General features: G+C 39.5%; 2 protein-coding genes across 3 annotated transcripts; one reads left to right on the top strand and one right to left on the bottom strand.

Moving 5' to 3' along the window:
- The first annotated feature begins 1754 nt into the window (after nucleotides 1-1754).
- On the top strand, nucleotides 1755-30665 carry LOC124133118 (protein disulfide isomerase Creld2-like). Of its 2 annotated transcripts, none has more exons than XM_046497374.2 (11): nucleotides 1755-2349; nucleotides 3077-3159; nucleotides 3542-3599; nucleotides 5397-5511; nucleotides 5921-6009; nucleotides 7383-7509; nucleotides 7892-7993; nucleotides 8862-8945; nucleotides 11443-11538; nucleotides 14362-14502; nucleotides 19776-22483. In XM_046497374.2, exons 1-11 carry the CDS (start codon nucleotides 2173-2175, stop codon nucleotides 19997-19999), a joined length of 1296 nt encoding a protein of 431 aa, XP_046353330.2. In that variant the 5' UTR covers nucleotides 1755-2172; the 3' UTR covers nucleotides 20000-22483. The 2 variants fall into 2 exon arrangements, with proteins under 2 accessions (XP_046353330.2, XP_046353332.2); XM_046497376.2 differs by lacking the exon at nucleotides 19776-22483 and adding an exon at nucleotides 30419-30665 and having other exon boundaries at nucleotides 1757-2349.
- Nucleotides 30666-34966: 4301 nt separating this feature from the next.
- Nucleotides 34967-47607, bottom strand: LOC124133117 (serine/threonine-protein phosphatase 4 regulatory subunit 2-B-like). Its single transcript, XM_046497373.2, has 7 exons — nucleotides 47419-47607; nucleotides 47255-47336; nucleotides 40856-41026; nucleotides 39078-39171; nucleotides 38332-38369; nucleotides 36879-37684; nucleotides 34967-35817 (listed from the first exon to the last, which is right to left on the bottom strand). Exons 1-7 carry the CDS (start codon nucleotides 47483-47485, stop codon nucleotides 35342-35344), a joined length of 1734 nt encoding a protein of 577 aa, XP_046353329.2. The 5' UTR covers nucleotides 47486-47607; the 3' UTR covers nucleotides 34967-35341.
- Between the last annotated feature and the right edge of the window lie 3867 nt (nucleotides 47608-51474).

Raw genomic sequence — 51474 nt, forward strand, 5'->3', positions numbered from 1 at the left:
TCGATGCTCATGATATTATCCATTGGATTGTCTGGTCCAGACTCGATTATTTACAGACGGCCGTCATATAGCTGGAATTAAACAACAAACCAACCAACCAAGCATTTATTTTGTTTCCATTTTTGGCTATTGTTCAGAAATCTTTAGATTGTGAGAAAAGGGAAAGATTTTACTGTCCCTTCATTGACTTTTTCAAGGCATTTGATGCTCGAAAGTTCTACATTCACTGTGTGAAGGTGGCATTAAGGGCACATTTTTGGATATAATCACATCAATATAAAATAATATACCTGCTTGTGATAGAATATCTATATTTATAAACAAGTTATAAACCCATATGAAAAGAGAGAGTGGTCAGGGTATATTACTGGCACATCTTTAATTAATTATTTGTGTTCTCTCATGTTTGCTGATGATGTCTAAGCAATGTCTGACATGTTCATAACTGCAACGAACGATAACTCTATGCGTATACATGTACGTCGCTAAAAAACTATAAGTGCAATATAATCTTGAACACGACGTTAACCGCCATTTTTACCTCACTTCGCCTCTACTAACCTCAATAATAACATATTTTAAGTGGCGTTAAACCAAACTGTTTCTAACTGTGTATTACGTTTAATTATTTTTTAAATATATACAAAAACGGATTGGAGTTCTTATTCTCATTGTTCTTAGCAGTTATCATGATTCAATATGATATAAGTTCACTAAACGTAAATAATCATGGTTACTGTAACTTTAATCTTATGGCACAAATTTCTGCATGTATTTTACAATATGTACACTCTAGACCCGTCAGAGACTTGTTGCACATATTGCAAACACATACATTCTCATTAAATTAGGCAGTGGGATAGCCTAGTGGTTAAAGCATTCGCTCGTCGGGCCGACGATTCGATTCTCGTCATGGGTAAAATATGTGAAGCCTATTTCTGGTGTCCCCTGCAGTAAATTGCGGCGTAAAACCAAACTCACTCCCTTTTTAAAATCGGATCGTATACTCCAATCAATACCTTTCTGAAGTTTCCACCTACTTATATTATTACTTTTGTTGTTCTTACAGGTACATACATACATACATACATACATACATACATACATACATACATACATACATATATGTTATCTACTTCATAGCATTTATTCACTTGATGAAGGAGTAAGTATATACTCCGAAACGTTGTGTTCCTCATGATAAAGAAGTTGACAGCAATAAATTCTCCCTCTTACGTGTATTACTTAAATTGCTGAATACCTTTCAAAGACTTTGAAAAAAATTATACCTCTCTGGTTGTTCCTAAATGGGGAACTCTACTTGCCTCTGCGTTGAGCCGTTGAAACAAACATTCACATGGAAAAAAAACCTGCAAATAAATTACGAGGGGTAAAAAGAACGGTAATTTTACCGTTTCAGCATCGATACATGGAGTAAACCATAATTTACGGTAAAACAAAAGTATGTGTGTTGAAATGATTGGCCGATCTCTCAAAGATCAAACATTTCCAGACATCTGAATTTTAAACCGAAATCGGCATATCCCTGTTATGTCTGTTCGGTATATGACGTTTATCTTCAGTCAAAATCATTTATGTGATTACTCGTACAGTTACATGCTAATTTAAAATGTCGTTATATATTACCTAATGAGGTGTCATTTGCTTGAAATTAATTAAGTCGTTCGAGTTGGATCATTTTCCTAACCAGAAGTCCTAATTTTAGTTTAACCATTATAGGGGAAATGAATGTCGTGGCCAGTTTTGATTGGATGAAATTAAGAGAATGTCGGCTGCTAGTCAACATGTGTAGGTTCGCTGTGTTTGCAGTCACCAAATGGGTGTCTTAATACTTACGTGAGCATTTGGACTGTGGATAAAGGCTCTCGAGGCTCGGGCAAACGTGTAGTAATCATTATAAGTTCATAATATTCCATTACCACGCTCCGAGCCGTTTAGATACAGCGCTTAGAAGCAGGTGCCCGTTCGCAGATAAGGACGTTTTGCTCGGTTCTGGAATTATCGTCTCGGGTAACGCAAACAAGACCTCGTCGAACAACAAATACTGTGCATTTTTTTAAACAGGAATCGTAGCAGTGATATTTTCCATGTTGTTTCTTTGATTATCTATTCAAAATCACCCCCAAGTCGACAGGCACTAACTCCCCCAAAATGCATGGAGACATAAGGAAGGAGACAAGCTTAGTCGGGTGCGTGTCAGTGAAGAATGCTTTGGTTGTTGTGTTTGTGTTCATATTACTGTTAGGGATGCCTGTTCTTGTCCAAGCTAAACAGAAGAAGACGCCTGACTGTTCCACATGCAAAGGTTTAGTCAGCAGTTTTGAGGAGGTGAGTAGTGCATGCTAATTGGGTTTAATCAGAGACCATGTCGGATATAATGGTCCAGGCTAATTAAAGTCGGATTTTTGGACCATTGATTAAAGTCCCTGAACACCATTTTGTCCGCTGACTCAATTCAGTCATGTGTTTCACTCTAGAAATTAATTGTGACCATTATATCATAAAAACATTCACATTGTCTAAGACATTTTGTTGCAATCAACCAGTTTGTTTATGCTCACATGACTGTTTCAATTAAGTCTCTATCAGTCTATGTATTATTATTATTTGTTTCTTACCTGATAGGCAGTGAAATAATGCTAGACAAAGTATTGCAAAACTTATTATTGCAAATATTACTTTTGAAGGAATCAATAAAGAATTAAAGCATGAATGATACATAGATGGGCATACCATGAGCACAGGCAAGTGTAAATTTGTGTCATGAATTGATACATTGGTGAATCCTGGTCCTACTAAATAACGTCCAGGAGTGTCTGGCAGAATATCTGTGTCCACCACCAACTGTGCAGAATTGTGTATTTTTGACACTGAACAGGATTAAACAATGCAAGTTCTAAAATTGATGTCAAAACATTTTTATACTTTACAAGTCTTTTTACAATACAGAAAAGCATTACCCAATTCATTCTATACAGGGTAGATGCCAATGTAAATTCAACCGTGCCCATTGCCCACAAAACTTATCATCTCACGCGACATTGTTTTCTTTCAGGGACTGAAAAAGACTGCAAAATCAAATTATGGAGGTGGTAATACAAATTGGGAAGAAAAATCTCTGGGAAGTTATGCCAAGAGGTAGGATGTGATGTTATGGAACAATTTGCCAGCGGCAAGTGATACTGTCGTCATGATTATAACTAAGGAAGAGAATTTATAGATATCAACTCTGTGTTCCTCAATAAAAAGAAGTTGACGTCTATAAATTCTCATCCTTATGTGTATCAGTATGCACTTCTAAATGCCATACAATTACAAAGACTTCATGATTATAACTGGTTAATTAATAGTAACTTGCTGACGCATTTATTGCAATATTCACTCACTGCATTCATCATTTGGCAACACCTGTAGTCTTTTTGGGGCAGATATATGAGGAGTGTTTACAACAAAAGCAACACTTAAACTGAGTTGAAATATTGAAATCCTGTATGTTGTCACATGTGTATTTTTATGACAGTGAGGTGCGCCTTGTGGAAATCATGGAGGATCATTTATGCAAGGGAGGTGCAAAAGAGGTAAGAGTCTAATGTTTGAAATCAAATTTACAAAGATTAAACAAAGTACAGCTTTTCTAACACTGTAAAAAGAATATGCTGATCTTGCAATTACTAAATCTACACATTACTACATGTTAGATATACTGGTGGCCAGTCATCTGGGACTCCACAATCTGCCAAGTTTGCAGCACTCAGACATTCCAAAATCTTATCATCCTTGTTCAATCCCGGATAAGATTTGTCCTGATTGATTCTTGGTTTGTCAGCACCATATTTGTGCTCATGTATTTCAAAGTCTCTGTGGTAAAGTGTCAGCCCGGAGAGCGGAAGGTCCGGGGTTCGATCCCTGGCTGCATCATTTCAAAAGACATTAAAAGATGGTACTTGTTGTTACCCTGTCTGGCGCTCAGCATGAAGGGGCTAAAACAAGGACTGATCGGCTCAGTGTCAGTATACAGTTTCTGAGTGGGGTATTCATGTTAAAACTGCATCATGGTATCTCAGTGAGCTAGCACTATAAAAAAAATTCATGGTGTGATAGAAGTAATTTTGTGGCAGTGTGTGAACAAACACCTACAATCACAACTGTGGCATGTGATGTTTTATGTGAACAGTAGTGTTAATGTTCATAACACTTTTACCTTAGTTTTTATAAACATGCTAGAGGTTTGGGAATTTTTACTGACATGCAAAAATTATTGATTAGAAACTTGATATTTGAACGCCTTTCCAACTCGTGAAATATTCACTTTAATCTGTTAATTATTAATTTGTTACTTGAAGACTGAAACTATCCATATATACATTACAATTACACCTCAAGAGTGTGAACATAGATAACATAGATTGTCACATGGAAAATACACGTGCAAATTGAGCCATGAAACTGTGATACAAGACCTGTGAAGATCCAGGGTAGAATAGGTCTTCAGCAACCCATACTTGCTGTAAAAGGCAACTATGCATGTTGTAAGGGGCGACTAATGGGATCGGGTGGTCAGACTCGTTGACTTGGTTGATGCATGTATCCCAATTGTGTGGATCGATGCTCATGATGTCAATCACTGGATTGTCTGGTCAAGACTTGATTATTTACATTTACATTATTTAATCCTATAACTGAGTGCGGCGTTAAGCAACAAATAAGAACTGTGATACAAGGTGAGGTGAAATGGGGTTTAACATCGCGTCCAAGATTATTGCACTTATATAGCGATGTGCATGCACGTGTGTGTGTGTGTGTTTGTGTGGCTGCTTGTACTAGTCCGGACTGATGCCGATTTATAGTGCTAGTTCACTGAGATACCATGCTGCAGTTTAACATGAATACCCCACTCAGACACAGTATACTGACTCCGAGCCAACCAGTCCTTGTTTTAGCCCATTAATGCCGAGACCGGACAGGGTAACAACAAGTACCATCTTTTAACCTCTTTTGGTTTGACGCGGTATGACCCCGGACCTTCCGCTCTCCGGGCGGACTCTCTACCACTAGACCACGGAGGCGGTACTGTGTTACAAAGTTTCCAAGAAGTTGTGTGAACATTGGTCAAATCCCCCACTGACGATGATGCACCATTCTTATGTTGAATAGCCAGTTATTGAACAGGAAAAGAGCTTACGCCAACACATGCGATGACCTCCTTGCTAAAGTTTACCCATGCTTCTGAGCATTTGGAAACATCATTCTGATTTATGACAAGTCACTGTCTGTTATTTTTGGTTTTCATAATTTAATATTTAAGATATCAAACAATGTGCCATGATATGTATGTTTGTTGTCAGTGCATGATTGTCTTATTTTCATCTGTATAGTGTCACTCAATGCTAGAAGAATTTGAAGATCGGATTGAAGCCTTCTGGTTCAAAGAATTTGCTAAAAAGGACAATTATGATTTCCACCAATGGCTTTGCATTGATAGTATCAAAGGTGAGAGTTTGCTGATAATGATTTGCCTGTTGGTTTCAACCAAACAATCGTTAATATAAAAGAAATTATGTGTATTCATGATCGCTCATTTTATTCTTACATATTGAGGAAGGATGCAACTTTGAAGTCTTGTCAAAGCTGATCTTTTTTTATTCTTTTTTTTCAATAAAAGAATGTACTGTAACTGCTAATCAACATACTCTTTGCTAATATCCATTCAATGTACAACGCAAGCTCGTATTGAAACGATGTTCTCAATGCATATTTGCTCAGAACATATTGACAATTAGAGCAGTTTACTAGTCAGTATTTATATTTCATGGACCCCATAATCTATGATTATTGACATGAGATCTATGGCAAGGACCTGAGAACCGTGTGCTTAATGTCAAACATTGTTACTTTCCAGCATGCTGTCCAGAGAACACGTTTGGCCCTGAGTGTAAGCCGTGTCCGGGAGATCCCAACCGACCCTGTACAGGAACTGGCAACTGTGACGTGAGTCCCTCTGCCATAGATCACGCTGATTCTCTGTATGTTCAGGGGGTCTAGTGAAGGAATGCAGCGATCAATATATCGTTTGGAGATCAATATATTGTAGTTAGTGTGTGAATGTGTGTAATTAGACATATAGTCAGACCCCGTAATCTCGAATGTACCGATATCTCAAACCTTTTCTCCAGCCTCGACCGCCTCACTACATGAATATATATAAATTTGACCTTTGTTATCAAATTCGAGATAAAACTTCTTAGAGCTATCTCGAACCTTGGACTCGGCTTCTGTTTTGACTTTACTATATAATTTTACTATAGGATTTCTCGACATTGGCATTTGCCACATTTACAGTTTGAGAAGCGCAAATAAGTATTTCACATAGTGGTGAGCAGTTCTCCGGGATATATCTAGTACATTTCCTCACAACATTGTCCAACATCTTGGTAAAAGTCCATTTAAATTTGAACCAAATGTTCAACAAATTATGTACTTACCTTTTAATTCAAATGGTAAATGGTAATCTTTATTGACAATTGAGACAATATGAGTAGACATGAGTAAAAACATGGCTGCACTTCCTGGTTAATCAAAATCAGATAAAAGGTATCAAACCATATCCTCACAATACGATACTCAAAATATCCAAGCAGTGAGAGTGAGATGAGAGTGGCACTTTGTTGTTTCTGCCAAGTGAACAGACTAAATAAAAATTAACCTCAGGCGTAACATCAAGTCAGAGATAGGTGATAATGAGCAATTTAGAGAAGGACCCAAGCCTTCACGCTCGTGCTGTGTTCCTAATGTCTCATGTATTCAATCTTGTTGATATGGACCTGATACTGTTACTTGATCAGTCTGGCTGTCCATGCTTGCTATCTCAAACGTCCAAATATCTCAAGGTTAATTCAACGAATTCCGGTTAGGTTCGAGAAAGCAGTGTCTGACAGTATGTGCATTTTGTGACTCCAGAAGCCCACAACTGATTTTGTTGCGTTTTGGGTACAATGGATATTATTGTCCGTCCCATGGGTTGCAGTAAATTCTTTTTCTTTGTCCGTTTCTGCGTAAAACCTTGGACATTTGCTGTATATATGCTTATAACGAACTTCAGTTACAACAAACTAAAATTAGTGGTCCCTTTGAGTTCACTATAACTGTAGTTTACTGTGTATAGACTTCAGCAATTTATTGGACTCATGCGATTACTATATTATAGACAGAACCTAGTTCATTTTTTTATTTGTCCTGGCAATTAAGCAACCTATCATTGTAGAGTTCAGTTATGTTCTCTTATTGTGAGCCATTCTGCAGCAGTTGGATAATTACGAAAATAGCTAGTTGTAAACAAGTAGTATATTTCTTTCTGTTTTCAGGGTGAAGGAACCAGAGGAGGATCAGGGGAATGCCGTTGCCATGCTGGTTACCGTGGTGACATGTGTGACGAGTGCTTGGATGGATATTTTGAACAACATAAAAATGAAACACACATAGTTTGTAGATGTATGTAATTGTTATAGCTCTCATTTTGCCACGTAGGAAAAACCTGAGTAACCTACAATCTTGCAGCTCTGATTCTCTTGATTGTCCCTTGTATTATACATATTCTCTTGGTAATAATTTGTCAACCCATTTGCATTCAACCATGTCGACCAAGATTAGAGGCCCCTGATGGGGTAAGTTGCTGTTTATGCCATCCGGCAATGGTTTGCCTAGTTGAGGCTAAATTATTCACAAACTGAGATAGCTGGTATATTGCTGTCTGTGGCATAAACCACTCAACAGTAAGGACACTTTGGTATTTCCAAGCTGCAAGTTTAGTTTACTTCATGTAATGTTGACTTTATCTTACATCGCCATGACAACACAATGTTCTGCTTTGCAGCATGTCACATATCATGCAAGGGTACCTGCTGGGAAGATGGCCCCAAGGGCTGTGATGAGTGCAAGTCAGGCTGGCTTCACACAGAGGAACATGGCTGTAAAGGTATTGATTGTCATGATTGTGTCTTGGACTGACTGAAAAGAAAATTTGATAATACTGTTTCAACACCCTTGTCTCTATTGGCTACATATGATAATCAGAAGGTTTTGATATCATGTGATTATACATTTTCCCAAGGCAAGGGATTTTTCTGACTAAAAGTCCAGATTCCACCCTTGCCGAACTAGGTTGGAATTGTGCTACAATACATACACACTGGGTGTCGTATGTAGGGAATGTTAAACTTTTCTTCGATCAACTTGATCAGACCGTCTTGACTGGGCGCTGCCCTCTAGGTTCATGCTTATGCAAGTGTTATGAAAAGTGGAGTCTGATTGGTCAATAGGAGGGACATAGAAGGGACACAACTCGTAATAGACACCGGTGGCGCTACAATACAATCGAGTAATGAAATTCCAGCCTAGTTCGGTAAGGGGGGGATTGAAAGAAGCACAGGATTCTGAGGAATGGATCCAGGAGTTAATGCAGCTTTAGCCCTGGAGATATAAGAGGATGGTATTGGAAATGCACCATGAGATAATATGCATCATTATTGAAATACTTATAGGCGATGTAATGCCACACTATAGAATGAGCATTAAAAGTTAATAAAATTCTATAATCATTGTCAGTAAAAGTACTGCTAAATGGAATGTTTTTACATCTTCACATTCACTTTAAGCATGTGATGAGGATGCATTTTCCTTGCATAAGCCCATTGAGCTGAGAATGCAATATGAATACACACTGACCCATTGACCGTTGACTTGACGCTGCTTCCATGTGGAATCTGGTGCTATCTACAGTGCGAGTGTACCAATATAATTATTAAGTAATGCTGATTTTGACTTCTCCAACTTCGTGATTGCAGATGTGGATGAGTGCAGTACCGACACGCAACCTTGCGATGAGGATCAGTATTGTATCAACACTGAGGGATCTCACTCGTGTCTGTGTAAGTTTCTCTACATCAACATTGGGGCTGCACTGGAAGAGAGAGAGTATCAATAGGTTCTATGTCAAATAAGGGGGCACGGGTGGCCCAGTCGTCTAAGGCGCCGCGATTCGCTGTGCAGAGTTGCATCCCTTGGGCACGCCAGAAACCTATGATTGTGGGTTCGAATCCCCGTTCGCCCCGATTATGTTTCTAGGTTTGTCAGCACCATACCCGTGCTCGTGGGTTTCACCGAAGTGATAAACGTCTGAGACCTGTATCACTTGGGGCTTTCCTCCCTCATTAAGCTGACATGCCGTGATATAACTGTAATACTGTTAAAAGCGGCGTTAAACCCAACTCACTCACTCACTCACTCCATGTCAAATAAGATAGACCCTAAGTAATTCAAACAAAGTATCTTAATGTGATAAATGTTATATTTGGGATAACACTTTCTTAGTAAAGTACAGATTCCAGTAATCTTGCTTTCTTTCAACTAGGTCAAGTAAGGGCTTATTCATGTCTCTCTCAACAAGCTTATTCCACTAGGTGATGCTTTTGTGTTGCTCTACTCAAAGGCAAAAGTTATTGTGACCATCAATACAATTTACTGCAGTGGATGGAATTATATCCAATGAAAAGAACAATGTCTGAAGGTGTGGTTATTAGCAGAAGTCCATGTGAAGGGAGCTCCTGGATTTTGCAAAGGAGTCTTGTCTAAACTTACACATGAATGTCATATTCTGAATGGCTGAGACCCATTCTATTATTATCCCCCGCCCAACAAAGTTGGCGAGGGAAATAGAAACAGGCTCTGTACATCCGTCCGTTCGTCATGTTTCGTTTCGTTTCCGGAGCCTAACTCAGAAACCGTTCAATATTTTTTCATGAAACTTTGCAGGTCTGTCAAGTACATGCTAGACTGGTGCCTTTTGCTATTTAGAAATTTTAGAAATTTTTATTTTTTAATGTTTCCAATGCAACAAGATGGACTAAGGTTCTGTGAGTTTTTTTGTTTTTTTTAATAAAGTAGATCTAAGTTGAATAACTATCTAATTTCTTTTCTGTTCATGCTGTTGTCTGCTTTAAATAACTGCCTAACTGTGGTGTTTGTACCGATTCCGACCAAAGCATGTATAGGACTTTCTTCCGTATTTTCTTGAGTATAGTGCGCACCCATGTATAATGCGCACCCTCCTCTAGCGGGTTCAATATTTTGGAAAAAAAGAAATTTGAATATTATGCGCAGAAAAAATTTACACCGTACCCTTTTTAGCGAAGTCCTGCAAACGAAAGGGTGCTGAGAAACTTCGTCAGTACAAATTCGAAATTTGAGATAAAAAATCACCAGACATGTTTATTTACCGTTTAAATAGTATTTATTGTTCTGCTAGGCATTGTTTTATATCTAGGGATTAAGATTACCTTGTGTATTTTCTCGTAAACTAAGCCGGAAACAGCAATCAGCTGTACACACGTTTTCTTGGAATCGACCGGTGATTCGGTCAAGACACACCCAATGATATAACTTTATAGGATTTTTAATGCAAGGATCGGCAACAATTATATCTGAAACTAATTTTTTTATCAGGAATAATATATTCCATTATTTTCTTAATTATATGCAGCCTTTACTAAACATATTTAAAATAATAATCACCCTAAGCGAAGCAGCTGATCGCTATTCCCGGGTATTATTTTTTTACATGGAACCAGTCTGACCAGTCACGTCAAGGCTCACGCGCACGTGATCGCGAGAATTTCATGTTGATATAGAATCGTCAAACAAAAACAAATATGACTTTTAACGAGTCAAATTATGTCATTTATGATATATGTATCCATTCTCTGTCAACTAAAGTTCGTTTCAAGGCGTCAATAGCGGTATTCTGACCGTGGTTGCTGTTAATAACGGTGAGTTGTGCGATCTTCCGATCGCTTCACACACGATTTCGCCGAAATTAATAAAAACAATATTATAAGGAATTTTGAATAAAATTAATGAAATAAGTTACAAACATAAGTCCAGATATACAAAGAACACTTTTTATAGCCAGACAGTGTAATTACATGATTATTTTGCGTACTTCAGTATGGATTTGTTGACATGGTATTTCCGGTGTTTCGTGCTCGCGGTAATGTCTTTCCATGGGGGGGAAAAAACATCCAAACTCATAATTCGTGTATAATGCGCACCCCCTTCTACACAGCTGTGTTTTTCGAAAAAAAAGTGCGCACTATACTCAAGAAAATACCGTACCTGCAATATAATTAGTGTGCACTGGTCTCTTGGTTGACATGGGTTAATTACCTCTGGGTTAGTTAATGTTCCACGAGCACAAGCTTTTTCATAAACAATTTTCCTGGTTCAAATCCAGAAGTTCACATAAAGGTTTGTAAGTGAAAAACATCCACATCACAATAACATTTGCCTTTGAGTAAAATGAGACTGAAAAAGAATGAGCCAGCTTGTTTTAGCCTGAGCACCCGTAGTTGATGTATTTGTCTGTTTCAGCGTGTGACATATCGTGTGAGGGCTGTACGGGGTCAGGGGACGCCAAGTGTAACGCCTGCAGCGAGGGCTTCTTTCAGGAGGGAAACAAATGCAAGGGTAGGTGGTGCAGTCTTGTGACATACTGCTTGTCAGTGTAGTGCTGTGACAATATTTTGTCGCGATATCTGATATAATTCCACTGAGATTAGCGCGAAAAAGATAACCTGAATGTGTCCCCTATGCTCCGCCACAGATAACCTGAATGTGTCCCCTATGCTCCGCCACAGAGAACCTGAATGTGTCCCCTATGCTCCACAGAGAACCTGAATGTGTCCCCTATACTCCACCACAGATAACCTGAATGTGTCCGCTATGCTCCACCACAGATAACCTGAATGGGTCCCCTATGCTCCACCACAGATAACCTGAATGTGTCCCCTGTGCTCCACCACAGATAACCTGAATGTGTCCCCTGTGCTCCACCACAGATAACCTGAATGTGTCCCCTGTGCTCCACCACAGATAACCTGAATGTGTCCCCTGTGCTCCACCACAGATAACCTGAATGTGTCCCCTGTGCTCCACCACAGATAACCTGAATGTGTCCCCTGTGCTCCACCACAGATAACCTGAATGGGTCCCCTGTGCTCCACCACAGATAACCTGAATGTGTCCCCTATGCTCCACCACAGATAACCTGAATGTGTCCCCTATGCTCCACCACAGATAACCTGAATGTGTCCCCTGTGCTCCACAGATAACCTGAATGTGTCCCCTGTGCTCCACCGTAGATAACCTGAATGGGTCCCCTATGCTCCACCACAGATAACCTGAATGTGTCACCTGTGCTCCACCACAGATAACCTGAATGTGTCACCTGTGCTCCACCACAGATAACCTGAATGTGTCACCTGTGCTCCACCACAGATAACCTGAATGTGTCACCTGTGCTCCACCACAGATAACCTGAATGTGTCCCCTGTGCTCCACAACAGATAACCTGAATGTGTCCCCTATGTTCCACAGATAACTGAATGTGTCCCCTGTGCCCCACCACAGATAACCTGAATGTGTCCCCTATGCTCCACCACAGATAACCTGAATGTGTCTCCTATGCTCCACCACAGATAACCTGAATGTGTCCCCTATGCTCCACAGATAACCTGGATGTGTCCCCTATGCTCAACAGATAACCTGAATGTGTCCCCTATGCTCCACCACAGATAACCTGAATGTGTCTCCTATGCTCCACCACAGATAACCTGGATGTGTCCCCTATGCTCCACAGATAACCTGAATGTGTCCCCTATGCTCCACAGATAACCTGAATGTGTCCCCTATGCTCAACAGATAAACTGAATGTGTCCCCTATGCTCCACAACAGATAATCTGAATGTGTCCCCTATGCCCCACCACAGATAACCTGAATGTGTCCCCTATGCTCCACAGATAACCTGAATGTGTCCCCTATGCTCAACAGATAACCTGAATGTGTCCCCTATGCTCCACAGATAACCTGAATGTGTCCCCTATGCCCCACCACAGATAACCTGAATGTGTCCCCTATGCTCAACAGATAACCTGAATGTGTCCCCTATGCTCCACCACAGATAACCTGAATATGTCCCCTATGCTCCACAGATAACCTGAATGTGTCCCCTATGCTCCACAGATAACCTGAATGTGTCCCCTATGCTCCACCACAGATAACCTGAATGTGTCCCCTATGCTCCACAGATAACCTGGATGTGTCCCCTATGCTCAACAGATAACCTGAATGTGTCCCCTATGCTCCACCACAGATAACCTGAATGTGTCTCCTATGCTCCACCACAGATAACCTGAATGTGTCCCCTATGCTCCACCACAGATAACCTGAATGTGTCCCCTATGCTCCACAGATAACCTGAATGTGTCCCCTATGCTCCACAGATAATCTGAATGTGTCCCCTATGCCCCACCACAGATAACCTGAATGTGTCCCCTATGCTCCACAGATAACCTGAATGTGTCCCCTATGCCCCACCACAGATAACCTGAATGTGTCCCCTATGCTCCACAGATAACCTGAATGTGTCCCCTATGCTCAACAGATAACCTGAATGTGTCCCCTATGCTCCACAGATAACCTGAATGTGTCCCCTATGCCCCACCACAGATAACCTGAATGTGTCCCCTGTGCTCCACAGATAACCTGGATGTGTCCCCTATGCTCCACAGATAACCTGAATGTGTCCCCTATGCTCCACCACAGATAACCTGAATATGTCCCCTATGCTCCACAGATAACCTGAATGTGTCCCCTATGCTCCACAGATAACCTGAATGTGTCCCCTATGCTCCACCACAGATAACCTGAATGTGTCCCCTATGCTCCACAGATAACCTGAATGTGTCCCCTATGCTCCACAGATAACCTGAATGGGTCCCCTGTGCTCCACCACAGATAACCTGAATGTGTCCCCTATGCCCCACCACAGATAACCTGAATGTGTCCCCTGTGCTCCACAGATAACCTGGATGTGTCCCCTTTGCTCCACAGATAACCTGAATGTGTCCCCAATGCTCCACCGCAGATAACCTGAATGTGTCCCCTTTGCTCCACCGTAGATAACCTGAATGTGTCCCCTATGCTCGACCGTAGATAACCTGAATGTGTCCCCTATGCTCCACCGTAGATAACTTGAATGTATCTGCACTGTTACACTGACGGGGCGGTGGGGTAGCCTAGTGGTTAAAGCGTTTGCACGTCATGTCGAAGACCCGGGTTTCGATTCACGACATGGGTACAATGTGTGAAGCTCATTTCTGGTGTCCCCCTCCGTGATATTGCTTGAATATTGCTCAAAGCGGCGTAAAACCATACTCACTCACTCACTGTTACACTGACAACTTGAATGTGGCGGCTATGCTTAGGCTGAATGTGGTCCTGTGTTCCAGATGTGGATGAGTGTGCCGCGGAAGGCATCCGGTGTATTGGGATCAAGGAGGAGTGTGTGAACGAGCCGGGGACCTTCAGCTGTCAGTGTCGGGAGGGCTACCACAGGAACTCCGACGAGAGATGTGTCAAGAAGCCCAAAGGTGAGTGTGACACTAACAATGTTTACTAATATGACAGCCTTCTAATAGCTGGTGTTGTGCAGTATGGCATCAGTAGCTCATGTTGAAAGTTAGCATTGCTCTGTAATGGAGTTATTGCTTGTGTGTATCATAATGATGCTATTGAGTTATGACAGTTCTGAAGGCAACATCAGAGAAATAAAAGCGGACAATAGAACATCTGTCAAACAATGAAACATTGTTTCTTGCTTTGGTCATAAGAATGAAATATTACTCATAAGGGTAGAATGATAGTGTGTAATAACTTTCCGATATTTGCACATCTGCATTTTAGCAATTCTCAATGCTGATCGGTTAATCGAAGCCATATGACATCAAAGCGCTTTATTGTGGAAAAAAAATGTGATAGGACGCCATCATGCATTGGTCATGGGGGCGGTGGGGTAGCCTAGTGGTTAAAGCGTTCGCTCGTCACGCTGAAGACCTGGGTTAGATTCCCTACATGGGCACAATGTGTGAAGCCCATTTCTGGTGTCCCCTGCTGTGATATTGCTGGAATATTGCTAAAAGCAGTGTACAGCCACAATCACTCACTCACTCACTCCATTGGTCATGATGTCACAAATTGCTTCCATGACATCATCTGAACAATAGTCTGCCTTAAGTGAAGTTCATCTGTAGGGTTGACATGTCATACATTTTTTCTTCATTTTCTCTAAAAATATCAAAGAGTAATATATAGAATAACCTACTCAGAACTGAGGTTTACAGATGTCGGTCCCTCGCCCTAGGCTCGGAATGAACACCATTCATTCACTCAGAACAGATAATCCATAATTCCTCATAGCTGGTTGATTATTCTCCAACCAATCAATGGTCAGAACAACAGAACCATACAACAGGGACTAATAGCTTGTCACTGGGTGAAAGTTCAGTCCAGCAGCTGTCTAACCGGCAATGGAAGGAACTGTGTACTTATAGCCTTGACAGTGCATGGAGATGTGAAAGCTTTCAGGACATGTAGGGTAGGATGCAATGCTTCAAACTAAAGCCAATGACTAGGATTATGTCAGAAGTATCTCCTGTGTTCAGAAACTGACTTGTCACAGGATACCAGGCAGGCGTTTTGAAGACTGATAATAAATTTTTTTTAAGTGTCATCCACTGTGATAAAATGCAAAGAAAAGGTTAATGTTGCAAGCAACAACATTCAGATTTACAGGGAGTTGTCCAGGCCTGCTCAGATGCCGATATTTGGCCCGAAATGTCCTTCAAATAATATCATAAATTCCAAAATTGAATTAATAATGTCCCAATTCATGTTATAAGGTATAGAGATTATTATACGATTATTATGTTCATGTGTCTCATACTGATTTTTTTAAACGAGTGTCAGAACTCTTGTATTTTCCTAGCAAGAACGAGGGTAATACATGAACTCTTACACAAGTATAAATCATTATGACACACAAGTGAGTGTAATAATTTCTTTATTACCCATTATTTCTTAATCCCTTTGAGTTCCCCTTTAGAAAAATGCAGTGATCACCACCCTGTCCAAGAAGAACACAATTTGTCGAATCACATCAACAATCTTCAGCTTTGACGTCAGTTCTAGTATAACGTCATTCCGACCTTACGTCACAATAAGATTCAAATGATGTTAACAATGCCGTCCGGATGACAGAATCGATTCACTAGTGCACAAGAAGTGATATTTGCACTGTGCACAAACAATTTTTATGAACTCAGTTATTTCTAACCCTATAAGTTATAAATAGTTAAATAACGAATGTTACAGTTTTGCAGAGGTGACTTGGAGTTCACTGATAACGGACCAATATAGAGGAAGAGGTTTGATGCTCAGTTTTATGTTATTGCACTGAATGATTTGTCCCTAAGTGGCAGGACAAGGGCACTTAGCTTGGAATCCTAGATAAATCCCATCATATTTTGTCCCATGTTACTTGCAGTGCTTATTAATCCCAACATTCAAACATCGACAGGAACTTCAGATGATTTGGAAATATTAAATCATGTATTGCAGATATGGTTGATGCACAGTTAGGAAATCAATTGGATTCATTTTTTGATGAATGGAATGTGAGATTGTGACCTCATTTAGGCTAATTACTAACATAGTTTAGTTTTCAGTTATATCTACAGATGAGAATATTTATATATTTGTAAAAGACGAGGAGTTGAACCTAGCACATTTTTCTGGGGTTCTGGATCCTAACCCACAAAGCATGCATAGCGTTACAACCTATCGTAACTGTAGTTTATCATAGGCTTAAGGATGTTGTGGCACAACAATTGATATGTGGATCGGGGCTCTGAATACTTACCTGTGCACCAAGGTAAAAAAATAAATAAATAATAATTTGATGCACTTCAACCAAAATTGTGCAATCCATGACCCTTGACCTACAACATGTCTTTGTTTTATATATAGGCCTCTATTTTTGGTTCCCTTGAACAAATGCATTAATGGCTTCCCACTGACATTATAGCTATGAACCACCAGATGTACTGGTATTCTTGGAGTAGCAGTTTTGTAAGAAGGGGTTTGTGGATTGTTGAGGTTTTTTACATTAGCATTTGACCCTTTTAGTATCCGGGGTAAAATAGGTCTTCAGCAACACATGTTTGCTGTAAAAGGCGACTGTGCTTGTCGTAAGAGGCGCCTAACGGGATCGGATGGTCAGACTCACTGACTTAATTGGTTGATGCATGTCATCGTATCCCAATTGCGAGGATTGATGCTCATGATGTCAATCACTTGATTGTCTGGTCCAGACTTGATTATTTACAGACTGACGTCATATAGCTTGAATATTGCTAAGTGCGGCGTTAAACAACAAACCAACCAACCAACATTAGCATTTTCACTATTCCAGGGATGGAAATTAACCAAAAATGCCTACTAGCCCAACATATAGCAATACCCTACAAAATTGTACTGTCCCTTAGGATAACTTTCACTAACATTAACAAGACTCACCTGCGTCAGCAGGCTGGTGCTAATTACCATCCCTGATTTTAATGTATTGACCCCTTTAATACTGTGTTTCACTTTTTAACATAAGGAGTGTGACATTGACACTTTGACTTTTATCACAAGCTTCAAACACTGAATAAGATCAGTGTTGTCATGACACCTCCTTGCTGTAAGTTAGTTTAATGCTTTGAGTGGGTGAGTTGGGGTTTTATTTTAGTGAACAGTATAAGTTAGAGCATGTTTTTTGTCTTAGTGTGAGAGGAACGCCAAAAGTGAGCCATTTTGGATAAGGCACTGACATTATCTTGGCTTATAGATCTAGACTAGACCTACGACCAGCAGATCCTGGCATAGCTAAGGGACTCAACTCTGTTGGCTTGTTTCAGAGTTTTAGACCACTGTTACCCCTAATGTTTTGATGAATCTAGACCATACTTTTACCATACTTTTATCTCTATATTGTGTTGATAGTAGGTTGTAATATCATAAAGTTCATAAGATGTTAATGACACGGGAAGATTTGATGATGTTTTAACAGTCAGACTTGATCTGATATTTTGAAATTGTTTATGTCTGCTTGTCCAGAATTTGTAATGGTTCATAATGTATTTTTTGAGCAAACATGTCATTGAAGACATGTAATAGCAGTTTCAGCAGTTATATATATATCTGCAATAAAAACACTGTGTTGTACATGATGTGGGTTTAATAAGCATGTTAGGCTTCTTGTGAGAACTCCAAGCAGTCTCCCTTTTGAATCGTAGTCTCTGTAGGAAGGACATGGTATTTCCAAGTTCTTAGAGTTACGCGTCTTGATTGAGTTCTGAGTCTCACGTAGGTGGAATTGCATAGTGAAATCTGTTGTTGTGGATTACATGATCATAGCACAGTCCTCAAGTTTCTCCTTTTCCATGTGGCCAGCCCAGTCGTCTAAGGCGCCGTGATGCGCTGTGCAGAGCTGCGTCCCTAGGGCATGCCAGAAACCTATGATTGTGGGTTCGAATCCCGGTTCGCCCCAGTTATGTTTCTAGGTTTGTCAGCAACATACCCGTGTTCGTGGGTTTCACCGAAATGGTAAACGTCTGAGACCTATATCACTTTGAGCTTTCCTCCCACATTAAGCTGACACGCCACAATATAACTGGAATACTGTTAAAAACGGCGTCAAGCCCAACTCACTCACTCACTCCTTTTCCAAAGGTCACTGACCCCTACATATTTTACTGACTTGTCACAGCTAGACAATCTGCTAAATTGACACAATCTTTGGTTGATATACCTCAATGACATGTAACGTCCACAGCAAAATATTTCAATATTAATACACAATTCCTCGTAACTAACTGGCATGACAATAGTCAACATTTCTCGTAGAGTCAACTGTAGATATTTAGTAAATGACACAAGGTTTAGTTTGAACTAATGATTGTATTAAAACCATTCCAGTTATTTTGTTTTGATATTTCATAGTTATAATAGTTTTAATACATAATCTATTAACCTACCTACCCCATGAGTGGAATCCAGGGCACAATAGACCTCATCCCTCTATGTTGCTGACTCAGCTACTTGCTCATGCTATCAAACACTGGCCTGTCTGGCAAAAGCTTGATTGTATGCCGTGTTTGTATGGCTGGAATATTGCTGACCTTGGTAATACTAGAAGAGCTCACCCAGTCAAACCTACCTGTTTGAATGAGACACGTTTATTTATAAGGTCCATAGAATGTGTATTAGCTTGGTGTAAAAGTGTCACAAATGATTACTAACATGACTAAGATTTGCCTTACAAGATCCCCTCTGTGATGTTGATGGAATATTGCTAAAATCAGTGTAACAAGAATATAACTAGTTGAGGTCAAATGTATTTTTCACAGTGTGGTTTTTGGTGTATGAAACTTATCTCCTTCAATAACAACTGTTCTGAAAGAAATATCTTTCTGTTCTAAAAAAAACAGTTTGACATTTTCGATTCTTCAGTTCATTGCATCACTTGGATGGACATTCATTTCAAACAACTCTATGGAGATTCTGTGCTGACTGCTTCTAGTTTCTGAAGATGGATCTTAAAACTGCTGCCTTAGCTCGCTCTCGTTAAGACTTCTTCATCCCCTGGAACCCTAACTCTGTCCTTGGACCTGCCTGACCTTGTTTCTTTCTTAACCGACTACCAAGCGTGGCATTCCGACATGGTTCCTTGTCTTCCTTCCCAGGCTTTCTTGTCACGTGCAGAATGGTTGTTTGTTCACATTTCCAATATGAGTGGTATTTAATGTCGTCCCCTTTCTTTCAGACATCCCCAAATCGAATCATCCTCCACACGCAAGCATGGATAAGAAGAAAGCCAAGAAGCAAAAGACATACAAAAATAAAAATGCCCCCAACCTTCTGACTTTCATTGCTATATTGGCAGGATTTGGCATTTGTTTGAAATTTTCTCGAGGCAAAATGATCATCATAGTGCCATTGACTGTCCTGATATCCTACTTTGTATACTGGTATGCGTCATTTTACTGATGACAAGACCAGGGGTCTTCAGCCAGGATGTTGCCCAGACTGACATCCCAAGCAAAGGATATTTTCCTAAAACAAGTCTTCGATGACTGTTTGTAAATTTCAACATTTTCATTTTTGCATCAGTATACATTATCTCTATCTATAATAATGAAAATGTTTCTGTAAAGAATTGAACAGCACGTACAGCAATAAATGTGTTATGACTGACATGTAAATGATCAAATTGTCAAATCATTGTTTTTATATACCCTGTTGACAGAGGATGTGAAGCTGGTGTACAAGGTCTATGTATATATGATTGTACTTTAACTTATGTCGTAGATGTAGAGTGCATTGTATTTATTTTTGTGGATGCAGTTTGATATTTTTGCCACCTTGTCTGTCTCGTGGTTTATCCTTCCTCAGTCTCAGTGTCTTTGCCTCCGAGGCCTTGTGACAGTTGTTTTTAAGTTCACTCAATTATGTAGACCCAGTGTTTCTCCGTTTGTTTTGTCCCTGCATGGCTTATACTAGCTATTGGTGAAATATATTCAGCATGTCATAGACATAGTTACCTCCCCTTGTCATGTTTCCATGATAACAACAGGATTATTTGTTTCTGGAATTGTCTTAAACATCTAAATGACCTTTCTTGGTTCATGGTAGTGATTTTGTTAAAGACAAATGGCATAAGGACATTTTCAAGATTTTAGCAAATTGTGAAAGGTCATTCTGCCATACCACTGAAAAATATCTTCTGGACATTTTGGATGACAATCAGTCAGTCCTAGAAAATGCATGGAATAGATATGCAGAAGTTTGAAAGATCAACACACAGACAAAGGATACCCACTACCATTCTTAAAAATATATTGGTTTGGCCCTACCCTGCCTGGTAGTGAGACCCGTGGAGATTCCTGGTTACATTTGGTCCTCAGCAACCTAAGCTCGGATCAGATTTATTGACTTGAGTGTAATGGTACCCTGTGGATTGTGCTCATAATATCAATCATGAGATTGTTTGGTCCAGAATTGGTTGTTAAGGCTTCCATCATATAGCTGGAATGTTCCGGAGTACAGCATTCAACAACAAACAAATAGAACTGGGTAGGCGAATTACCGATCCTTTTGGGAGATCAGCTTATTTTTAATGTCCTCTCTTAGAAAAAGATGTGGTCCCAGTGTAAAATACCCTTTATCTAGTTACTTTTGATAATTGATAAAGAACATAACACAGGTCGCAAAGATCATCATAATCAGTCACATTTGTTGATTGATTTGATTTCCTGTGTTAAAAAGTGTGAATATTGTCAGATATTTTTGGTAGTTAACCAGTTCACTTTTGGTCAGTACAGTCATAAATTAATTTGAATGAAGCCTGTTTTTATCTGATCCTCAGCTACCGGCATGGTGACCTGAGCAGAGGTCAAGTGGCCAATATTTTCTGCTGCTTATACAAAATGTAATGGTCTATGATACTTTGTGATAATTTGCCAAATTCATCTGCGCTGAGCTGTCACAATCAGGGAATTTTGTTTGCGTTTGAGTAACGGTGCATGTGTGTTCTGTAGTTCTAGCATGTTCTGCTGACTTGGCTTTTTGTTGTCATGGTTACCGTTAGTCCAGCGGTTTTGTACATACGAAGTCACTGATTCCCCTCATCTGTATATGCAACTTCATTGGAACTCACCCATCATGTTTACACCGCCATTGGCATCATGTATTTATTTTACACTTTCAACCGGTGTTCGATCATAGCTATGTACTGGTGGAAACGAATAAGGGAACAATGAAAATATTGGGAAATAGCTTTACTGTCAGTACATTTGAAATAGCATGCACACATTCAACACGTCAGAATCAAATGTTGAGATGTGTTTGTGTGCATTGTTTCCAATGGGTATTTGGTAGACAAGCCTGGGAAGCCGTGATAGCATGTCATTTTACTGTGGCAGAGCGTATCTCGATGCACCAACATTCTGAGGTCAGGTAGCCTAGTGGTAAAAGTGTTCGCTCTTCACGCCGAAGACCCGGGTTCGATTCCCCACATTGGTACAATGTGTGAAGCCCATTTCTGGTGTCCCCTGCCGTAATATTGCTGGAATATTGCTAAAAGGGGCAAAAACCATACTCACTCACTCAAAGCAAGGGTGTCTTCAAGCTGACATGGAATAAGGGAACACTCTGTCACAGACACTGTAACATGATATGCCATCATGGGTTCCCAGCCTTGTCTACCAAATACGCACACAGACACATCTCAACATTTGATTCTGACGTGGTGAATGTGTGCTTTCTGTACTGACAGTAAAGCTTATTGGCCTTAATTGTTTCTTGTTCCCTTATTCATTTCCATCAGTATATAACAGAAAATAGTATGTGCAGCAAGTCAACGTTATGCTTTTATTTAGGGGGGCATGGGTGGCCCAGTCGTCTAAGGCGCCGCGATTCGCTGTGCAGAGTTGCCTCCCTTGGGCACGCCACAAACCTATGATTGTGGGTTCGAAACCCGGTTCGCCCCGATTATGTTTCTAGGTTTGTCAGCAACATACCCGTGCTTGTGGGTTTCACCGAAGTGGTAAACATCTGAGACCTGCATCACTTCGGGCTTTCCTCCCACATTAAGCTGACACGCTGTGATATAACTGTAATACCGTTAAAAGCGGCGTTAAGCCTAACTCACTCACTCACTCTTTTATTAAGGAAATGGCATTTAACATTTTGCTAACATGGTGACAGTTTGTTGCGGAAGTGTGACGTCATCCATTATTTGATGATAGCATTGCATTCCAATGTGATGCAAATTCTTTGTACAACTGGTATTGAAATGTTGACACTCAATCACATCTACATGTTTTGTCCATATCTTGAACAGGTGTTACTTTTGGGGTTTTTATAATGTGTTATATGTATTGGATGTCAGATAGAATCACAGCCGATTGAGTCGAATGTATTTGTGTTTAACATGTTTGATGTGTGTTTATTGGATTAACTTTTGCTCAACTGTATGAAGTGAGTCACCTCAATGTGCTTCATTGTATGGTTAATCATCCCATTGCAGGGTTTCAGAGCAGTTCATTTTCAAGGACATCAACTGTTGTCAAAAATGGCCAAAAGATGTTTTTCAAATATGGTCATGATATTGAAGAATGTCCCATCAATAGTTGATAAAAATGACCTTTTGTCATTTGTGTTACCAAAACCACAGCATAGATTAGCCGAATGTATGTATGCAAGTAATGTTACAAAGAATGGTCTGTTCATCACCTTCAGTGATGTGAAGTTGATGTTTGCAAGAAATCACACAGGGATTTTGCTGAATACAAATGCTTTCTTCAGCTTTAGATAGGGCATCCTTCTGTTTCATGACCAATTGTTTATGTTTAGGACATTTTGGTTGACAATCAGTGAATGACATGGAAATTGAGCTCATTTGAATCCCAGCAAGACTCCGAGAGAGAACTGTTTGGTTTTATTCTTGATTTCTCTTTTCAATCACATCAGAAAAATTTTCCTGTGGCATTAGGAAGTCCAGAATTATACATCTATATTCTATGTGTCTACAGTTTGCCTAGTTTTAGAAAGAAGTCAAGAGATCCTTGTTATAACCTTAATGTTACAAGTAAATAGTTGGTCCTTTGATAAAGTACTGTTGCAATAAATCTGAACCTGTCATCCATTAGCACACTGTATGTATGTACTGTGAAAACCTGTCAGTTCAGAAACAACCCGTCAACATTCGGGGTAAAATAGGTCTTCAGCAACCCATCCTTGCCCTTAAGGCGACTATTCTTGTCATAAGAGGCGACTAACGGGATTGGGTGATCAGACGCGCTGACTTGGTTGATGCATATCATCCTATCCAAATTGCGTTGATCGATGAGCATGATGTTGATCAATGGATTGTCTGGTCCAGATTTGAATATTTACAGACCGCCACCATATAGCTGGAATATTGCTGAGTGCGGCATTAAACAACAAACAAACAACACAAGTTCCTTGGCATGCCACCCTCGTTAAGCAATAAGGCTGAAAAGCATTGGTTACTTGTTAATTCATGTGCTGTTTTTTGTAAATTAACATGGCAAGGGAGATAACTCTAAACACTGACTGATCGGGATTATGGGTTAGAATAGGTCCCCAGCAACCTGTACTTCGCTACTTAATTGATGGGGTGGTCCAACTCGGTGGCTTTGTTGATGGCATATCAATGTACCCAGAGTGTGTAGATCGTTACTCGTAATATCAATCACAAGATTGTCTGGTCCAAACTCATTATTTATAGGCCGCCGTCATAGAGGTGGAATTATGCTGAGTGAGGTGTTCTGCTACAAACACACATTATTTATGCTACAGCAAAGAAACTAAGGACCTCCATGTTGGAGAACAAGCAAGCATTGCAGCCTTGTGTAGGGCCATATTCACCCTTTCACTTATTAGATGTGAGATTGTTTTTTAGGCGTCAGAACTCAATGTATTAATACTGTTGATAAATGTATTTGTTTGATGGCATCATGTTAGTATTACAGACACTTACCGTCCACCAGTAGCTTGGCTCAATGGTTCGTTATGGTTGTAACTTGTAGTGCAACTGGAGACAAATCATCAAGCAGTCACTTATTATTGTCAGGAAGGAGTGGTAGAAGATTGAATAAAAGCTTTTATTAACTGAAAAAATATCTTCCAAACTAGGCCTGACTTTAGTGGCAGTAGATAACATGTTTTGTGATCTGGTTGACACACAAAATTGTATCGTGTAAGTCACATTAAACAGCATTTCAAAGCTGTAGGCATATTATTTGCCAAAAAGGCAGTAAAATTAAGTTTTCTGTGTGAATTAACTATCATGCAGGGAAAGTGGCCTTCTAAACTCAACCCTGTGAAATTATACAAGCCACATGGTAACAGGTTAGAGTGGATTGCCGATACTGGGAAGCTATGCCCTTTTCACATCATACTTCTGTAGGGGGCATGGCTGGCACAGCCATCGTTAGAGTTACTTCCCTTAGAAGTGTGTGCCAGGTATGTCATCTTTGGTTTAAATCCCAGTTTTGCGCCTATTATGATTCTTGGTTTGTCAGTACCAAAGCAGTGTTAAACCCATGTCACTCACTCACTCACCCTTCCATCAGTCAGCTCACTATGAATAACTTAAATATCAACAGTGCAATATCGCCCTTGATCGAGTTGTTCACCAGTAACTGTGTGTGTGTGTGTTTGCGTGTTATTTTATGATGTATCCATTTTAGAATAATTATTAAAAAAATATGGACATGAATGTTAACATGTCTTCAAGTGATATGACTTTGAAGTTTCAGAATGGAATAGGTTCTTTATAATAATTATGATCAGCTTGTGAATACTTCTAAATTTGTAGGGGCGGTGGGGTAGCCTACTGGCCAAAGCATTCACTTGTCATGCTGAAGACCGGGGTTTGATTCCCGACATGGGTACAATGTGTGAAGCTCATTTCTGGTGTCCCACGCTGTGATATTGCTGGAAATATTGCTAAAAGCAGCGTAAAACAATACTCAGTCAGTCTTAATTTGTAACCCTCATCACCTCTTTCCAATATTGTAATTTTGATAAATCAGTTTAAGAATCAATGAGTCATTTCTCGAGACATTTAACAGTATATTTAGTTGGTCAGTTCTGCTTATTAATGTTTTAACCCGATTTTAAATATTTCGAATGTACTTTTGTGTTCTTATTCATCTGAAAATTGCACATTTTTTATTGCTAAACAATACTAAGCCCCAGTTTACATTGATCTATGGGAAAGGTTTACACCCCTTCCTGTGTGCTCAGATTGTCGTTTACAAATGACAGCTAAAATATAGGAGGCCTGGAATAGCTGACAATAATGGATGGCTCAGACATGTTAGGAGTCGTGACAAAAACAAAAACACTTTGCTGTCAGTATATTTTGAGTGATTTTCATCTTAATAAAATGGGGGCTTCATGGAATTAATGACAAGCATATGGTTAGGTGTTTGATCTGAGTGTACATATTAAATATGTCCTTGTTTTGGTTTATAATCAAAGGAAGCAAATTCAGAAAAAGTTTCAAAATTTTATCATGGTTAATTTTAGGTCAAACATAGACAAAGTGAATTACACTCAGAATGATATAAGGCCACACTTTTTAAATTTATGTTTCACGGATTTATTCCAACTTTTCCAAACAAGGTCAGACGAAAAAATATAAAAATTAAGTAGCTATCTCCAACATATATTTATTTATATGAAAGTCATACTGCCGTGAGGTTACACATGCAGCTGGCTTCTTGAATCACCGACAGTGATGTAGACATGGAATTTATATTGAACATTATATATTGTATAGGAGGGTCTATATTACTAGTGGGAGACATAATAAAAATTAATATTTTTATGTTTAATTTATTTCTTTTCCAGCTACTTTTCAGTAGGGACAGGGGGCCTGGGAAACAAAAAATAAAAATGGGTGGCCTTATAAACAAGTAATTATAAACAAGTAATTAGAATAGTTTGAATAGTATTGATTTATGTTACAAAATCAGTCTCTGGCAGGTCATCCATTAAACAAGGGATGGTGGTGGGGTGGGGTGGGGTGGTACATACACCAATTCTAAAATGTATGATTTGGTCTCTATTATGTTTTGCCAAAAAGCTGTATCATGTTTGAAAGAGGAATTTGTTCCTGGTGAAGATGCAGTCATATTTGCATGAATCATGTGTTACTAACAGGTTCCATGTGTGGACGCTAACACTGAACAGAGCCATCCGTCTGTTCAGCCTGATCATTACGTATAGGCTGGTGTTTTTAGAAACATTTTAAGTTATACATGGAGAACAATAAACCTTTGTTAAAACTTCTCTTTGTTGCTGTTGAATTTGTTTTTCGTAGATGCTGTCAATCACATGATAGCTTCTCTGTATTAATGGGCATGGTGGTCTAACAAGCCAGAATTCCTAGATCTGCCTCAATTGTGATCCCCTGTCATGCAACAGTCAGTCTTTTACCTCTGAATGTGATACATGACTGAGATTTTAGTGATTTTCAACATCACTTTTATTCTCTTGGTTGATATCTGATTACACAAGAGACATTTCTCGCCGCGAATAGCTGCAAAATTGCTGATGCGGCGTTAAGCAATATTCACTCACTCACTCACTCCCCTGTCATGCATGTATTCTCCAAGGTATGCCTCCGTGTTCTGCATCACTCTGAATCTTTGTCTCACATAAAGCTCACTCAGTGTATTAGTGATGACTACTGGTCTGCCTCATACAGACTCACTCATTACTGGCACACGTGATCAACCAGAGATTTTTACACTTGGTTTATGAATCTGCCAACCCAAGATTTCAATGTGAAAATGTCTATAAAAAAATTAATGCAATGTGTGTTTTCTTAGTAAAAATTAGTAAAAAGTTAAAACAAGCAACCCATTTGCTGCTATCCAAATAAATACTGTAATTAAAACCTGTTGCAAATTAATCTTTAAAACGTCATAGCACAGCAAATTATGATCATGATGGAGAATTAAAAAATAATTGAAATTGAAAACAATTTTATGTAATTTTTTTCAAATCAGTATTTTTTATGTGCAACTGTGATCGATACTTGTATCGAGAAGTAAAAAATCACAATCCACTAATGCATCGGTGTATCATCCCAAAACTACCAAATATCCCTATAAAATGTTAAGCAGTACATATGTTGCTGTGAAGGAGGTATTGGTGACTGTCAGAGTTGTCGGCTGTAGTTTGCCGTCCTATTCAAGTTATCATGAACCAAAAGCCACTGTAGTTATAGGCAGAGTGATGACTGTACACAGTATAGCCTGGTTAGTGTACACGAACACAGACTATAGGGCTATCAGTGATTGGAGGGTTGAGTAAATAGGCATGAAACAGTGCCATTAGTGCTTATATCACCACAGCAACCAGTTTCATATAATAGGCTCTTCCATCTGTTAAATTTACTTAAGTTTTCATAAAACAAAGAAATATCTTTCTACCTGCTATGACAAAAATAAATCATTAATGTTTGCAGTTACTTTATTTCTTTTAGTTGACTGACTCCATGAATCCGCTTGATTTCAATACTCGTCCATGGTATGGTTCTTTGGGAAATGTTCTGCCTGTTGTAGATTTTACTAATAGAATGGCACATGATAATTGCTTTGTAATCGTGGTACATGTATACAAAAAGGCAAATTGTATGCAATCATCCACATCCTCTTTAAGCAGCCAGTGCAGCCCGTGGAGTTTAATGTCAACAATGGGACATGTTCAGTGACAAGTTTTGCCATGAATTGATGGGTGTTGATGGATTGAGTGGAACATGTTTTTTCATCGCGATGCTTTAAGGGAAGGATAAAAACACAAATGTCAGGTCTTGAAGTTGACCGAAATTTGAAAGAATTTCCTCCCCTGTACACATCATACCACTCTCCTTCCCAGAGTTCCTTGCTGTTAGGGGCGGTGGGGTAGCCTAGTGGTTAAAGCGTCCACTATCACACCAAAGACCTGGGTTCGATTCCCCACATGGGTACAATGTGTGAAGCCCATTTCTGGTGTCCCCTGCCGTGATATTGCTGGAATATTGCTAAAAGCAGCGTAAAACCATACTCACTCACTCAAAGCAAGGGTGTCTTCAAGCTGACATGGAATAAGGGAACACTCTGTCACAGACACTGTAACATGATATGCCATCACGGGTTCCCAGCCTTGTCTACCAAATACGCACACAGACACATCTCAACATTTGATTCTGACGTGTACTTTCTGTACTGACAGTAAGGCTTAGTACTAAGTAAAAGACTATTTCCATTTGTGTATTGATCCTTTGTTGACAGTGGTTGTAGGGTTCCAAGTGCAGTCATCAAACACTTGTGGATAGCAAGCAATACTGTCACTTTGTTGGGTAAAGATAGACCCGCGCTGTGGCAGTTGAAGTAGTATTTCTCTATAATTATACAAAACAATCTGTAAAAAGCAGTGAAAGTCTTTGATTATGGAATTTCAGAATAAGCTTGTTTCTTCACAAACAGAACAGACATGCAAGTTGGCCTGTGGTATTGGTGTAATACTAAGTCATTAATGCACAGTGTGTAGTTGTGCCAGTTGTTGTTGCAAGAGACCTAATGCATCGGGTTGTCAGGCTCAGTGACTTGGTAAAGTTGGTTGATTGCATGTCATCATATCCCTCTTCTGGCTTTCCTCCTAATGGGGCGATCAGGTAGCCTTGTGGTTAAAGCGTTCGCTCGTCACGCCAAAGTGCCGGGTTCAATTCCTGACATGGGTACAATGTGTGAAGCACATCTCTGGTGTACCCTGCCGTGATATTGCTGGAATAATCCTCAAAGCGGCTTAAAACCAAGTTCACTCACTCACTTTCCTCCTACTATATGTTGCCACGAGATACAGTAAACTATGTTTAAAACGAACATGATATAACAAACTGACACATAATGAACTGTTTTTGTTTTTTTGTCCCGTCCATTTGCTGTATATATGCAGTATATTTGTTTATAACAAACTACGGTTACAACGAACTAATATTAGTTGTCCTTTTGAGTTCGTTATAGCCATAGTTTGCTGTATAGATGACATATTGTTCAAAACTATTAAAAACCCTGGTGTGTGGAGAAATATAATTTCAAACTCAGATTTGTCATTTGTATTCAAAATATTCAATCTGTAAACAGTGCTCATGATTGATGCCTTATCAGTGTATTATACTGATAAAAAGTAGTCAAATACAGAAAGAACAAACAAAACAAATCAAACAAAGAAACAAAAGTGTCAGCAGCAAATGGTTTTCCTCCCAATCCTTCATTGTCATTGGCTAATAATAATATTATTTAAGTTCCCCGTCACTCGATGAGAGAAACATGAAATTTCACTCGACGCATGAAATATCCTCTGTTACTTTGTTTACTAAAGAGACCACTTTGCACTAACAATCACATGACGTCATCACATATACAAATCTCAGTGTTATAATATGGGGGTGGTATTTTTTCTTGAGTTCTCTTGTCTTGGTGATGTTTACATAAGTTTGACACAAAATCCCAATGTACAACACAAGATCTTTGAATGATCATACCAATATCATACCAGTACTTGTCATTTCTCAAAACGAGCAGTACAGTATCTAATGGTTAGAAAAATATGGCAGTTCTGATAATGACCTGTACTTAACAAATGATTGAAAAATTATCTGGAGCATTTGTGTAAAGTTGAATAGGTTGTCATGTGTGCAATATTGGTTATGCAGTCCTCGTGATCTTGCAGTTTTGCGCATACTTTGCACAACTGTGAAAAAAGCAGTGCTCTTCAGATTATATTTTTTATTTTATCTTGACTTAGGAATTTTTTACGGTTGGTGGATCCGCAAACATTTGCCATATTCAGTGTTGTTATACTTTCTCATTGTTGGTTTTTCAGAAGAGGGTGAGGATGAGGAAGAAGAGGTTGAGGAGGAAGAGGTTGAGCAAGAGCCTGCTGAGCAGGATGCCGAGGAAGGGCCTGCTGACCCCAGCAGGGATGAATTATGATACCCATCGTGTTACGTTAACATAGGACATAAAACATATATATGCATTTTCTGGAGAAAAATCATGGGACCACCTCATACAACTTCACACTGTAAATTGGGGGGGATTTGATTGTTGACAATAAAAAGAGAAAACTTGTCGAGGATTGTTGTGTGTGAGAGGACCATTGACTGCATGGCCAACTAACCTTGAATCTAGTCAAGAATATTCTCAAAACAAGGTGTTCTGGGATATCTCTAGGAATCATTAGTTTTGTCTCCACACATTTAGAGCGATTTATACATTTCACACTGCATCAATGCAATAGTGTAAAACTAAGCATTGAAGCCTCTTCTTCGTCCATGATCATGTCATACAAAGCCATAACCTTAGTTACACTGTGTTGCATCAGCTCTGAAATTTTTATTCCTGTTTGGGAATTTTCGGCAACATTTGTAGCAGACAAACACCAGCCCTGAGCAGGTCCAGATAAGCCCTGAGCAGGTCCAGATAAGCGGACATGAGGAAATGTTAAATGCAGGACGTTACACCATCTGAACTTCACCCAGACTGAGTTTACAGTAATGACACAAATAAGCTACAAAGACGGATATACCCGATAGTGTAGAGAACTACCGGTACAAGAAGTTTACTGTCCAAGATTATCAGCTGTTTAAATGTTGCACATGATAAAAGCCATTGTTACATGGTTTCTGAATGCTTGGGGTAGACACATGTAGCCTCTGAAAAATATTTTAAGGTTTGTTTTCTGAATTTGGTTTTCTTAAAGGCCCAGAGAATCAGATTACAAGGCCTGAAACTAAAGAGTGCTATACTTGCCAAAATATTGTAGACTTTCTCAGTAGTTATCCGATAATTTGTTTTCTGATATTTTTGTTTCATGTTTCCATGTCTGTATGAGACGAGCTGATTTAACTTATATTGCATACTATTTCCACATCAATCTTCTTCACACTGACAGAAACAGAGCCCGAATCATGCGACTTGTTATCTAGAAACAAACAAACATTGTCAGGTCACTGCAGTCATAAAGTAGGTGTGTCTCTTCTAAGGTGTTTGAGTACCGACGTTTCCTAATCTAGTGACACAGGAGTTTTATTGCATGTTGTGGGTCAGAGTAATTTTGTACCTGTAACTTACCTTGAAAGTGTTGCACAGGCCATTGCAGATGTAGAAGAGAAACTACACTCGAGCTAGTCTGACTTAGTCCCTGAACCATATTATTTTCCCTTCCACCCAGTCCCTTCTGTAATGTCTAAATGAAGCAAGTCTAGATTTTCCTCAGGTTCAGAAGCTCACATCTCACCGGGGCTCCGTTTCAATTTATATGCAGTTGTTTGTTTCAAGCAAAAAAATGTCAGAGACTAAGTGTTAGTCTACACCCAAGCCTATTCACTGTCCTAGATTGTTTCAATTAGGTCTTTCAAACGACACTGAAACACAATTTAGCAATGAATTATAACCCTAATAAAATCGACTAATTATATTGTCTCACTTTGCACACTTGCAAGGTTTCAAAACATTATTCTGAAATCCCGTAAATCTAAATTTCTAGGAGGTGGAAAGATTCAAATGTACATGTAGCAAGTATTTCTTTTCCTTTAGGTCTCGGTCTCTGTCAAGGTTACAGTGAAGATCACAGAAGTAACGTGTCTAGATGTATGCATTTGTGAGATTGGGCAAATGATGCTTCTAGCAATATTCACCTTGCCTGTACCAGCAACACAGAAGTATTTGCACAATTACATTTATTCATATCAAGTGAATTGGTTAACTTCCATTTTGAACAGTATTTCAGCTTTGTCATGGTGCTTTTGTTTGTTTGTTGTTTAACACCACACTCTGCAATATTCCAGATAAATGACAGTGGTCTGTAAATAATTGTGTCTGGACAGACAATCCAGTGACTGACATCATAAACTGACATTATGTCAACTAAACAATTGGTTCATCCTCATTAAAGTTTCCTATGCAGAGTTGAAATTTTGTATTTCTCGTCATTTTCTTTCTCAAACTTACAATGAGTAATCTATAGAATAACCAACTCAAACAGAATGAAGGGTGAGTCGTCACTTTTGAAAGAATGCTGATAATTTGTAACCCTCGGGAGCTCGTTGGTAATTCTCTAAAACTACTACTCATAGTCTGATAGTATTCTGTTTCAAAGGAACATCCGCTAAATCTTATTGCTGTTTAGAACTGGACTCAGTAATATTACAGCTATATGACAGCAGTCTGTATTAAGTCTTTACCAGACAATCCCATGATCAACATCATGAGCATTTATCTACGCAATTGGGACACAATGACATGCATCAACCAACTCAGCAAGCCTGACCACCCGATCCCATTGTCATTGCACATGAGGTGATTTTGGGTTTAACGTCACGTTCAAGATTATTGCACTTATATAGTGGCGTGTGTGCGTGCGCGCTAGTCCAGGCTAATGCTGATTTTATAGTGCTAGCCATCTTCCCGAGATAAGGGCATAAAATGACCATAAAAGTCTAGTTTCCACCCTTGCCAAACTAGACTGGAATAACCATGCTGGATTGCAGCTCCTCCAGCAGCTAGTACAAGTTTTGTCCCCTCCATGTTCCTCCTCCTGACCAATCAGATTCCATTTCTTATATCACTTGCATTTGCTTCAAACAAAATGACAGCACCCAGTGAAGATGATCTGATCGATAATCAAGATCTATATTGTAATAAAACGGGTGTTACACTGCTACATGCATCAGATGACTTGAGCACCTTGACATGAAAAGATTTGCAAAAATGAAGTCCAGCCTAGTGCAGCAAACTGGAGTCAGTTAACGCCCTTGCCTCGGGAAGAAGAGTGCTAGCCCACTGAGATACCATGTCACAGTTTAACATGAATATCCCACACAAACAGTATACTGACTCCAAGCTGACCAGTCCTTGTCTTAGCCCCTTAATGCCGAGCACCAGGAAGGGTAACAAGTACCAACATTTAACGACTTATGCAGCAGGGGATTGAACCCCTTGACCGTCTGCTCTCCGGGCTACCACTTGACCATGGAGGTGGTATCACAGTCAGCCTTATGTTGGAAGGGTATTGCAGACAAGAACTAAGCATGGTGCTGACAAACCAAGAATCATCCAACTCTGTACAACTAAAGGACACAACTGCACATGAAATGCAGCGACTCCAATACACCTCTCTGCGAAGAGTTGGCAATCCCTCCACACGGCACCAGGTGTGAAATGCCCCAAACTAGAATTCCATCAACTTCCGTCAAAGGTCAAACAACATGTACAAGGACCCATAATCTAAATACACAAAAACATCAAACACATACAAACACCATATACAAACAGCTCCCTGCATAAATGACTGAATGATTTTATTAATGGGCACAATGTATTTTGTAAAGGCTGCCCCAAAACAATGATTCATCCACAAGGACCACTGGGGTATCACAGTATGGGCCTAGTTCCTAGGTGTCAAAAATGTACCGAGTCTTCTATATTAATAAACTCTTGCAACAAGCACACGATCCTTTCATTCAGTGAGATCACAAAACGTTGAGAACTCTTCACAAAAGGTTAAGTCATTTATCCAACATATGCACACATCACTATTGACATGTCCTCTTTGATAGACCAGTATTAATGTCATTCAATTCAGGCAGGTGAACTGGAAAATGTAGATTATTTAAAATGTTCCTGAGGAATTTAGGTGCTTTTACTCAGATTATGTTTGACTTGTCAAACAATGTCACTGTAGACAATGGTGGACATATCTTTAATAAACCTTATAATACATGTTAATAAGCAAGACAACATAGTCAATGCAGTAATTGACATGAGGCATCCAAGCTTAGTAAAATAGAGGCAGTCCCCTGATTCAAATACTTTACATGCTAATGCAGCAAATCTCAAGGACCTCAGGACCCCATAATTTCAAACACTGCAATGTTAGGCCATATTTGTGTTTTTCTAGTTGGTTTACAAGACTGACCAACAAAAACCTAAAATATCAACAACACTTGTTGCACTTCCTGAAAAGAGTTTTGACAAATGTATAACCAGTTTCCAAGAAATGGCAAATTATTTGCATAAAATTCTGTATTCTGCAAAAGACACCATCAAATATCTTTTGAGATAATTTTGCAATCGTACTTCTGTGATGGTATGACCTATGTGTTTGTTTTTCATTCCTTATAATAACGTAGCAAAACCCTTAAAAAGGGCTACTTTCTACTGGTCTTTATGATACCTTAACTACTGGCAATTTGGCAAGGGCTATATAGGACTTGTGCCAAGTTCTAACACTGCATTATATACAAATAAATAGGACAACATTTAAATTCCTAGTCACTACTGCCATTGATCCTGATCGTGATGATCACAATGAAGATTTCGAACAGTAAATCGTCTCTTGTGCCACTGGCAACCAATACATAAATTACCATTCTGTTTATCATAGCTTTATTTCGGATAATTTGACAAATGTGTCTTCATGAATCATAAATAGGCATGACAATGAAGCCATGAAATGAAGATGTAAAATCAGTGACATATTCACTCCTTGAGCAAGGCACAACTATCATTTCCTAGGTCGTTATAAACAGCTGTACACAAAATTAAAACATCTACATCAGTAATCGACAATGAAAACAAAATACCATCGGACAATGGATTGACTTACGACTTACATAAAATGTACATACAGATGACATGAGGGTATGAATAATTTTTTGGACCTGAGATTGGTATTTTTACAATTCATGGATTTAATTCAGCACTGATATTTTCCCCGATATATATGTAATGCACCATGACCACATCAGTCCTGATCCATCGGTTCCTCTTTCTGCGAGTCTGTGTCTGTCTGAGTGTCTTGTTGCACTTCCTTTGATTGCTGCTGTTCTGATTGGTTGTCTGTCTGTTCTGAAGTCCGACAATTCTCAGAATCTGTGTCCATATTCTGCTCCGAAGAGTCCACTTGGTCTGATTTTTCACAAGAACTCGGCGAGGAAGACGCACATTCCTTCTCGGGTGGATGTTCCGCACACATGGAGTCAGAAACAGGATCTGTGGAACTGGCCGGCTCACTACTGCCACAGTCTTCAGTCTGTTTGGAATCCGACTCACACAGCCGGTCGGTGGGGTCCTCGGAGGATGACGCTACACCCTCCTCACACACAGGGCCAGCTTCGGATGCAGATATGTGTTGGTTCTCGGGTGAAACGGGTGGATGTTCTTGTGATGAGGAAACCTGTTCTCCATCTTGTGTTGGTGATGGAGCTGACTCAGGGGCACCTGCAAGAAATGAATGAAGATGTCCAGAATCATTATCAGGACACAACAGTAACTCTGGATGTCAGAGAAAATATATGGAACTTGCCAGAACCATTATGTCACTTTTAAAAGGTATATTTAGAAAAGCAGAAATGACACAATTTGTAAATGTTAGAATATAATGTTTGTAATGGCTCTACCCTTACTCAAAACATAGTTAGGGAAAGCTGGGATAAACAGCGATGTTAAGGTGTGTCCACTAATTTAAGAGAGTGAGTGAGTGAGTGAGTTGGGTTTAATGCCGCTTTTAACAGTATTCCAGTTACATCACAGCATGTCAGCTTAATGGGGGAGGAAAGCCCCAAGTGATGCAGGTCTCAGACGTTTACCACTTCTGTGAAACCCACGAGCACAGGTATGGTGCTGATAAACCTAGAAACTTATTGGGGCGAACCGGGATTCAAACTCAAACCCACAATCATAGCTTTCTGGCGTTCCCAAGGGACGCAACTCTGCACAGTGAATTGTGTCACCTTGGACGACTGGGCCACCAGTGCCCCCCCTCCCCACTAATTTAAGACCATAATAGGGTTTCCTTTGTGATTTGAATGGATCCTTCATGGAAAAGAGACAAAACCAAAACCAAAGCACCTGAAAAATAGCTCTTCTGATTTTACATAAATCCATTATTATTGCTGCAGCTGCAGTAAAGCCACAGACTGTGTCAGCAGACATGCTCAACCTCGCAATACATCCTGAACAAATGCTCTTCATCTCAGCAGGGATGGAGCATTAGCACATTAGCCCGAATAGTTGTAACATACAAAGAGACTAATGCTGTTTGTTTAGGTTCTGCCACTCATGGTGCATGGTGCCACACATCCATTGATCATGAGACAAAGCTGACAATATTCTGAACAATCGTGAGTGCTCTAACATATCAATTCCAGGGCTTGTTACTTATGCCACCGATTTGACTCACTGTATTGCCTTATGAGTGCAAAGAAATCACTTCTGAGCACTTCTGTGTAAGCCTTGTTAATTTGGAAATCACCATGTAACAATATTATAAAGGACCTTACCATTATCCGGTGTCTGTTCTAGGGTGGATTCAGGAGACTGTGATGGATCTCCCTTGTCTTCAGTCTTGACAGGCTCCTCCTCGACTGCTTCACTCTCCGACACTGCCGCCTCACTGTCCGACATGGCTGCTTCACTTTCCAACACCGGGGCTTCACTTTCCGACACTGCTGTCCCGCTCTCAGAAACTGCTGCCTCACTTTCAGACACTGCTGTTTCATTCTCAGACACTGCTTCACTCTCAGACACTGCTTCACTCTCGGACACTGCTTCACTCTCCGACACTGCTTCACTCTCCGACACCGCTTCACTCTCCGACACCGCTTCACTCTCCGACACTGCTGCCTCGCTTTCAGACACTGCTGCCTCATTCCCGGACACAGGTGGACTTTCTTCACTCTCCGGCATCTCAGCTGGAGTAGCCTCCCCTGATTCAGCTGCCATAGACTCAGGTTCAGTCTCTGCTGATTCGTCGGTTTTAATTGTGTCCATAGATGCTGCCTCGGAATCATCAACCCCTGGAGATGATTCATCAGGCTGTGATTGTGAAGGGGGGGAATATTTTTCCTCTACCGGTGTTTCTGGTTCCATGTGCTGTTGCTCTTCCTCTGATGAATCCACTTCCTGTTCATTAGGACTGGGTGCTGATTCCTCGGAGTCGGACTTGGACTTGGGCCACACTGTCGCCACCCCCGGGTTGTTTAGGGGCCAAGAGGGGACAGGAGGGGGTGGGAGAGAATTGCCGGTCTGGGTGCAGCCATTGCTGTCAAGACCATTCACCAGATTCCGGGATTCAGACACAACTTTCCTGGAGAAACAAACGCAAACATAAGAGATTTAATTAGAACTAGAAATTATGTATGATAATAAAAGTCTGCCATTAGTCCAAAGCCCCAGTCAATTGGATTTCTTGAATAACTTTACTTATCATAGTCCATAACAGTCCAATCCTGTTCTACTGCAAATAATGCTGGAAGTCAAGGTCAAGCTATAAGTGGTAAGTGAACTTAATACAAAAGGGTTTGGGCACCAACTTCAAAGAGGTCTTTCTTTGTCATAAACTAATGTCAAAAAGTTAGGAATGAGCCAAAACTCTGCCAAAGTGCATCATATCATTTGAGCATGTTGATTAAAAACATGAATAGATTTGGAAAGTATCTGACAACGCCCAGTTGACAGTTCACGTTTTGCAAATCCTTCAATAACCAAAATCTGCACGGCAGTCGCCATGTTGCATACAAACTAGATGTTGACTTCACTACACGATTCTTTTATTCTATGCATGGACTTGTCAGGCCAGCCAAAATATAACTCAAAATTCCAGCCTAGTGCAGCAAGGGTGGAAAGTGGACTTTTAAAGCCAGTTAACTCCCTTGCCTCGAGAAGGTGTTGACTAAAAGCAGGTAACTATCAACACCATCAGCATGATGTGAAGGTGACAAGAATTGCCCTTACCTTCCAAACGGGTCCACAGTGCTTACCACCAGCACATTCTGAAACAAACGAAACAGTGAGTGAGTGAATGAGTATTGCTTTACACCGCTTTTAGCAATATTCCAGCAATATCACGGCGGGGGACACCAGAAATGGGCTTCACACATTGTACCCATGTCGGGAATCGAACCCGGATCTTTGGCATGATGAGCGAACGCTTTAACCACTAGGCTACCCGACCACCCCGAAACAAATGAAACATGTGAGGTGGAGATGTCCTGATGTTCGATAACAATCGATGATTGCTTGGTTACATTTACACTGATGTCATAACCGCTTGTAGTTTCCAAACTGTATATGAAATGTTATATTTCTAATGTTTAACCCATGGCCATATGAAAGTAATAAAATATTTTCATGAAATAATATCTGAACTATACATTACAAATGTGAAACTAATAATAACAGCTGACTGATATAACAAATGTTATATTTGGGATAACACTTTCTTTGTAAAGTACAGATTCTCGTACTTTTGGGGTTAAGTCAAGTCCAGGATTCAAACCCACACTTGCCAGAGTGAGGCGCCAAATCGCCAGCACACAAAGTCAGCGATCTAACCCACTCAGCCACCTAGGGTTCCACTAAAATGAAAGTCAGATAACTGGTAGATCATGTACTTCCTGTACCCCTCTAACAAGTGCTTCAAGGAGAGATGGTCTACGATTGACAGAAAAACCTCATGGCCCCAATATATATATAAATACCTTTTCAATGCCTCTTAAAAACTTGTCACTTCTCTTATAATGTCTCTTGGGATCTGTGATCAACTCACACAACCTCTGAATTGTGAATGGAGCTCTGAAAATAAATAATACAAGGTATATATACACAGCTGTAGAAGAATGTACAAACTCAGTTTGAGGTTAAATTGTTTCATAATTCAGAAATATAAGTCATGACATTATCCATTGTTCATGACATCACAGTCATCACATCAACTGAACAACAGGTTCATTCAAGTTTCTCTGCAGAGTTGAAATTTCATTCCAGTGATTGTTTTATCTGTTTGTTGTTTAACGCCGCACTCAGCAAAATTCCAGCTATATGAAGGCAATCTGAAAAATAATCAAGTCTGAACCAGACAATCCAGTGATGAACATTATGAGCATCGATCCACACAATTTGGATATGATGACATGCATCAACCAAGTAAGTGACCTTGACCACCCGATCCCGTCGCCTTTTATCAGGGTTAGAAACTAACAGTTTTTGTCCACTAGTCCTTATAATGATATCACATAGCAAAACCCTTAAAATGGACCAATTTCTACTCGTCCTTAGGATACCTTTACTATTGGTCAGTTTGGTAAGGACTATAGGACTAGTGCCAATTTCTAACGCTGCTTTTATGGCAAGCATGGGTTCCAGTGATTGACATCATGAGCATCGATCCACATAATTAGGATATGATGACATGCATCAACCATGCCAACGAGTCTGACCCGCTTATCACCTTTTACGGCAAGCATGGGTTGCTAAAGACCTATTCTTCCCCGGATCTTCACGGGTCTGAACTATGCATAAACTTGTTAGTCCAGCCAAAACATAACTCCATAAAGCCAGCCTAGTTTGGCAAGGGTGGAAACTGGACCTTTATAGTGAGTTAACTCCCTTGTCTCGGGAAGATATAAAATGTGTGAACTTGCCCACATCAAACGAACAATTTCAAATTTGGACATGTCAGCAGACTGGTAAGACCCTTCACATCAACTGACCTGCATTTTCTAAAATTAAGTACATCCTAGTACATAGTCATTTTGCGTTTACTTACAGCTTAGCAACAACATCAACAACAAAAAGTTAACAGGTAAAAAAAGATTTGTAAGTGCCGATTGTAGTGACCTGGTCCCTTTCTTTAGGAAATAAAATCAACAACATGTAACAGTAAACTATGTTTATAATAAACATGCTCATAACGAAGTGACGGATATATAACAATCTTATAATTGGTCCCGGCCCTTTGCTGTATATATGCTTTATAGATGCTTATAACAAACTATGGTTATAACAAACTAAAATTTGTGGTCACTTTGAGTTCTTTATACCCGTAGTTTACTGAAATCTCATACAAAAGCTGATTTCAATATGCCCCAATATTGTGTTAATAAATGTCTAACCCCATGGAGATTCCGGGTCAGTATAGATACCCAGCATTGGGTGGTTACGCTCGGTGTCTTGGTTGACTGCATTTCATTGTACCCCAAATGAGGATCATAGCTCACAATATCACACACTGTTGTCTAGGCCAAGGGCTTCACACATTGTACCCTTGTCGGGAATACAACTAGGTCTCTGGCATGACATGAATGGGCTCTAAGCATTGTACCCATGTCGAGAATCTAACCCAGGATTTCGACATGACGAGCTAACACTTTAACCACTTGGCTACCCAACCGCACCCCCTTACTTAGTAATCCAACATCAAATGCCTTTCAAAGAAGTAACAAACAAAACAAACACATGCGTAAAGATGGTCACCTACCCATGAAACCTCTCCACAGCTTTAATGATCCGGTCCCTCATATCATCGAACTTGACCTGTTCCATGTTGGTGTTGGGGGGGTAGTGGTCCACTGGGATCTCCTGGTGAAACTCGGTCATCACCTGGTCCAGCTTGCTCACCAGCAGGGGCTTGAGTCTGGGCCAAGGGAACCTGAAGTCCACAACAACAACTCAGTCCATGTACACTGCCATCAGAAGTGATGAGCTTTAATGACAAAGCTGACGACAGCTTGTTTTAGTTATTTGTACATTTGTGAGTGAGTATGGTTTTATGCCGCTTTTAGCAATATTCCAGCAATATCACAGAAACACCAGAAATGGGCTTCACACATTGTACCCATGTTACATGATGTGGGGAATCGAACCCCGGTCTTCGGAAATGATGAGCGAACGCTTTAACCACTAGGCTACCTGACCGCCCCCTTATTTAATATGTACTCACTAATATAGAGATTTGTCTGAGGTAGTCATCAACCTTGAACTCGCACCACAGCTATCTGGGTATGACCAGTGCTATATGGCAGACAACTAGTCATCACTGTTGATCCCTTCAACTGTCAGTCAGAAAATAGATCAATTTATTCTGGTATCTGGTCCAGAACAGCCCCTGCTGCGTTTGAATGTAGGAAATCGAACCCAGGTGTTCGGCGTGATGAGCAAACACTTTAACCACTGGGCTACCCCACCGCCCCTTGTACATCAGATGTCTACAGAATTAATCTTGGTGTTATACAATGCTCCTTTTGACACAAGCCCTTTTCATGAACCTAATATTAAAAAATATGATTTTGGTGTCCCTGGATTCAAAGATCACAATGACCTCACAGTCCCCCTTAATTTAAAAACTGCACATGCATAAAATAATACATCAGACGAACTACAAACTAAAATGAAAAGCAGAATTCTTTCACAAACTGGTTATTTAAAATTTCTTGAATAAAGTATTGCAAATCATATATGATTTCCTCAATTTAAGACTATTATTTCAGACCTAGTGTGTGAGCCACTCTTAGCAGCAAAGTTTAGAGACAAGGAGGATGGGCTTCACATAATAATAATCAAATAACTTCATTCAGACCATATTTTGGCAGTAACCATGAGAAGTACTCTCACTTCATTGAATATTGCATAGGTGATGAAATATGGTTCTCCTTCTACACGCATTACCATGATTACACAAATTATATTAAGTCACTTTGCAAATGTTAATCACAGATTATGTTTGTAACAGCAGGCAATCAGGAAATCAAACAGATGCCCACAAAAAACATCACAGTTAGACAATGTTTCCCACATTCTGATCTTCATTTCCTTGTTTGTGATGTTTAGTCTACAGCTGCTAGGTAGTTGCTACTATCATGGTCTGTCGACTACTGAGATGAACATAAGGCTATGAATAAATATGCGAAGGACAATCAACGTACACATATAAATGAATACAATCATTCAGACTGAACTCCTGTATCCTGAGCATTATTTTACTACAAAAAACACCAAAAAAAATAAAAAATATATAAAATATTTCATATAGAGCAGTTAACTCAAAAGTAGTCCAAGTACATGACATGTAACATAATTCACTGAGGCTTAACATGTGTAGAATATGATTAAATTGTGAATAATTTATAAATGAATAGGAATATGAACAAGCTGAATTAATGTGTATGTGAATGAATTAATGTGTCGAAAGCTGCTGGTTTGCTTATCTGAGAACAGTCTACATTTTCAAAATCCATAGAGCAATTAATATTGTGATGGGCATCTATATGACAAGTTCACATGTTTAACTGGATGGACTTTGTTCTTCATTGTGAAAACACTGAGGATCAATTCACCAAAATCATAATTTGCTCTCAATTTCAGTTTGCAACAACTGAAACTTTGTAAATGTGTCACTCATTCCTTGATCATATCAGAAACAATGTATCTAGGAACATTCAAAAGTAAAGTTTAATCACAAGATTTAGAGAAGAACTTGTGTAATTCTATTATTTTAGTCAATTGAAAATAAGATAGCTGTTTTGGGTACATGATGTATGTCCACAAGATGCTTCCTTTCAATCAGGGACTGGTATATCCTGAGTGATAAGCAAACGGAAAAGTCACTGATGAAAATCCACTAACACCTGAAGAAACGTGTCTTTCCAATTGGCCATGTCATTGAACAGCGTGTCAGCTGTGATACTCTCAATACAAATCTTATGAAAAATATCCTATGTGTACTTGGGCTGTTACGATTCACTTGTGTATTCGGTGAATCGAACCATATCCATTCATGAATTGAATTCGTTATTTGTGACCAATAGAATCGAAAATATTCATGAATAGGCAGTCATGTTCAAATATCCATAAGAACATTATAAGCATAGCTTTCTTGAATTGGTTTGGTTGGTTTGTTGTTTAACACCGCACTCAGCAATATTCCAGTCATATGACGGCGGACTGTAAATAATCAAGTCTCGACCAGATATCCAGTGATTGATATCATGAGCATCGATCCACGCAATTGGGATCGATGACATGCATCAACCAAGTCAGCGAGCCAGACCACCCAATCCCGTTAGTCGCCTTTTACGACAAGCATAGTCACCTAGACAACAACAATCTTATAATATCTAATTTGACAGTAATTTACTCGCTGGTCATTGTCGCATTTGAGCAGATACTAGTACCTGGATAAGTGAAGTATATAAATGTATAATGTTAATAATTAACAAACCATGTCAAATAATTTGTGTTGCTTTTGTTTGATTTTGCACCCCTCATGTGTACGTATAGCAATGGTAGAATAAGAACTCATCAGAAGCATTCTTTCAGTAATTATGGTACGTACAATGAAATCTGTGTGCATGTGAATGTACATTTAAAATATTAAATATAGTTAAAATGCAAATAATACAGTATTTCAGTGACTAAGGACCCAATTCTAGGTTCGAGATATAGTGTCAATTTGAATCCTGAAGCTCGAGACAAATATACAACTGCAATAATACTTATATTACAAGACGGTATCAACGAAAGATAAAATTTGAATTGTCACTTTGACACTCACAACTTGAATGCATTTTGTCAAAGGAGAAGCTACTGTGTATTTATGTAAACAGCCAATAGTACGATATTGGAAGGGTTTATTGACATTTCATAACAAAATGCTATATTGAGAAACCAGTGTGTTTCTGTAGGGCAAGTCCTTAATACTTTCACATTGAGAAAAAACGAAGGTTAATTATCTCCCTTGGAAAGAGAGGCATGACAGATTAAATATTGAATGTACATAAGGAAATCTTAAGTACACCAATGATGTTTAGAAGGCTGTGAAACAGTCACAACAGCATGACATCATCAAGTGAAGAAAGTCTATGGGGTAAACACTTTTCTTCTTGTTAATTATCATTTTACCTGGCTAGTTTACTTATTTTTCCTGTGACTCTTCCGAGTATATCCAGAGCTACAGATGAGCTGCGCGTTTTTTGCGTAAAATACCCCCCAAACTATTCAAAACCCAATTACTTTCAATTATCCTGCGTACAGGAACGCATGCATTAAATGGAAAATGCAATTGTTAGAAGACAGCACGCGTAAATACCCAATGAAGTTTTTACGGCATGGGTACAACGGAGATAATTTTCGAAACACAATTACAAGCTAATTTGCTTTCCGAGTCAAGCCTATATTTAGGACTGTTATATACATCTAAGACATTTCATTATTTTTTTAAATCACAAAATGCCTACTCATTTAGGGAAAAACCTGATAGAGTGATGAATAGATGAGTGAAAAAATATTGGTTACAATGAAAAATGTAATAACCCAAATAAAATAGAAACCTTTGAGTAAAAACTCAGTTGCTCAAAAAGTTATCTGGGGGTCTGTATCTAAGCAGAACATGCGAAACACCATGCTTTGTCATCAGACGGGTTTTCACATCGAGGAACACTACAAACGGACTTGAACCTATGTTTAAGGCAATAAACACTTTTGAAACACCTACTCAACCAACAACAACAATTATTTCTACAGTCATCGCAAATCTAAATTTTTATCCAAACACTTTGTGCCCATATCTGCGCAACCGTAAAAAAATGTGCAACTGCTAAATATATAGCATGTTTACACATCATCTACCAGATCCTAAGTTTTCGGACATTGTATGTTTTTTTGGATGGCTATCGCGATTACTTGCTCTATAACAAGGGGTGTGGCGTCACACAGACATTGTAAACACTCAGATGACCTGTTTTTAAGATAAAGTCGTCTATTATAAGTGAGTGAGGTGCCTCACAGTTGTTCTTGTGATAAAAGAGAAAATGACAAATGTTTCATAAGCATCTGAAAACTCAAAACATGGGGATACTCCCAACATCTTCCCAAGGCAAGAGAGCTAACTGACTATAAAAGTCCAGTTTCCACCCTTGCCGAACAAGGCTGGAATTCCTGGGCTCGAATGTAGCGCCACCAGTGGCTATTAAGAGTTATGTCCCTTCTATGCCTCTCCTATGCACCAATCAGATTCCACCTCTCGTATCACTTGCATTAGCTTCAAACAAAACGGTGGCATCCAGTCAAGACGATCTGATCGATAATCAATATGCAGATTGTCATAAAACAGGTCTTACATTACGAAGGGCATCAAATCATGTGAGCACCTTGATTAAAAACATGAAAAGATTTGGAAAATATCTGATGACAACGAATTGGTGGTGCACATGCTTTACAACTCCTGCAATCAACCGAAATCTGCATGACAGTTTACGAACCGGATTTGAATTTGCACGATTTTGATTGGACTATGCAAAAGCTCGCTAGTCCAGCCAAAATGTAACTAAATAATACCAGCCTAGTTCGGCAAGGGTGGAAACTGGACTTTTATAGTCAGTTAACTCCCTTGCCTCAGGAAGACGCACTCCCAAAGGACAAGAGGCTTGTCACAATTATGGCCGCAAAACTGACCTTCAAAAGCATATGAATGACAGTTTCACTTTCATGTTTATCACAAGACTGCATAATCAAAATTGTAGAAACCGCTGAAGATATTCCCAATCCTAAACAAACACAGATCATTAAACAATTGAATCATCTGAACATTTGCTTTTTGCATACATTGGAACAAAAAATCACGATCTTTTACAGCGAAACTGCATTATCTTCAGACATTCATATAGCTCTGCCTTCACTCCATGGAAATTCATATTTCAAAGATCTCATTGTTGAAAATACATTATTAAATATATTTACACTTCACCTAAAGTCATGGATAACCTTAATCTGTGAATTTGGCTTAACTAGCTCCATCTCGAAGGAGTGAGTGAGTGAGTGAGTATGATTTTACGCCGCTTTTAGCAATATTCCAGCAATATCACGGCGGGGGACACCAGAAATGGGCTTCACACATTGTACCCACGTCGGGAATCGAACCCGGGTCTTCGGCGTGACGAGCGAACGCTTTAACCACTAGGCTACCCGACCGCCCCTCCATCTCGAAGGAAGTACTGGTGTTCTTCACCTACTGGGGTATTACTATTCTGAGACGTAGTTTACAATAAATTATCAGTAAGTATTGAGGAAATTAGCACACATTCTATCTGTCTTTCTTCCCTTCAAGTTTTGCTGTTTTTGCAAAGTTGAACAGCTTTAATGACTGCTGTTTGCAAGTATTTCATATATCATTGTTGAGCTTTCTTGTTTCTGGGGTTCCATAAGTTCCTATATGCTAATATCCAATGTAGTCCACAAATTTAGGTGACATCACAAGTTATGTACACAATCTTATGTACTGTGAAATGGTGTGCCCTCACAGAAATCGTGAGCGAGTCCATTTTCCACTTTTAGTGTCATATGAATGATATAAGCATGAAGTTTGTTAGTAGTGGGTATTTTCAACTGAATTGTTTTAATTTGGAAAGAAAGATAATGGTGTTACATCCACGATTATAGGTTAATCTTGAGTACTTCATACTAATATAATCTAAGGCTAATTATGGCTACGTCTCGACTCCAAAATTCACTTTCCTGTGATTTTAGAAACAGTCATATCATGTGTTCACGTCATTCGCACCGTCATTTATCCCACTTATGATCACGAATGGCATTTCAGAACTATGTAACAACCAAATTCCACCGTGTGCCGTTATGCTACATATAATTACACAAGCTGAACTCGACACTGCCCGTGCCACGCGTCGTTTGAATTATCCGCCACTCCGCTTTGTTTACACTCCAAGACGCTTCTTCATATATCACCACACCGGCTATGTTGATATTGCGTAGTCACATGTTGGCCGAAAAAACACAAACTATGGCAATCTGGAATGTTAGTTTACCATAACTTGATTTCGTTATCCATCATACAAACCACCAACATGTAAACGTGACAACTTACAGTGTTTCGCCCGTTTTGGCCACTTCGCTTAGAAACTGCTCCAATAACGGGGGAATATCTTTCGTTGGTTTCTTCTCAAAATCTGAAAAAGCACAGACATGAATGTAAAAACTTGTCGACAAAACATTACAGATTCATTTGGTATATATAATGAATCTACAAACCATTCAGGGCGTCAAATACTTCCTCCCGATTGTCCATGGTGGCCTCCTCTCCGGCTACTCGCACCATGAAGGTCAAGAAATGGCGGCGAGGAAGTGACGTAAGGGCAAAATGTCGGTCATTAGACTGAACCAAAAAGAGGGGTGTTGAGCCTGGTTCATTGACCTGCACGTCGCAGTCACGTTCTCCGTCGTCGATAAGTGAAGTTGTAGAATATTGGAGCTTTTCGCGATAAACGAAAGTTCGATGCGGACATGAGTTGGAGAAGGAAATATTTAAGAAATTGATAAATCGCGTTACAAGGTTATTGCTGTAATGTATTGTAAACTGTTTTCCCGTTATAAAATAATACAACATCTGTTCGCACAGATGCTTTCACATCCACGTGACTGATATTAAAGGTAGAAAACATATAAACTAAAATAATCGATATGCTGTTGTTGTTTATAGAGCTGTGTATCTTTTTCATTTCGTTGTTTCTTTTTGAAAGAAATGTGCAAAAGGTTAAATAGATATCAATCGATGGTATCTCAGGTCCTTTTATAAAGAATGGACCCTGAATTAATCATACGGAATCCGAGGCAGAATAAGACCCCAGTTCCAAATTATTGACGTGTACTAAATGGGTGTCTTGGGCACAAATCGCCGATGTGTTTGCAGCTAAAATATAGATATTAATATTCTATTTACTCACAGTTGATAAGTGACGTACATTCAATTTCTTCCCTTCATTTTTTTCGGGTTATGTCGCTTCATATCGCATCATATCAATTATAGATGATCATGTACACATATACACGTGACATATTAAATTTGATATCTCGTTAAACATATAGGTATTAGGGACGTCTTTCTCTTTTAGAATCTCCCCAAATTGAGTATGACCCACACTCTTCCGACCTCTGCTCCTAAAACCCTCTCACTCGCTCCGCCCTCACGCTCTTCACGACACCGCTCTGACTCCGACCCCCTCTCAATCTCAGCTCCCATCCCCTTTCATCAACCATCTTCCCTCACCTCAGCTGACCCCCCCCCCCCCCCCCCCCCCCCCTCCACCGCCATCCCACCCAAACATCCCTACTCCACCCCAACCCAAATGCCTCTTCCCCACCCTTACCCAGACACCCCTACACCACCCTGACACCCCAACCTAAACACCACAACTCCACCCGCTCATGTCGCGCCTCTCTACCCTCCTATCTTCCCTCTACCCTGCCCCACTGACCAACCCCCCGCCCTCCCACGATCCCGTTCCACCCTCACACACTTTCACACCACCCCCTATAATGTCCGGTATTGCTCGTACAGTTTCATATCCATGGCAACAGAGTCATGTCTAATTTCAGTTGTTCACACACCTTACAGCCTATGTGTGCCGGGGTCTTCAAACACGCTATCGTATTCGAAAGATCTTAATTTCATGGTAAAAGTAAAACTACGACAAAATACTGTTTTAAAAGCGAAAATGTAAAGTTACTACTTACTGTAAAAGTCGAAAAACGAGAAATAGACTCGTTCTCGACCCACTGTAGCTATTGTAACTAAGTGAAGTATTGTGAAGAATGGCGGTTGGTGCAAGGTAGCAAAGTATTTGGGGTCTTGGTTGACAGTGTTTCGGTGACTTCAGCCTCGTAATGTTTTCAAAGCGTTTGTATTTTTTTTTATCGATCCAATTTTCATGTGTATACGTTCTTTTGCCCGGCGACCCATAATCGATGCTCATGATGTCAATCCCTGGATTGTCTGGTCCAGACTCGATTATTTACAGACCGCCGTCATCTAATCGGAATATTGTTGAGTGCGGCGTTAAACAACAAACAAACAAACAAAAACAAATCTTTTTCCCGACAGTTTCTAGAGTAAACCAATGAATAAGTACTATTTTGTTCAACCAGTTACAGACGAAATAACATTTCAAAACCCATCTCGCGGTGATTGTTTTGATTTCGTGAAAGTAGTACTGCTTACAGACAATACAGTTCCTAAATCTTCCTAATGACCCACATTTGGGAGTGAGTATGGTTTTGCGCCGCCTTTAGCAATATTCCAGCAATATCACGTCAGCGGACACCTGAAATGGGCTTCACACATTGTACCCATGCGAGGAATCGAACCCGGGTCTTCGGCGCGACGAGCGAACGCTCACTAGGTTACCCCACCGCCCCGATCTCCTTTAGGCCAGTCATATACATGTATTGTGTCACTACATAGTATAACGGGTGCTTATCTAGTAATCAATGCATCCCTAATTCATAAAATATATGTTCCTTTTCTAGATTTGGAGAACAATTCACGATATTGTATCTTTATATTTACTCATCAAAACATCAGTGCATAGATAGTTCATCACACGCTCAACTTGTATAATCTTGAAGTAAAAGAATTTCATTCAACACTAAATCCTTTTAAGTGTTAACTACAATGTATTTGAACATGTGGATGTATACTGTATATATTCAGTTGCTGCTCAGAAGCGACAGTACCTACTTTCATGTTGTAATCGCGACGAATCATGGCAATCGATAGTCACATAAAGGGAGTTAACTCATTCACCCTTACTAATAACAACGTATTGGTAAGGATATTACTAACGTTTCACAACGCTCCCCTCGCCTGATTGTACACATGACATTTTATAAATCGTCGAATTTAGTTAGCATTCTTGCGCTGGAAATTGTAGATCCACTGATACCACTACGCAGTAGTGTTTAAATTCAACAAATGATTCAAAACAATTAAATTATATTAAAGGGTCGCATTCAAACATGAATGGCGCGATAGAGGCATTGTGTTTTTCTCATCCAAATCTATCGCGTTTTTTAAACAAACTATCGATCTCATTCGAGTATATCAAAAACAAATACATAATTTAACAAAAGCGTATATATAGGAGACACTTATAAATATGAAGTTTCTTTTTTCATTGACAACACACCTACCTGTGTCAAAACCTACTTTTCTGTTCGTGATATTTCAAGTGCATTACAATGATTTACAATTTCAATGATGTATACAATTATTTTACTGTAGTGTTTATCCTCGGCCAACTGACCCCGATCTGAACCCAAAGGAAAAGTGAAACTCATACATGAAGAAAATTGGAAACAATTAATAGGTTGCCATAGAAACAAAAACAGTAGGAATATTTTTTAATACAGTGTAATTACATCGAATCACGAAATGTGTGATGTGGATAAAAGTTAAAATTATATTACTGCTACTAGTGGGTGAATAATAAATCAGTTGTAACCAGTCTAGATACCTAAACTTAAATAATATTTAGTTTTTTAGGCTTAAGATTTGTATACATATTTTTCACCATTTCTTACGAAATGTGGTAACAAATCCTATGTGTTTTTTTTTTCAGTTCACCTACTTGTTAAACAGTGGGAAATATTAAAAACAACATTTTGTATGTTTCTGATTTCATTTTTGGGGATAGGTTTTTCTCGTAAACCATCTAAAAAAAAGTATTAGACCTAATTAAGGAAATCATTAACTGATAAATTGATAAAATCGTAAAATTTGTGTCAGAAGACAAACAAATTGGTCTTTGTTGGCAATGGTGGTCTTAAATCAAATTTGCTGGGACTGTCAATAGTCTGGTTCCCTGGGTAGGCTGCGCTTGCGATACAAACCAGGCTGGGACAAGCCAATTAACCTGACCGAGCTTCCCCTTAACCTATTATCTGACTCTACTCCATATTAAAATAATTGTTATACTGCAAAGTAATGAACCGAGCAAGTATTTTTATTACGATTTTAAGGTTTACGAAGCACGCATATCAAACGAATTATTACACCCTGGAAAGTAGCGTAGACTGCTAATTTTCTGATGGTTGTAACTTGATCGGGCTAATTTATTGCTCTGTAATTTACCGGGCGTGTTCTAGCAGAACAAATACATCATGTACCCGGCTAATATAAGGGTCGCACGTCGTGTATATTTCACCCTTAAAATAATAACTTGCGTTAATTGCAATTAACCGTACATCACCCAGATAAGACTTCACATCAAAGACGTTTCGGTGTTTACCGCGTTCGTCATTCGGGGTCTG

This window comes from Haliotis rufescens, unplaced genomic scaffold (genome assembly GCF_023055435.1).
Source record: "Haliotis rufescens isolate VD_foot unplaced genomic scaffold, xgHalRufe1.0.p SCAF_76, whole genome shotgun sequence".
NCBI lineage: Eukaryota > Metazoa > Mollusca > Gastropoda > Lepetellida > Haliotidae > Haliotis > Haliotis rufescens.

Coding starts and splice junctions, on each gene's coding strand:
- LOC124133117 (XM_046497373.2), bottom strand. CDS start 47,485: ATGGTGCGAGTAGCCGGAGAGGAGGCCACCATGGACAATCGGGAGGAA. Junction 41,027..47,254: donor GCCAAAACGGGCGAAACACT/GTAAGTTGTCAC, acceptor TGTGGACTTCAG/GTTCCCTTGGCCCAGACTCA. Junction 37,685..38,331: donor ACTGTGGACCCGTTTGGAAG/GTAAGGGCAATT, acceptor TTGTTTCTCCAG/GAAAGTTGTGTCTGAATCCC.
- LOC124133118 (XM_046497374.2), top strand. CDS start 2,173: ATGCATGGAGACATAAGGAAGGAGACAAGCTTAGTCGGGTGCGTGTCA. Junction 3,600..5,396: donor GCAAGGGAGGTGCAAAAGAG/GTAAGAGTCTAA, acceptor TCATCTGTATAG/TGTCACTCAATGCTAGAAGA. Junction 7,510..7,891: donor AACACACATAGTTTGTAGAT/GTATGTAATTGT, acceptor TCTGCTTTGCAG/CATGTCACATATCATGCAAG.